The sequence below is a fragment of the Neolamprologus multifasciatus genome, chromosome 6 (assembly GCF_963576455.1).
Source record: "Neolamprologus multifasciatus chromosome 6, fNeoMul1.2, whole genome shotgun sequence".
Lineage (NCBI taxonomy): Eukaryota > Metazoa > Chordata > Actinopteri > Cichliformes > Cichlidae > Neolamprologus > Neolamprologus multifasciatus.
In genome coordinates, this window is record NC_140444.1 from 32431618 (window position 1) to 32500193 (window position 68576).

At 40.6% G+C, this 68576-nt stretch overlaps 6 protein-coding genes across 8 annotated transcripts; 1 reads left to right on the top strand and 5 right to left on the bottom strand.

The window, feature by feature from the left end:
- Positions 1–462: 462 nt before the first annotated feature.
- atf4a (activating transcription factor 4a) lies at positions 463–4998 on the bottom strand. 2 transcript variants are annotated; one of them, XM_085163288.1, is made up of 4 exons: positions 4840–4998; positions 3706–3867; positions 3152–3466; positions 463–2185 (listed from the first exon to the last, which is right to left on the bottom strand). In XM_085163288.1, the coding sequence occupies exons 2-4, from the start codon at positions 3752–3754 to the stop codon at positions 1215–1217; spliced, it is 1335 nt and encodes a 444-aa protein (XP_085019414.1). In that variant the 5' UTR covers positions 3755–3867; positions 4840–4998; the 3' UTR covers positions 463–1214. The 2 variants fall into 2 exon arrangements, with proteins under 2 accessions (XP_085019414.1, XP_085019413.1); XM_085163287.1 differs by having other exon boundaries at positions 463–2188.
- Positions 4999–5112: 114 nt separating this feature from the next.
- On the bottom strand, positions 5113–14686 carry LOC146517413 (apolipoprotein L6-like). Its single transcript, XM_085163289.1, has 9 exons — positions 10886–14686; positions 10203–10322; positions 9987–10079; positions 9619–9711; positions 9491–9530; positions 9349–9400; positions 8036–8165; positions 7768–7956; positions 5113–7428 (listed from the first exon to the last, which is right to left on the bottom strand). Exons 1-9 carry the CDS (start codon positions 10892–10894, stop codon positions 7006–7008), a joined length of 1149 nt encoding a protein of 382 aa, XP_085019415.1. The 5' UTR covers positions 10895–14686; the 3' UTR covers positions 5113–7005.
- Positions 14687–16142: 1456 nt separating this feature from the next.
- Positions 16143–21707, bottom strand: LOC146517414 (apolipoprotein L6-like; the record flags this gene model as incomplete). Its single annotated transcript, XM_085163838.1, has 8 exons — positions 16143–18666; positions 18986–19174; positions 19254–19383; positions 20715–20766; positions 20869–20908; positions 21000–21086; positions 21356–21448; positions 21567–21707. Coding segments are annotated over 8 exons (1155 nt in total), but the record flags the coding sequence as incomplete, so codon positions are not given.
- A 4715-nt stretch (positions 21708–26422) lies between these two features.
- Positions 26423–34222, bottom strand: LOC146517415 (uncharacterized). Its single transcript, XM_085163265.1, has 9 exons — positions 34106–34222; positions 33891–34002; positions 33683–33773; positions 32929–33016; positions 32676–32809; positions 32309–32513; positions 31233–31317; positions 31026–31104; positions 26423–30294 (listed from the first exon to the last, which is right to left on the bottom strand). Exons 1-9 carry the CDS (start codon positions 34194–34196, stop codon positions 29314–29316), a joined length of 1866 nt encoding a protein of 621 aa, XP_085019391.1. The 5' UTR covers positions 34197–34222; the 3' UTR covers positions 26423–29313.
- LOC146517416 (3-mercaptopyruvate sulfurtransferase-like) lies at positions 34221–49301 on the bottom strand. Of its 2 annotated transcripts, XR_014874620.1 has the most exons (3): positions 48547–49301; positions 40114–45664; positions 34221–34411 (listed from the first exon to the last, which is right to left on the bottom strand). XR_014874620.1 is itself a non-coding variant. In XM_085163266.1 (2 exons), the coding sequence occupies exons 1-2, from the start codon at positions 49124–49126 to the stop codon at positions 45366–45368; spliced, it is 879 nt and encodes a 292-aa protein (XP_085019392.1). In that variant the 5' UTR covers positions 49127–49301; the 3' UTR covers positions 38060–45365. The 2 variants fall into 2 exon arrangements, 1 of the variants encoding a protein (XP_085019392.1); XM_085163266.1 differs by lacking the exon at positions 34221–34411 and having other exon boundaries at positions 38060–45664.
- A 607-nt stretch (positions 49302–49908) lies between these two features.
- Positions 49909–55329, top strand: rps19bp1 (ribosomal protein S19 binding protein 1). Its single transcript, XM_085163267.1, has 4 exons — positions 49909–50107; positions 51414–51587; positions 51844–51941; positions 53460–55329. Exons 1-4 carry the CDS (start codon positions 50053–50055, stop codon positions 53607–53609), a joined length of 477 nt encoding a protein of 158 aa, XP_085019393.1. The 5' UTR covers positions 49909–50052; the 3' UTR covers positions 53610–55329.
- The last annotated feature ends 13247 nt before the right edge of the window (positions 55330–68576 follow it).

Genomic DNA, 68576 nt, shown 5'->3' on the forward strand with positions numbered 1-68576 from the left:
ATTTGTTTTCATTCCAAAGGTTTGAGGCATTAGCAGATCTGGTCTGTGACAAGGCAATACAAACCAGGTAAGGTACAAATGTAACCGGAAAGGAAAACTTCAAAATATACATTTGTGCACAACTTTTCCAAATACAAGGCACCATTTTTATTAATAACATTAACTTTCATAGCCTTGAGTTATAAGTTCAAGTCCTAGTCTCTGGCTTAGTAATTGATCCTTACATGACTCATTTTTCGTCTCATTGCCTTCTGCAAATGACTCAGCATTTTTATAAACATAAATATATCACCAAAGGATTTGTGTTAAGATTTTATTTTTGTCACTGAAACTGGTTCATCTTAAAAATCTCATTTTTATCTACCCAATGTGTGTTTTACAGTCTGTCGTATCATTTTTCCAGAAAAGCCTGACAGACTTGACTATCAAATGTACTCAAAAAAAAGAAAAAGAAGACACAGATTATCACTGGAGTACTGATAGATATTTAATAGAAAAAAAGACCAGCAAAGCATTTTTTACAAGCCAAACACCAGTGCAGGGAGACAGAGCTACCAAAGATGTGCTAATATTTTATCCAGCATTAAATAATAATTAAAAAAAGGGGGAAAATACCCACAATCTGCAAGCAAATGAGGAGAAACTATATACATAAAAGTGAGTCGAGTGTAATATCATGGATTCATAAGTAGGCTGAGGCCCCTTACTGGAGGTCAAGATGTTAAGAAGAAGGCCATAATAGGGTTGCATGGGGTTAGAAGGTAGTAGGAACGGGGTAGAAGTGGCGTTTAATTTTACTGAATAAATGTATTTAAGCCCATTGGACGTCTGTTGATGAAGTGGTGCTGGAGCAAGGGGATCTCTGTCAATGAGTTACAGGTCTACAACAATACCAGGAGCTACGGTGACTCGTGCTTTGCATGCCTAGTCTACAAAGACAAACTTACACCCTGTTTTTTGTACCAGGAATAAGACAGGGGACTGAGAGACAAGCATGTACAGATGCTTCACCTCACAAACTCCCAGCCCCCTAATCTACACTACTAATCTCAACTTCTATACGAGTTTGACTTTTTATCTGGCTATTCCTTCTATTCCACCAAGTGGCAGGTTTCACGCGCAGCTCTTTTACAATTTTCTTCAATTACTAGTTTGGATTCCCTTTAAGCATGTGATCACTGAAGCAGGAACACCACTCTCTCACTACTTTCTTTTTAAGCCACTGAGTTGGTCTTTACACGGCGGTGCTTTCGAACCTCTTCCATCAGGTCCTTGAGGTACTGGATCTCTCGGCTGATGGACTCTGCTTTTTCTGCCAGCTCGTGGTTCTTCTTCTCCAGCTCTTCGCACTCTTTGTGCAGCTCCTCCTGCTCAACCCTTTTCTTCTGCCGATAACGTGTGGCTGCTGTCTTGTTCTGTTCCATTTTCTTGAGCTTCTTCTCCACCCCTCTGGGAGCACCAGACACTGATTTGACCTTGGAGGTCTTGGGAGAGGTGGAAGCTTCAGATTTGGAGTAGGGTTTGGTCCTAGAGGAACCAGCTGCAGGGGTAGGTGGGGTAGGAAGAGGAGAAGGAAGGCCCACCGGAGAACCAATGACTGACTCAATGCCAGAGTCACTGTCGCATTCGCTTGGTGGAGAGGTTTTAACAGCTTGATCGGGGAGAGATAGAAGGGAGGGCTCTTCTTTGTTTGAGAGAACCACCACAAAGTGACCAGAGGTGGGGATGGAGAGAACAATGGGGGTCGACTGAACGCTTCCACTGGGGTCTGGGATGATTGTGAGGGATGTGGTCTGCTTGTCAGCATCTAGGACATCTACTTCGCTTCCCAGCTCCAATGTGTAGACTGGAGATGGGGGAGATGGAGAGGGAGGTTCAGATTTAACTTCATGAGCAGGAGCAACATCCATCTTCTTGGCCTCAGCTGCCACAGGGAGAGGGAGCTCCAGAGGGGGACTGGGAATGTCAGGCAGAGGCAAACTCAGCTCAAGGCTGCTGTGTGGGACGGGGATGTTTGTGTTAAAGGGATCTAGATCCAAATCCATGGAGGAGTCCAGGGAAGCCAGGAGATCTTCAGGAGAGCTGGGAGACTCATCAGAGGAGCAGGATCCAATGAAAGACTCCAGGTCAAATTCACTCAGGTCGATTTTCTCTGACATCCAGTCCATGCCGGCAAAAGCATCATCTGCTGGCAAATATTATTCATTAATACTCGCAATAAACAGTTCAGAAATTTGGATCATTATTCTTACAGTGAATCATTTCCATGCAATACTCCATAAAGCTACTCATTTGTTAAATACCAGGGTTGTGAATTGTACTGGATCAATTTTTACAACCTATAAAAAAGCCGTATGACAATATCAACACTATGTGGGTTATAGTCACGTTACTACATATGACAGAAAAAACAATGGGCAGATGTAAATTACTGATGTGGTTACACGGTGAAAGCTGCTGTTTAAAATATTGACCCAAGATACAATATCCCAAAATACTATGAGAGCTGCTGGCTGCAAGCATTAACAAAACATACAGTGTTTATTTTTTATACATCAAATTTTCTTGAAACGTTGTGATCCAACCGTATTCAACACATGACCTCAGGCGTAAATTTGATCTCTCCCTCGATTATGCTTCTGACGTTTTCAAATACTCAAGTGAGACTAAATCCATAAAACAAGGAATTTTACACCTTTAACTGATGCCAGGAAGAACAAAGGGCTAAATATGTCATTTCACAATGACGTCTAACAAAACCAGTTTGAGCCGGTCATTACAGCACAACTCTGAGCCACACCCACCACTCACAAACCAATAAATGTTTGTTGCCCTACAAACATCCGGGTTTCTCACTCACGGTCTTAACGTCAGGTCTCAGCCTGCAAGCAAACCTCAAACACGTAACTGGCAGCGGGCCTCTCCTCTGAAATACTCACAGCACAAGAAACACTCCCAACTTCACAGTCTAATGAGAGTGGAAGATGTAGTTTGGTCCTAAACATACTCCAATTAGTAATCTCACGTCATTTCTTTTATTTGGTTTCTAATCAGCTCAACAAGTAGTCAAATTATTTCCTTTTGAAAAATAATTGTTAAAATTTAGGACTTGCCGCATGCTCATTAAACATGTATTTTAAGGCACTCTCACCTTTGCCATCATCTGCTCCAACATGGGCGTCGAGCAGGTCGCCGGCACCCAGCCAAGAGAGGGACAGCGAGTCCGCTCCGGCCTTGGTTCCCAGGAACGAGGAACAATGGGTGGGAGGGGGAGAGGGAGATGGGGAGGACAAAGACAGCGGGGAGAAAGACATAGTATGATAAGGGGACGAGGAGGATGGATAAGTGGACAAAGAAAGGGAGGGCGAAGCTGGCGCCTTCCCCTCTAGGGAGGAGGGAGAAAGAGCTTCTTCTTCATCTTGGTCCAGAAGGGGCCCCATGGGGTCAGCCATCAGAAAGGAGGGCCCTGAAAACAAAAGATCAGCCCGTCAATTTCTAACTTTGGGCAGCCAATACATCCAATAACTCACTAAAACATCTAACCCATCTACAGATAATTCCATGCTGACCATATGGAACTGTACTTCATTGGCTTTAGAATTGTTGGGAATGGTATTATCATTACCAAATGTTATGCAAACAAAGCAGCACATTCAGCAGTGTTTGTACTAGTGCTTTGGCAATATGTGTCATCACAACACACACCTAAGTACAGGGCCTCCACGTCCTCCAGGGCTAGCTGGGAGAGGGTCATGGCTGCTGCTGGTCAGTGGTAACCGTGAAAAGGTGTACAAGAACAAAGGTGAGTCGAGAGGTCCAGGTATGCTGTCGACGGCAGCAAAGCTGAAGGTGGTTGCCGGGAGAGACCTGGTTGGAGGGGAGAAAACAGAAATCATGTTAATGGGAGAAAAATAAGGAATATAAGCAAATGTAAGTGTTGATTCACATGGAAACTAAAATGAAGTGACACATTTTATTGCAGGAAGTTGTGAAACGATATATTCAAACTTTATGAAAATTCGATGCTTGGCAGGGCCAAGTTTATTTGTAAATGCAAAGTTTCCCCAGAGCAGGTGTACTTCCTGAAACAAGCATATTGTTGACTGACGACCCTTGTGCAGACAATGTAGGCTTCTTTGGTGGTGTGTACCAGGGTCATTAAAGGAGTTGACATCCCGTTATGGGGGAGGGGGAGTTGTATCTAATTTTGGCTAATCCGTTCCCCTTAAGCGTCAAAGCTGTATTGATGGGAAACTCCGCCCTCCACCGGGGGATAACTTTGCCTAATTTGGTCATGCATTGGCTGGTAACTCCACCCACGCCTATGAGTCATGGCGGAGATGTGGGAAGGCAAACCGCCATTTTCACAACAGAGCCATCTGCGCGAGGCGGGGAACGAGCTAAAAACCCACAGCGCGCGCCATTTTGGACGCCACGTTGCCAATGTGTATACGTGTACAAAACACTAAAAATGTTTATAGTATCACACTGACAGCAGTGTCGCAGCCATGGGAAAAAATTACAACTTCAAATGAGACGTCTGAAATGTTTCCAGTGCCCAAACGACGGCTCGTTAGCATGATTCACAACACAAAGTAAGGCGCCGGCTCGGTCTACTTCAGCTGGTATACTGTAATTTGACACCTTAGCTCCAAACAAGGAACTAGGAATTAAAACACACTTAAGTTGTTTTGGTTTTTTTTTACAAAAACAAATAGCCTTGGTCAACAAGTTTAATAGCCAGTAACACATTCTAGTTGACAGGTTAGTTACTACAGGAAGTGGCTATATGTTTTTTTTTCTCTTTAGAAGACTGCAAACATAAAAAAAGTTACTTACGCCATTTTGCCAGAAAAAGCCAGTGCACTTAGCCGTTGCACTGCCGGTTTGTTGCCGCTGCAAGGTTAGCTGCCGCACGCCTCTACACTGCCATTTTGGCCCGCTAGAGCTACTATGCACAAAGTGTGTTTACTTTAGGAGCTGTAGGAACGAAGAGCAGGTAGAGCCGTCGCGTGGGGATTATATAGGACCGAAGTACTGCTGCGTATATCACTCCGCACCCAGCGCGAGGGCGTTCGTTCACTTTGTAACCAGCAGCGCGAGTGGGAGGTCTTCACAACAGTATTTATAACGTCAACAAAAGCGTGGCCACTCGACTATGCTGGTTAACTTAAACAAACGAGCCTTTTTTGTGAGTGCGATCCCTCCGCCTGACTCATGTTGACTGACTGGTTGGATGAATCATATCTTTTGCAACGGACAAAGTAGATCCACAGGCTGCTGTGACGTAAAATATAGGTCAAATCCAGGATGTAAACATTGAGTATTGAATATTTTATGGGCCTTTAGCTGTTTTACTGTTTGTAAAAAAAACCCCATCCAAATCGCATTTTTGCAATAATATTCATTGTACTGGAGCGAAGATGTCTATTGTTTTAACTGGCCGACAGTTAATTTAGATCACAACGTGTCCCATTTTATATTTTATTCACATACAGACGGACATGATTCACTGCTTATGTCTAACACATGTAGGGTCACACCCTTGTCATTTTGATTAGTCTTTCTCTGGTCAAACAAGCCTGGTAACTATTATTTGGACTGAACAAGACTGTACAGACTGCAGAGCGAGGAGTCTCACTTCATACATTTCATCATAATAATTTTTTTTCACCCTACATGAAGGTTTAATGTGGTTGGGATGGTTTTGTAAAGGGAAGATGTTATTTTAGATGACTGTCAAAGTAGTCAGCGAGGTAAATAAAAGGCTGATTGTCACTGAAGTGCACTGTTCCTTTTTTCAAACCGAAGATAAAGATGGTGTTGAAGCCAAATATTAGAGCAGCCCCCTAAAACCCAAAATTGGTATCTGAATGAAATCTTCAGTATTGTTTGTAGATACACTTATTAGAGCCAGTCATAGTGTAATAAGCAAGTAATGACAATAAAGCAAACATAGATAAAACAGCCTCCATCCAAAGTTGAAATAGGGGTGGAAACATCAAACTTGTTCTGCAGACAGTACTGAAAGATTCAAGCTGCAGGACAGTGAATCTGAAAGTACACCTGGGTCTGGTTTGTGCTTCTCCAAAACCAGTGTCTCTTGCTATGTTTTTTTGTTGTCGTTTTAATCTCACTGAGATTTTACCCCCATGATAGGTGAAGGATGTGACACTGGCATCAGGAAGTAAAAGAGACCATTTCTGATCATGGCTATTTTTAACTATTCATGTTATGAGAGAGCTGTAACTACGCTGTTGCAAGGGATTCAGTAGGATGCTATTGGTTCTGAAGGAGAAATTAATTTGGACCCAAACCCATTCAAATGACAAATGTAAAAAAAAATAAGTTTATAGCATAACTTTAATCAGTCAAAAACTGAAGGACAAAATCATAGACAGGAATATTGGAATAAACTCTGAGATAAAGTTTGACTACATTTCTGTAACTGTAATACGGTCTGTATGACACACAGTCCGGTCTGGTACCTGAGTAGGTTTATGGAGAAGTAACATTTAAAATATTTCATTTTAAGCTTTCAGTTAACAACCACTCATGACATATAAAGTCAAGCTAGGAATGTCAAAAGTTTATGTATTTTAAAAATGTGTACTCAGCATCAGTTGAAACAGTTTAAAAGAAGGACTACACTGCCCCCTGGTGGATTGCGTCAGTCTTTATTTAGTAGTCTTTTTTAAAAGATGTCATGAAATTCAGTTTAACACCTAGCTTAAGCTGTTAACTCATCTTGACCGGAAAAACCAGCTAAAGTAAGGGAGGTTAACACAATCTCAGTTTTATACAGCATTAATAACCACATGCCATTTAAAAGAAACTGCTTGAAGTTACAATTCCTAAAGTTGCACCAAAAGCTTTGTTCTGTTTTCAAACCTGTTGCCAAAAAAGTAATATATATATCGATCAATAAACTTTTGTAAAAGCTGAAAATTAACATTAAAAGACAACCCCAAAGCAAAAGATATTCAAGTGGAGAAAAATACCCTCCTAACAATACTTTTCAAACAGTTCTGTGATTTTGATGAACTCATCCAGTCCTTTCTGGAGATCCACCATCAAGGAGCGGAGTTTCTTTGCCAACTTTGACTCAAAGCCCTTCTTCACCTTGGTTCCATCTTTTCCTTTGGTGAAGTACATATCCATGCCGAGGGCGAAGCCTTCTATCATCCCAGACGCCTTAGAGTTTGCCTCCAAGGCCGTGGCACATGCACCTCCTTGACCACAGAACTCCAGCACCTTGGAGGCCCCCTCTGACTTCACCTTTGTGTTCTCAAGCGTGGACACACCATGCTGCCTCAGCTGCTCTATGCCCTCATTAACATAAAACAATTTCTCCTGAATGCCCTTACTGAGGGACTCGTAGTCGGTAAAGATCTTCAGAATTTTCTTCTGGTCCTGGTTGCAGTTCACCTGGAAAAACATGCTTCACAATCAGTTCAATACCAGAAATTCAGATAACTAGTGTGGGTAGTTTTCAGTTAGTACCATTTTTAAAATTGTGATAACATAAAAACAGGGCTTTTGATCTCGAGAGACTTTATATTGTAAAAGAAGACCTTCAGCATTTTAGATTGATGTCCTGGAACTCCAACGGTCCCCTATGATAGCAAACACTTAGACAGTGGGGAGAAGGGTTCTTGGCTAAGATACTGAAGCCCAAAAACTCAGATGCATCACTGGAGTGTGACAGTGATAAAGAAAAGCTGCGATTGTTTTTAACAGCAGAATTTAATCATTAAAGACCATCACCTTATTTGCGATGGCTGCTGATGCACCAGTAACACCGCCAGCTGCAGCCACGCCGACTCCGACAGCAGTTAGTGCCAGCGAGGCTCCCAGCGTGAACGGGGACAGGATCACCCCAGCAGCTGCTGCCACACCTCCTGCTACAGTTGTAGCACCTCCTGTGATGCCAGCAATTTTTGTCCCCTTTGAAACCTGAAAAAGAAAATGATTAAAAAGGGAACCCATGGACACAGATATACATGTATCCATAAATATATCCACACCTTCTTACCTTATCTAAGTTGTCAGCGATGGAGCCAAGCTCTTTAATTTTTTCTTGCAGCCCGCCTTGACACCCAGATGTCGTCGAGATGTAAGAATTGAAAGCTTTATAAAGATGTTCGGCTTTAACTTCTATGACCCTAGAATGTGTTATAAAAACTTTATTAATTCACCTTTAATATCAGCAAAACCATTTGCATTTTAAACACACTTATTCATGATCCGCAGATAACAGACTGTAATAACTTTGATGATTTCCTAAAGCAGGAAAAGCACTGCATTTATCACAGATGTCATACCACACACTGCACTTCAATGTACAATCTAAGTCTTCATTTTCTTCACGAGGTGCTTCTTTTGTTCATGGTAGATTATTTGGTGAAGCACGTGTGTCATGACTGCCTGCTGTGAGTATATCTTTTCTTAAGCAGGTCACTTAGTTTTACGTGTTTCATACTATTAAGAGTTGTTTTGTATTAAAAGTCTGCTTTTGTTTTGTTTTTTTCTCTACAGAAGTATTTGGACCAGATGGAAAGCAACACTCAGGACACTATTTGACAATGTCTGTTGTGTAAAAGAAATCAGTGTGAATCTGCGTGTCGTTAATCATTTGAAGCAGGAGGCATGTAATGAAATTACAGGAAAGACTCCTCCAAACATCTCAAATCGACAACTAACGTCAGATGTGTTTAGCCGCACTATTCTGATGAATCTCATTTAGTAAAAATAAATACTTAAAAAAAAACAAAAAAAACTGAACGTCTAATGTTTGGTTGCTAAGGCAAATAAAATGTTCTTTGTCCATGTTTATGGAACTTATTCCTGTTTAGCTTGTTTAACTTACTTTTAGAAAGTGAAACTAATGCTAAACAATAATGTATTCATATGTAACTAGATTAGAGGTACGAGAGTTGCGAGCATAGCCTTTTTTCTTAAAGACATTCTTTATGAAAAAAGGCTATGTGAATGGCTGGGAAGTAAAGTTAGGCCTGAACTTAAACACATGCAATCAGCTGTATGGTATAAAAGAAGTGCTGTAGTCAAAGGAGTGCACGAGTAGGTTCATGACAGTACTGTCGGTCTGTCCACCCTCTGTTAAAGACTGAAGTACAATGATGTCTGAAGAGAGGAAAAACTTTACATTTGTGTGATGTGTCTGCATGTCACTGAATTGAATTGAGCTGCATTGAAGTGAATGTGCATTGAGGAATCCAAACACATATTTCAGGTAAAAATAATCCAAAGACAAACTTAGTGCCAACAAACAGTCATTTTAACTATAGCTATTGTTCCCACATGTAAAAGCATGGATGAAAAACTTACACTTTTTCTGGCACTCCTCTAAGTTGGAGCTCACTGGACAGAGTTTTCCAGGCTAGAAGCAAATGACACTACAGTTCAGCAACAACAGGATACCACAAAAACATCCAATTGAAATCTTTTCAAGCTGGATATTTTTACTCACGTGTTGACTCTTTGTAGGAGTTTGACAGACTCTCAGCATCCTAATTAAAGAGAGATGATTTAAAGTGACTACAACATGACAAAACAATCACTTGATATCAGTTTAATGTGTTTATTTTAAGTAATTACCAGGGGTTCATTTTCATCATCAAGCTGCAGTCGATGGGGTTTAGAAGGCAGTGGAGGGAGTTCACCTTTATCCTTAAAACACTGATCCAGCATCTTAGAAAAAGAGAAACAATCCATGTTTATTAGATCAACCTTGAACATGGTAATCCTGTTTGAACTGTGCACATACTTCATGTGTTATCTAACATGACAGAGTTTGATCAGAGACACCAGTTTCAGATTCTTTGAATGCACATGTCTGACCTCTGTACTGCTGCAATTCAACTGCTTTCAGATAAACTACATTTCTGTGACGCATTAAAAGCATTCATTGTGTGAGTAGATGCGGACAGAAAAAAAAAAAAACATTAGATATAGACCAGCGGTACCTTTATTTTTTCCACAAAAACTTCATTTCCTGTTGAACTCTTTCTAACAGTCCACTTCTTTGGTGCCACTGGTGGTGGACTCGAGCAGATGTCCTGAGTTTATAATAGAGAAAAACAATTCACCAAATAATTAAAAATGATTAGAATGCAACCATATATGTTTATATATATAGCTACTGCTTAAACTTCTGAGAGTGTAGGCGACTGAACCCAAACCTCTCCAGATTTCGTGGGAGACAGGGGAGCACTTTTTCCTGGCTCATCAAGACTGATTGGAAGGGAGAGTTGCTTCCTTGGCAGGGGAGTTGGACGTGGTGAGGGAGTCGGAAGCTTTGGCTGGAGAAAAGAGGGAGCATAATTGAAGGTGCTGCCACAACGTGACAAAGATAGTTATGTAACACAGAATAAGTTTATCAAAGTAGAACTGTGGTCTACAATTTCAATGGCCCCCTCCCTGAACCTACTTTTAGACACCATGAGTGCATGTTCATGATACAACATTGAGTCAAATCTAGTGATCTATACATTTTTACAGTGAAATTTGCCTCAAGACTACAAATCTGAACACATTATATTTCAATTCAGAGTCAGCTTACAGAGCTGAAATTCAAGACAACCAAACTGTTAATCTACCTGGTCAAGCCCGCCAAACAAGGCTGCTTACATCTCTGAAGCTAACACGCCCATTGTGGACTGGTTTCACTTTTGCTTTGAGTGCAAATCTAATCTAATTCAAATTTTTTTAATGATTCTGGCAACAAAACCTTTGCAGTTCTTTTGACATATGTTGGAACAAATTCCAGATAGGTAGGATATTTTGACCAAAACAATATGCATTTCAGTTTGAGTAAAAGTTGTTGTCATCTGAACTTAAACAAAATTAAATTGAAATTTCTTACCTGTGGCATTGTGTAACAGTGCCTGCTGTCTCTGTGTCACTACAGGATGCTGCACTTTGGCTGGTTGATCCACTGAATGAATGCTCATCACACAAACCAAACAGATTGCATGACTGTGACTGAAACGTCACGGCATGGTATCCATTCACCTTTTTTCATTCACTTCTGTTGTTGGACTGGAAAATGTTTTTAGGATAACAACACCTGCCACTTGTCGCAAGAAATATTAAAGGAAATCATTTAAAGGAACACTTTAGGAATACTGTGATGAATAAATAACAATTTTCTTTCACCACCTTTTTAAGTTTTAGACATGAAGTTGTTTTTTACTTTTATCAAAACCTTACTGACTTTGCAAAGGTTTCTGCAAAAAATGTGGGGATAATGCAGAGTAAAAAGGATCCAGACAGAAAAATTACATGTGAATTGTGAAATGGATTTATGTGAAAAATTGCTGAAATGGAGAAAAGCAAAATAATACTCGTGAAAACATACAGATCAGAAAACAGACAAAGAAAATATATACACAACCTGAGAGCATAGCACCAACTACTGTAAGTCACACTACATACATTCAGCAGCCACTTTATTAGGTATACCTGTTCAACTGCTCAATAATGCAAATACCAAATTAACCAATCATGAGTCAGCAATTCAAATCATTCAGGCATGTAGACATGTTCAAGACAGCCTCATGAAGTTCAAACAGAGCATCAAGAAGTAAGGTATGAAAGGCATGGTTTTTGGTCTGAGTGTGTCAAAAACTACTGGTCCAAAAAAGAGAAATATCCAGAGAGCAGCAGTTCTCAGGGTGAAAATGCCTTGTTGATGTCAGAGACCACAGAAGAATCACCAGAGCTGATAGGAAAGCAACAGTAACACAAATAACCAGCGATTATGAACAAACCATGCAGAAGAGCACAAGAAATCTTACCTTGAAGCAGTTGGGCTACAGCAGCAGAAGACCACACTTGAAGCCACACCTATCGGCTATGAACAGGAAACTGAGGATACATGGACTCACCTGTACACCACTGGCCTTCACAGTCAGCAGATCTCAGTCCAGCAGAAGGAAACTTCCAGGACACAGACAAATGTACGCAGACATATCATTATGCGCAGAGGTCCACCCTACTAACCAACTATTGGATCTCCATGTATGCACATATGAATGCGCCTACATTTAAACACGTGCAAAGTTAGCGTCTATCAAAGAAACTAAAAAAAACAAACAAACAAAATTAGCTAATCAATGGCCATGAGTACCACTCACAGATGGTTGAGGAGTGGCTGCAATCACAGCATTGTAAGATGGTGAAAGATGTACCTTTAGGCTCCCTCTTTAATTCAGAGATGGTCTTTCCCTTATCACGTAAATGGCCTCGTTGACTCCCCACTCAAACCAGAGTTCCTATGTATCCAGCATGTGTTCATCATGCCTGCAGGCATAAATAGACTGCAGAGTCCTGGCCTGATGAGTTAGGTCTTCTGTGTTGTCCCACCCGCTTAGCCAGATAGCATAAGGGTACATCTTTTTCCATCTTACAATGCTGTGATTGCAGCCATTCCCCAACTCCCCAACCCCATTGTTAGTGTCAGTCATTATTGTTCGTGTTGGTGTCAGTCATTAAGCAAATGTACTGTTTATGAGTTTGGGGAAACCTGCAGTCAGCTAAGACTGAAGAACTCACCGAGTTATGAAATGTTTCTCTCACTAAAAATACTACGTCCAAATGAACAGAATAAACTTTTGGAATTTCTTTACCCGGATGATTGAGCATGATTGACAATTAAAAAACGTAACTGGTGTAAAGGAAGGATAAAAGGAAAATGAATAGTGTAAAGGAAAAAAATACCCACCCATCCATCCATCTTCCAGGTCACAGGGGCATCAGCCTAAGCAGAGAAGTCCAGACCTCCCTCTCCACGGCCACCTCCTCCAGCTTGGCCGGGGGAACACCAAGACGTTCCCAGGCCGGCCGAGAAATATAATTTCTCCAGCGGGTCCTGGGTCTGCCCCAGGCCCATCTCCCGGTGGCACATACCCACAACACCTAACCCAGGAGGCTTAACTCGTCCCTGACCCGGAGGGCACTCCATCCTGAGGACGATGGCCTCAGATTTGGAGGTGCTGATTCTCATTCCCATACTTTACACTCAGCTGCGAACTGTTCCAGTGCGAGCTGGAAGCCATTATCTGATGAAGCAAACAGAACCACATCATCCTCAAAAAACAAAGATGAGATCTGAGATCACCCAAGTGACCAAGGCATGTCAACCAAGACAGCCCTACAACATCCAGAGCCTTCAGGAACTCAGGATGGACCTCATCCATCCCGGGGGCTTTGTTACCAAGGAGATGTTTTACTGCCTCAGTGACCTCACCCCCAGAGATAGATGAGCTGTCTCCCTCGTCTGCAGATTCTGCTTCCTCCAAGGAAAATGTGCCAGTGGGATTAAGGAGGTCCTCAAAGTATTCCTTCCACCACCCGACAATGTTCTCAGTTGAAGTCAGCAGCTCTCCACTCACACTATACACAGTGCAGGCAGAACACCACTTTCCCCTGCTGAGTTGCCTGATGGTTTGCCAGAATCTCCTCGAGGCAGTCCAAAAGTCTTTTTCCATGGCCTCTCTTAACTCCTCCCACACCCGAGTTTTTGCTTCAGCCACTGCCTGTCGGTACCTATTAGCTGCCTCTGAAGTTCCACAGCCTAACCAAGCCCGATAGGCCTCCTTCATCAGCCTGGTGGCTCCCTTCACCTCTGGTGTCCACCATTTGGTTCGGGGTTACCACCATGTCACCAACCACCTTGCGGCCGCAGCTCAGTAGAGTGGCTTCTGCAATTGAGATGCTGAACACGGTGTGTTCAGACTCAATGTCCCCAGTCTCCCTCTGAATGTTGTTGAAGATATGTGTGTTGAAGATCTTGTGGACCGGGGCCTCAGCCAGGCGTTCCCAGCACACTCGATCTATAAGTTTGGGTGTGCCCGTCTGTCCAGGATCCTCTCCCGCCATCTGATCTAACTCACCACCAGGTGGTGATCAGTTGACAGCTCAGGCCCCTGTCTTTACCCGAGTGTCCAAAACACATGGTCGTAGGTCTGGTGATACGATTACAAAATCGTTCATCGACCTGCAGCCTATGGTGTCCTGGTTCCACGTGCACTTATGGACACTTATGTTGGTGTACGTTATGGACAAACTGTAGTTTCCAACAACAAACCATCACTCAGGTTCAGATCCGGGAGGCCGACCCTGCCAACCACGCCCCTCCAGGTCTCACTGTCATTGCCCACATAAACATTGAAGTCTCCCAGTAGGACAACAATCCCCATGTGAAGCACCCTCAAACACCCTGCCCAGGGACTTCAAGAAGGGTGGATACTCCGTTCTGCGACCCGAAGGCGCAAGGCACAAACCCTCTCATCCACCGGGAGAGAGCCCAACATACAGGCAGTAAGCAGAGGAGATATTAGAATACCCAGCTAAGCCCGCTGCCTCTCACCAAGTGCAACTTCAGACTGAGACAGAGTCCAGTCCCTGTCCAGTAGAATGGTTCTAGAGCCCAAGCCATGCGTTGAGGTGAGCCTGACTATATCTAGTCGGCATCTAGCCAGCCTCATGCACTAACTCAGGCTCCTTCGCCACTAGAGAGGTGAAATTCCATGTCCCTATTGCTAGTCTTGGCAGCCAGTGATCAATCCGCGAGGGCCTCTGCTCCTGGCCGCTGCCTGGCACAGATTGCACCTGACCCTTACGGCGCCTCCTGCAGGTGGTGGGCCTGCATGAGGATGGGCTCATGTGCCTTTTTTGGGCACATGAGCCCAAAAAAGGCCCACATGAGGCATGGGAGACCCTACCAGGGGGCAGAAGCCCCCGGACAACATAGCCTCTGGGATCCCTGGGGCACTAAACTTCTTCACTACGATAACGTAGCGATTCGTGTGGTTCCCCTCCGAGACCCCAAAGGCCCCCCCAAAAAAAAGTGAGAATCCAAAAAACTAGCAAGAGGACACAACATTTAAAAGGAGACATTATGGCATAATAAAGGCACCAGCTCTAAGAGAAGAGCGTCATCAAAAATGTAACTTTTTTTCCATTAGGTTTTTTCTCCCACTCCTTCCAATAAATAAAATATATACCAACAAACAACAAACTTAAATTGCATTGATTGTTTATTTTAGTATCATTCTGTGACTTTAACCTTTAGGTAGCATATAATGTTTGACATTTTTTATAAATTTTTCTATAAAATACAGTAAATCGTTTTAAAAGGGTGCTGTTATTGAGTGAAAATTCCAAAGATTGCAGGTCTGGATTAAGCCCCAGCATTTCAAGATCCTAGTAACACTCCTGTTTATGTATCTTAAAAGATACAAGATTTTTTGGGGCTGACACTGTCACGGTTGACGATGGCCAACCATGGGGAAGTGAGGAGGAGGACCCAAAATGCAGGACTCTGCGATGCAAACAGTGCATTTATTTACAGTGTGGTTAACAACAGATGCACACAAAATCCCCTTCGCTCCCTAAACTCACGTGTGTGTGTTCCCCTCCGACGTCCGTGCTCGTGCTCCCTGCTGTCGTGTTTCTGCACACCCTGTGCGTACTGTCCTTTTTCTCCACGTTCCTCCTGCAGGAAAACAATAGAAGCAGCTGTTAAACACTGACCCCCGCGGGCACACACGATCCGCACTTCCTAATACTACACACAGTGACTTGGAGTTTTAACTTAATGATCCTGCGCCGGTGGGAGCTCCAACATTCTCCTAAATAGCTCCCCCGACGAGCCCTGATCAGCAGCAGGTGTGTAGCAGGGGCTTCGGGTGTGGCCAGTTCCCTGGCAGGGCCACACCCACCAGGCCTGAAGGCGTGTGTGCAGGTGTTCGCAGAAACACCTGCACACACACACACACACACACACATATCTGCAAACAGGCAAAATATATACATGCAACATATAATGAAAGATAAGTCCATAACTGCTCAGGGTCCCCATTTTAAAAGGGTGCTGTTATTGAGTGAAAATTCCAAAGATTGCAGGTCTGGATTAAGCCCCAGCATTTCAAGATCCTAGTAACCCTGACAGACTTGACGATTTTAGTTCATCAAAACTTTAATGTGATTTTAGTGTAAGACATTAAAGTGGCTACATTTTGGGTAAAATTTATAATAAAAGAGTGATGCTGGACATAAGCAGCTGGGTTAGTATGACACCCTGCATATTTTAAACATCAAGATAAACTTCAGATTCCACTGAATTTGTGTTCACATTGCCTTGATCTTTTGTTTCACACCAATGATGATGATGGTAATGATGAAGCTCTATTTGTCTCTTGCAGTTGCCTGCAGCGAAACGGGACCTTTTCTGACCATACATACATTTCATAAATATCACATCGGGGAGGCAGGTCAGAACAGGTAGCGTAAAGAAAAACAATGTTAAACTCCAGCCGTGCGCCTTCTTTTCACATTGAGTCACCCACTCTGAGCAGAACTTCGAATTTGGGATAGGGAGCTCCTGGCAATCGAGTTGGACCTGGAAGAATGGCATCCTGGCTGGAGGGAATGGAACAACCATTTCTCATATAGACAGACCAGAAAAATCTAATTTATCAATGAACAACTAAAAGGCTTAACTCTCTGCAAGCCTGCTGGTCACTGTTCTCTGCTCTTTTTAACCCCTGTCTCTCCTATCTCTCAGGCTCTCAGAATATCAAGCCAGACGTGCTCTCCTGCGACTATTCTCCAAACACCGAGCCATCTTCACCGGCTCCCATCCTACCTGCCACCTGCAAGGTGGGCGCCCTCACCTGGTGTATAGAAGAGGTCATCCGCCAAGCATTCCTGGGGGACCATGGTACCAGTCCTCCTGGAGCTGAAGTCAGCGCTCCGCTGCTTAGTACCCCAAAATCCCACCACCTGGGCCACATAATTACCTTGGATGGAAAATGCATATACCTCACTTATATCTTCTACTACAGGATTATCGCCATTTCTCTCAGCTATCAACCCATGCTCTTCCCTGAAAACGAGCTCAACCTTGCTGTCCCCTCCGTGCAGCAGCATCTTCAGCGCTGCCAACGAACTTGGTACAAGATGCGACAAGCTCTCCTCCGAACCAGGGAACGTCATCATCTCTTTGCCAACCGCCGCTGCACTCCGGCCCCCTTGTACCAGCCAGGGCAGAAGCTATGGCTAGCTGCCAAAGACATCCCTTCTCATAAGTTGGACCCCAACATCGTCGGCCCGTATGAGATTGACACTGCAATCAGTGTCTGCGGTTTGGCTCAAGCTCCCTGCACCCTGGCAGATACATCTGACGTTCCACGTTTCTCAAATTAAGTCAGTCCTTTGCAGTCCACTGTGCAGAGCCAGTTTCTCTTTCTAAGTTTTTGTTGTTGTTTTAAGCTCACTGAGATCCTTTTTTCCCCTGATAGGTGACTGAAGGATTTGAGACTGGCATCAGGAAGTAAAAGAGACCATTTCTGATCATGGCTATTTTTAACTATTCATGTTATGAGGGAGCTGTAAGCTTGCAAGGGACTCAATAAGACACTATTGGTCCTGAAGGTGACATTAATTTGGACCCAAACCCTAATTTATTTTTTAGGTCATTCAAACTTTTTTTCACAACCCAAGGTGTCCACACCTTATGATAGTGTGAAAATTTAAAAAGGTTTACAGCATAAATAGGTTAAATTATAGGCAGAAGTATTTGAATAAACACTGAGAAAAAGTTTGACTGCATTTCTGTAATTGTCATACTGTTTGTATGACACACAGTCCGGTCTGGGGCCTGAGTAAGTTTATGGAGAAGTAACATTTAAAATGTTTCATTTTAAGCTTCCAGTTAACAACCACTCATGACATATAAAGTCAAGCTAGGAATGACAACAGTCTATGTATTTTAAAACTGTACTCAGTATCAGGTGAAATAAAAAACAGAAAAAAGAATTACACTGCCCCCTGGTGGATCGTGTCGGTCTTTAAGTAGTTTATTTAGAAGTCATTTTTAAAAATGTCATGGTATTCTGTTTAACACCTAGCTTAAGGTGTGAATCGACAAAATCTGATTAGATTAGTTTTAGAAATAATCTTAACAGGAAAAATTGGCTAAAGTAAGGGAGGTTAACACAATCTCAGTTTTATACAGCATTAATAACCACATGCCATTTAAAAGAAACTGCTTGAAGTTACGATTCCTAAAGTTGCACTAAAAGCTTCGTTCTGTTTTCAAACCTGTTGCCAAAGAGGTAATATCTATATCAATCAATAAACTTTAATAAAAGCTGAAAATTAACATTAAAAGACAACCCCAAAACAAAAGATATTCAAGTGGAGAAAAATACCCTCCTAACAATACTTTTCAAACAGTTCTTTGATTTTGATGGACTCATCCAGTCCTTTCTGGAGATCCACCGCCAAGGAGCGGAGTTTCTTTGCCAACTTTGACTCAAAGCCCTTCTTCACCTTGGTTCCATCTTTTCCTTTGGTGAAGTACATATCCATGCCGAGGGCGAAGCCTTCTATCATCCCAGATGGCTTGGAGTTTGCCTCCAAGACCTTGGCACATGGCCCTCCTTGACCAAAGAACTCCAACAACTTGGAGGCCCTCTCTGACTTCACCTTGGTCCTCTCGAGCATGATGACACCATGCTGCCTCAGCTGCTCTATGCCCTCAATGACATAAGCAAGTTTCTCCTGAATGCCCTTACTGAGGGACTCGTAGTCGGTAAAGACCTTTTCGATTTTCTTCTGGTCCTGGTTGCAGTTCACCTGGAAAAACATGCTTCACAATCAGTTAAATACCAGAAATTCAGATAACTGGTGTGGGTAGTTTCCAGTTAGTACCCTTTTTATAAATTGTGATAACATAAAAACAGGGCTTTTGATCTTGAGAGACTTTATATTGTAAAAGAAGACCTTCAGCATTTTAGATTGAAGTCCTGGAACTCCAAATTAACAAAAGAACAAAAACAAAAGTGAGTCAGAACAGATTTGAAAAATGTATTTTCTCTTAAAAATTTAGGAAAACCTATCAACCTACAAAAACCATGAACAAAATGTTTTAAGCCAGTGCCTTAAAGACCGTCACCTTATTTGCGATGGCTGCTGATGCACCAGTAACACCGCCGGCTGCAGCCACGCCGACTCCGACAGCAGTTAGTGCCAGCGAGGCTCCCAGCGTGAACGGGGACAGGATCACCCCAGCAGCTGCTGCCACACCTCCTGCTACAGTTGTAGCACCTCCTGTGATGCCAGCAATTTTTGTCCCCTTTGAAACCTGAAAAAGAAAATGATTTAAAAGGGAACCCATGGACACAGATATACATGTATCCATAAATATATCCACACCTTCTTACCTTATCTAAGTTGTCAGCGATGGAGCCAAGCTCTTTAATTTTCTCTTGCAGCCCACCTTGACACCCAGATGTCGTCGAGATGTAAGAATTGAAAGCTTTATGAAGATGTTCAGCTTTAACTTCAATGACCCTAGAATGTGTTATAAAAACTTTATTAATTCACCTTTAATGTCGACAAAACCATTTGCATTTTAAACACACTTATTCATGATAACAGACTGTAATAACTTTGGTGATTCTCTGACTTTTCCTAAATTAGGAAAAGCACTGCATTTATCACAGATAACTGGACTTTAATTTACAGTGTAAGTCTTCATTTGCTTCACGAGCTGCTTCTTTTGTTCATGGTAGATTATTTGGTGAAGCACGTGTGTCATGACTGCCTGCTGTGAGTATATCTTTTCTTAAGCAGGTCACTTAGTTTTACATGTTTCATACTATTAAGATTTGTTCTGTATTAAAAGTCTGCTTTTGTTTTGGTTTTTTTTCTCTACAGAAGTATTTGGACCAGATGGAAAGCAGCACTCAGGACACTATTTTTATTTTATTTTTTTACTCAGGACACTATTCGAAATCAGTGTGAATCTGTGTGTCGTTAATCATTTGAAGCAGGAGGCATGTAATGCAATTACAGGAAAGACTCTTCCAAACAGCTCAAATCAACATCTAACCTCAGATGTCTTTAGCTGCACTATGCTGATGAATCTCATTTAGAAAAAATAAAAACACACACAAAAAACTGTTTTATTTGCCTTAGTCACCAATGTCAAATAAAATAAAATGTTCTTTTGTGCCCTTCCATGTTTATGGAAGTTATTCCTGTTTAACTTGTTTAATTAATTTAAGAAAGTGAAACTAATGCATATCATGAGAGATATGGGAGTTGCCAGCCCTGCCCTAGTTGTGTAATGTTCATGAACAAAAAGGTCACAGAGAACGAGCCCCTTCCAGCATCTCTGCATGCCTTCACTTTCACTTGCATTGTTCTTTTTCTTCTTCATTTTCTTTCATTCTTTCAAATGTTTTGTGAAATTTTGTGGTCTTGAAAACTGCTTTCCTCCTCAGCTTTGGGCAGCGAGAGCCAGTGTAGCATGCAAAGATGTTCTTTAAGCAAAAAGGCTATGTGAATGGCTGGGAACTAAAATTAGGCTTGAACTTAAACACATGCAATCAGCCAACCAGCTGTATGGTATAAAAGAAGTGCTGTAGCCAAAGGAGTGCACGAGTAGGTTTATGACAGTACTGTCAGTCTGTCCACCCTCTGTTAAAGACTGAAGTACAATGATGTCTGAAGAGAGGAAGATGCTCACATTTATGTGGTGTGTGTGCATGTCACTGAATTGAATTAAGCTGCATTGAAGTGAAGATGAAAATAATCCAAAGACAAACTTAGTGCCAACAAACAGTCATTTTAACTATAGCTATTGTTCCCACATGTAAAAGCATGGATGAAAAACTTACACTTTTTCTGGTACTCTACCAAGTTGGAGCTCACTGGACAGAGTTTTCCAGGCTAGAAGCAAATGACACTACAGTTCAGCAACAACAGGATACCACAAAAAACAACATCCAATTGAAATCTTTTCAAGCTGGTTCAAGCAAGTTTTTTACTCACGTGTCGACTCTTCAAAGAAGTTTGACAGACTCTCAGCATCCTAATTAAAGAGAGATGGTTTAAAGTGGCTAAAACATGACAAAACAATCACTTGTTATCAATTTAATGCTGTGTTTATTTTAAGTAATTACCAGGGATTCATCATCAAGCTGCAGTCGATGGGGTTTAGGAGGCATTAGAGGGAGTTCACCTTTATCCTTAAAACACTGATCCAGCATCTTAGAAAAAGAGAAACAATCCATGTTTATTAGATCAACCTTGAACATGGTAATCCTGTTTGAACTGTGTACTTCATGTGTTATCTCACATGACAGAGAGTTTGATCAGAGACACCAGTTTCAGATTCTTTGAATGCACATGTCTGACCTCTGTACTGCTGCAATTCAACTGCTTTCAGATAAACTACATTTCTGTGACGCATTAAAAGCATTCATTGTGTGAGTAGATGCGGACAGAAAAAAAAACATTAGATATAGACCAGCGGTACCTTTATTTTTTCCACAAAAACTCCATTTCCTTCTGGACTCTTTCTAACAGTCCACGTCTTTGGTGACACTGGTGGTGGACTCGAGCAGATGTCCTGAGTTTAAAATAGAAAAAGATTCACCAAATAATTAAAAATGATTAGAATGCAACCATATATGTTTATATATAGCCACTGCTTAAACTTCTGAGAGTGTAGGCGACTGAACCCAAACCTCTTCAGATTTCGTGGGAGACAGGGGAGCACTTTTTCCTGGCTCATCAAGACTGATTGGAAGGGAGAGTTGCTTCCTTGGCAGGGGAAGGGGAGGCTTTGGCTGTAGGAAAGAAGGAACATAATAAGATAATAACACAGAATAAGTTTATCAAAAAATGCATCTACAGTTTCAATAATCCCCCCCCCCCCTCTATTTTTAGAGACCATAAGTACATGTACACATTACAATGTTGAGTCAAATCTTGTGATCTATACATTTTTACAGAGGAATTTGTCTCAAGATCTCAGGTCCGCTAAACAAGGCTGATTACATCTCTGCAGCTGACACACCCATGACTGGTTTCACTTTTGCTCCGAGTAAAATTTGATAATGGCTGTTTATTAGTTTATTTATCAGTGGCATTGTTCCAAAGTCAGCCTTTGACTAAGAAAGCAACAACGCTGAAGACATACTAAAGATGCATTCAAACATACAAGCATTTCTAAGGGAATATGATGTTGGCAATGATGGTACCCATACAGTAAATATGGGAAGCAGTTGTATGCAATAGGAATTCCAATGATTTGTTCTGACTACATTATTACTTAATAACTCTTTTATTATTGACTCCAATCATCTTCAGCGTAATCAAGTGCACCATGCTTGTATATATGAATATATGTATGTCAATGTAACGTGAATGTAACATCTAAATAAAGTTTCAGAAGAAATCACCAAAAAAAGACATGACAAACAAGCACAAACAAGCAACATATTTAAGACATTTACATGTTCACACTGTAATGACCCCTCCCTACGTATGCTTGGTATTAAGCAGTGAAGACTATGTTTTTTTTGTGACTCAAGGTGAGTTGCATAAAGTTTGCAGTTTACAAAGCAAGCACAAAAAATGACATTTGAAAAGCCTTGCAGCAACATGGTGATATAGAAAATACTAGAAAGCAGTTCTAAAGATAACAGTTTACTGTGAGGTTTGCGGAGACTGAGAGCAGGACAGAGCCTCATTCTGCAGCGCAAAATGACCAAATTAACTGCCAAAACCTGATTTTTAAAGAAATATTTTATAATTCTGCCAAATAATATTTTGGAACAAATTCCAGATAGGTAGGATATTTTGACCAAAACAATATGAATGGCATTTTGAGTAAAAGTTGTTGTGAGTCATCTAAACTTCATTAAAATTCCATTTGAATTTCTTACCTGTGGCATTGTGTAACGTTGTCTCTTGTCTCTGTGTCACTACAGGATGCTGCACTTTGGCTGGCTGCTCCACTAAATGAATGCTCATCACACAATCCAAACAGGTTAGGCATGACGGTGACTGAAACGGCACGTCATGGTATTCATTCTCTGTTTTTCATTCACTTCTGTTGTTGGACTGGAAAATGTTTTAGCATAACAACACCCGCCACTCATCACAAGAAATATTAAAAGAATACTTATATTTTTACTTATATCTTTTTACTTTTCTAATGAAATTGAACGCATAAATGTTATTGCGTGAACAGAAAGACAACTTCCGCTTTTGCTAAAGTTTTTCTAAACTGGGATATACATTAGAGGGAATCTCATTAGTAACTGCTTATACACAGGTCTCTATGTGTGCCTTTTCAAGTATGTGAAGCAGGATAATTGTCTTTTATGTCACTGTAATACAGTTGCACCAGTAAGACAAAATTTCATATTTGTAACACAGTTTGTTTTGTTGTTTTTTAGTCACTTTGGTGGAAATCTCAGAGCTGGAACATTCTTCTCATCACTCTTTCCCACTAGTGATCATTGTTTTGAGAAAGCAGCTACAGATGTGAGAATTGCACAAAAGCAACTGAGAAAAACTGCAAACCTTTTCTCAGGTATGAGAATGAAGAGCTAATGTCATGCCAGGATCCGCTGTAATTCACGCCCTGGCTTTACAGGTTGTCTCAATCAATTAGGCACAATGTTCACAGCAGGAATGTTATTCTCACTGCACTTGATGTAGTTCTCAAAATAGTTTTATGACACAGACTCACCTGTACTAAAGACAGGACAATAACCAAAACGTTTTTCACATTTGTCAAATGTGCCAGTCAGTCAATCACTTCAACTCTGTGATTAATGAATAACAATCTTTCACCACCTTTTTAAGACTTGGACATTAAATTGTTCTTTACTTTACCTTACTGATTTTGCAAAGATTTCTGCAAAACTCTCGCGGCCCGGTACCAAATGACTCACGGACTGGTACCGGTCCGAGGCCCGGGGGTTGGGGACCACTGCCTTAGTGCATTAATAATTTGATTTTCTACAGTATGGTATTTGTTTAATAATTCATTGATTCAGTGCATAAAATAAGTTGATAAATAACATGTTAAATATCTAATAATCATATCAAAAAATGATAGTTTTGGGGAGAGTTTCTTTGACACATGCTGACTAAACAGAACAGGAAGTGAGAGCAGGGAGAACAAGAGTGAGCAGTTTAGTGAAAGGAACAGGAAAGGTGAAGAAGGTAGCATCCTAAAGATGAGCAAGAGGACAGTTTAAAAGGAGACATTATGGCACAATAAAGGCACAGGCTCTATCACCAGAGCTTCGTCAAAAGTTTTACAAACTTTACAAACAACAAACTCAAATTGCATTACTGTTTATTTCAGTATCATTCTGTGACTTCAACCTTTAGGTAGCATATAATGTTTGACATTTTACATAAATGTTACTATTAAATACAGTAATAGTATACAGTATTGACTGAAAATTCCAAAGATTTCAGGTCTGGATTTAGCCCCAGCATTTCAAGAGCATAAACGCCAGAATTTGTCCATAAACACTACTGTTTATGGACAAATTCTTAAAAGATACGAGGTTTTTTTGGTGCTGACTCAGTTTTAGTTTTTTTAAATTATTATTATTATTTTTAATATGTGCAGCAATTTATTGAAACATAAGGCAAAAACAGAGTTACAGGCACAATTCTAAAGAGTGTGAAAGTCACTTTTCAGTATGTCGAATTTTTGTTAAATATACATTTTTTAAAATAGGGAACATATAACACAACATGTACAACAAGAATAAACAAACAAACACAAAAAGCAAGGGATGTACCTACTAGTTAACATATGTACATAACAATTCAAAAATATAAGATACTGGAATATGGAGGTTCATACAAATCCATTTAGTCTTTCGGGCAGCCAGACTCAAAATGCCGTATAACAGAGCACATTGCTGATACCAAGTGTCATTTGAAATGACCATATTTGTTTCCCTTTCCCATTTCTGTTTGATGTAAATTGTATTCATATTCTTAACTTCCTGTAAACACTTGTACAGTCTAGAAATGACTTTGAGACCAGGATCCGCATGGTATGCCTTAACAAATATATTCAGAACAGGAAAAGAGAAAAGATCTATTCTCTTGGGTATAAAGTTATGTAGATGATGCTGGATTTGGAGAAACCTAAAAAAAAATCACTATTGCTTAACTGACATTGATCTTTTATTGACTGGAAGTCCCTAAGAGTTCCCTTATCATAAAATGTACAGTATACCTTTAAGCCTTGTCCTGCCCACTTTTTATATGTCACATCTAACTTTTTGGGTAAAAAATCAGCTGGATTTTAGTTGATCAAAACTTTAATGTGATTTCAGTTTAAGACATTAAACTGGCCACGTTTTAGATAAAATTTATAATAACAGAGTGATGCTGGACATAAGCAACTGTGATTCCCTGCATATTTTAAGGATTAAGATAAACTTCAGTTTTCACTGAGTCTTTGTTAACATTATCTTGAGCCGTCTACATCATTTTAAAATGTATTAATTTTGTTGTTTGTTTGTGTTGTTAAAAGAGTTTTGTGTTGCTGTGCAGAGTGAAAATCTCACCTGATGTAGTGTTAAGGTGATGTTCACCAGTAGATGGCAACAGGGACAAATGGCACAGGTATTTTCTATACAAACAAAATTTCACACTGAAAAGCCTCAGTGGGAATTTTTGTTTGAATAGAAAGAAAAGGAAAAAGTGTATTCCAGTGTTTTCAAAATTGTGTTTTTCAGATTCACATCAAAACTTCACACAGACACACACACGTTCGTTTTCACCTCTTAGTGAGGACACTGAATTGATATAATGCCCCTTAACCCACCATCAGAAATCAATGCCTAACCCTAACCCTTACTGTTATGTGATGGCTGTGTGCAGGCAGGAGAAGGACCCAAAGTGCAGACTCCGGAGACAAAACTTAAACTCAAAACCGCTTTAATGTTAAACTCAAATATAACATAACTGGAAATATCAAAATAAACTTACACCGGAGGATAGAAAAAACACACAGCTAAATAAACGGTAGATCGCGACAATGACAAACTGAAACACAGGGCTTAAATACATAGAGGGAGCAATCAGGGAATGGACAACAGGAGGGAAACACAGCTGGGGCAAATCAGAACTGACGAGACAAGGAAGCGTAAACTGAACACACTGAGATAAGACAGAGACCTTCAAAGTAAAACAGGAAACACATAACACAGACTGAACAAAAGACACAGACTCACATGCAGGCACTACAACAGAGGGAACAGAGATGTGGGACCAGGGCAGACACAGACACTGACTGGACACGGGGATATAGCAGACAGGGGAGACAGCAACTAAGGATTACACAGAGACAAACCATAAGACATGACTCTAACGAAAACCCAAAGACTAGAAATTATAAATAATATAATAAACTCAAAAACCCTGGGTCAACGACCCAGGCATCCTAACACTTACCCAAAAACCTAACCATGACCTAATGGCACCCCTAACCTCAAAACAACACGGTGAGCCAAAAAACTGTAAAATTGCATGTATTTCTCATTAATTTTTATTGAGATTCTAACCATTTTTAGCTTTCATGGAAAATAACTGTTATTCATGACATGACATAATTTCAAATAACTTCTTAAAGTCAGTAAATAGCTGCCACACAAGAATAAATAAAATCAAAATCATTGTCACTGTACCTACATTGCAGTCATTTAACCATCTGTACACACTGCCTTTATGTATTCAAACATAAAAATTAAAATGCGCTGTTTAAGACATTTGCTTAAAATAAAATTTGCCCAATCGAATCCAGAAAAACACAAAATAAAGACTGTCAACACTGCAGTCCTGAAACCAAGCATGATAAAGTATACACATAATAGAGTACTCTGGTTATTTGTCTGTTGTAGCATACAAGGTAATCCGGTCGTTAAGTCTGACATCACTAGCCGTGTCTGGTCCTAAACTCCGCTGCAGGTCCATATATCAAACGATCACTATGGCATTACTGAGAGTTGAAAAACTGTCTAAAGTCTTTCATCTTTAATAAATTGATCAGCGTTCTGCTCTACCAGGTGTAACAATTGAGTTTAACATCCAGGCATCCATGAAAGCGGAATTTATGATATTTAACGGAGTTAGAAGTTAGCAGGAAGTTAGCTCGCTAGCTTATATCTAAATACAATATAGCATGTCCTGACTGCAGGGTTTTGGAAACAAATTAAAACGTACAGCTCTGTATTTGGTTGTGTATATTGGGGTGGGAATGCACGTTTGTGTCTGCGTGCGCCTGTTCGTCTGTGTCTATATGTCAAGTTGGGTCTTAGACTCAACCTCTCAGGGTACATCTCAGGCCCTCCAAAGTACGGAGGCCTGTCTCCCCTCACCACACTCCCTGCCGGTGGCTGATGCCCTCAGACGTTGGTGTGTTGGTGGTTCTTGTCGACTGGGGCTGGGCGCTCATGTATGTACTGGCTCACTCCTGGTTGCCGATCGGCGGAGTGCCGCGCTAAGTATGTATCAGCAGCAGAATGGAGCTAAAAATAAATGTTTGTTTCAGTTCTATGAAGCTTCGAGTATTTTGGATTAGTAGCAGTGATGTGTTTGTTGTGTCATATTACTGTAACTGTTTATATGCTTTATATATTCTGAGGTAAGTTGATCTATAGTGTTACATCATATTCTATAAGGATGTTATGTGTTTGTATACTTTCTGCCCAGTTTGACCCATTTAGCAGAAGTCAGCCTGTTCAAGGCTCTGATATCTATTCTGTATGACTGAAAGCAGTTATGACATGGTCTGATTTTCTCACCCAATAAAGGAATATTTAATATATCAGTCTACTCTTCATTCTTCAACAGTTATCACAGCTCGTACATTTGCTTTTTACACATATATGTAAGCATTGAGCCAAATTTAGTAATGCCAACATACTGAAGGAACATTTGTCTCTTATATATAATACATCTATATATACACTGTCAAAGATACTTGAGTGTCTTTGAGTGAAGATTTAAGGTGATAGGACATATAAATAGCTGCAACTTGAATCTTTACTGAAGCTCAGTATTTGACACAGAGTTCAAACTCACTGCTGTAATAACTAATAATGATTAATATAATAACTATAATATTGGCCATATCATATTTACATATATTTACACTGACTTTAGTCTCATGAACAACATTAGCTAATTGTTATTTACTAGCTAATCTTATATGACTGTTCAGTACAGATATGAAGCCCAACAATCATGTTTTACAGTCCTGTGGTCTCAGCCTCAGATACTCATTAAATCACACAAAGCTCATGTAGAAACAAACGAACAAAATATGTTCTCCTTCATTTCTGTCAACCACACGTTTCCCGCTATCATGGTTGCTAGGCAACCTGGGCAGTGCGACGGAGGCTAGACCGTCCCATTTCACAAGCCTCACACTTCCGGCCTTAGTGGTCTTTGAGTACGCGGCCCTTGAGGACCGTTGAGGCTGCGTACTTTAAGGCTGCAGACCTTGAATTGGGATACAGCCATTCTTAGGAGAGACTGTCAAAGTAAAACAGGAAGTACACAGAGGTTCAGACAGGAGGAGAGAGAGCACGGGGAGAGCACGGACATAACGGGCTGGGGAAAACATGGAATAAAACACAAGGAGGGGAAACAAGGGTTCACAGATACACAGAGGGGCACACAGGGGGTTACTGAATAAAGAACATCTTAACTAAACAACCTAGGAACCAAGGCATAAATAAAGAACAAAATACAAGAACACACGAAAACTATGAATACTGGGCCAACATGGCCCAGGACCATGACAGGTGTTTTGTTTGTTTTTCTTTCTTTCTTCCCCCCTTCCTCACCGTCTCTTCTCCCCTCTGTTTCTTTCATTCTTTCTCCCTGTCCTTTCCCCCAGTCATGTCTGTCCCGTTTGTAGCAACCGAAAATAAAATAAATACATAATTAAAATAAAGGTCAATCAAATGGACCAATATGGCATGGCCATGATGATCCACTTGGTAAAATAAATCTGCTTGGCATCTTTCTTGGCCTTAAGACGACAATTCTGATGGCTAAAGATCCAAACGGGACAACAAAAGAAAAAAAAAGGATAAAAAATGTGCACTGGAAGCTTCATGGTATGGATTTAAATAGCTCAATATGTATGTGGCCAAAAACTTTAATCCATGTAGGGAAGTTTACCACAGTTTACACAGATTTACAATTTGACACAGACTTAATTTACAGATTTAATACACCCGTTACAGCATAAATATTGATATAAATATATAAAAAACAAAAGTAAAATACATTCATGAAACTGTCAAAGTTGCTGAAAACTGAGCAGAAGAGAAAGAATTATGTGATGTTACATTTTCCTGAGAACTGACTGACTGTGATGACTCCTCCAAGTGCTACATGCTATTTTGTCCTGCTAGTTGAGCCTGCTGTCTGTTCTCAGCCCTCCTCCTGTTTCACTGGCATATATCCATCACCAGAGGGCTCCACCGACCTGCCTGTTGACATCAGAGCAAACCCCTGTGTCATGTGACCTGGCTGGAGGTGCAAAGCTGGACTCAGTCGTGGCCCAGGCAAGTTCAAAGGTAGTTGTGGAAAAGAGAGCAGGGAGCATGGTAAAGCACTGGAAGGATGAGGTGGAAACAGGAAGCGTGTAGATTCGGTGGACTTATCAACATCCTCCATGCCCTCATCCTGACTCAGCTGCTCCTCTCCCCCACTGCTAACACCTGAATCCAAGCTGGGAAGCTCCGGGCTGTCAGCCTGCTGTTTCTCCACTCGCTCATAGTCAGAACAAACCTGGATAGACTTGCCAAACACACCTCCGCTGCTTCCAAACAGCCTTTTAAAATCTGCCTTTTGTTTATTCCCTCCCTCCTTCTCTTCCTCAGCCTCAGGTTCCTCATCATGGCTATCAGTCATATTGATGCTATCTGCCTCCATGCTCTCTTCACTGACCTCTTCACAACTGCACATGCCTGAATCTAGACTCTGGAGCCTAAATCGATCATTGTCGAGCCTCTCAGTTTTCTCGTAGTCTGAAATCACCTGCACTGGCTCACTGTTACTGCTGCCTTTGAGCAGCAACATTAACGTCTCCTTTTCTTTCTCTCTCGCTTCATCGCTTTCCTGTTCTGCGCTTTTTCCTTCGCCCTGAGCACCAACAGGACCATAAGGCGTGTCAGCCGCACAGGGCTTCAGATTCCCAGCAGTGAGTGAGGAAATAGGAGGAGGGCTACAAAGCTCAGAGTAACTTGGGTTAGTGAAGGTGGAGCTGGTGGAGTCATAGCTGCCTTTGTTCAACACCATCTTCTCATCTGGCTTGTAGACCACAGCAGCATCAACAGGCGACATTAATTCTACAGTGATCATTTCCACTGGTTTCAAGAAGGAGTGAAAGTATTCACTGGGGAACCCACTCTGGAGGAGAGAAAGTCACAGAACAGAAGAGATTAGAAAGATTTGAAATATACAAGATATTCAATCTGCACTTCAAGAAAAGGATTAAAAAGATGAATGGATCGGTGATCAATTTCGTTTGTCTGGTTAGACTGTCTGCAGCACAACTTTCAGTAATTCTCTTTTTATGTTGCATACTGTGTCTGTTTATGAGCTGCAGTTATCTCATTTTTATTTGTAGATGGTTATGACAAACTATTTGAACTCAAGACTAAAGAAGATTCAGTATTCGACTGTAAACGACCACGGCAGACCCAGTGACATTTTAATCATTCTTTATTAATACTTGATGGTTGCTGTCCACAATACACACAGAGCTGCAGCTCTGCTACTGCCAGCTCAACGTACCAACCACATGCAGGACCCACTACAGTATTTAAGTAGGCGGGGCATGATTGCGGATGCCATGCAGGTGCGTCTGCCCTCCCTGCACGGCACAGCAAGCCACGCCCTGCCACATCGACTTACAGTCATATGTGGCTGACACACAGCTCAAAATAAATGCTAAGGATAGCTGCTACTCATGTACATTTACTGCAAACATGTTCACCATGATAGTACACAAATGTCATTTTTTACTGCCCTGAAATGGCAGTTTCAATTGTTTTTCATTTTAAACTGTAAACTGTAACCTGATTACATGATTTAACAGTAGACAGTAAAGAGGACGCATCTAGAGCCTGTATGCTTACCTTAAAATGTACGTTCTGCAGGGAGGATTTTCCTGGGTCTGGTACGGGCTGACCTTTCATTGTCTTTACTACATAAACCCTGAGGCAACAAAATTACAATCAAAACCGAAGTCGTCAAAAATAATCTTTTTGTTTTTAATACATCATACCAGAATAACTAATCACAATATAATGCACATTGAGATATTTTTGGAAAAGTTTGCTTACCAGTGTTTTTTAGTTGTGCAGAGAATGACTGCCATTAACACTACAAGACCTGCTGTAATTATGCACACAACAAGGCTACGAACATCTGAAAAATACAAAAAAAGAAAACAGAATAGAATAACTTTATCGTCCACACTAATGGAAAATTGTCTTTGGTTCACCAAGTCAAAAATCAAGCAGGCAATAAAATCATAATAAAAATATTGGTAGGAATCAGACCACATTCAAACCTAAGCATAAATAAAACTCCAATATACATATAGTATATGATGGTTTTTAAAAAATATTAAATGCTTTTGACACAAAGGATCTCTTATAGACTTTTTTGCTAGCTAGAGGCATCTTGTAACATCATCCTGACAGCATTAATTCAAAATCAGAGTGAAGAGGGTGTTTGGGGTCAGTAACAATAGACCAGGCTTTCCTTAAGACAGCTTGAAGATACTAGATTCCAATCAAGGTTGTTATCGACCAGTAATTGTTCTGGTAGTTCTAACAAGTTACAAAATAACAAAATATTCTCCAATTAGCTTCCCTGTAAATGGAATGAGCATAAAAAAAATAAATCTTGTCCTTAAAATGTGTTTCCAGATACTTAAAGATATTAATGGCTTTCACAGACTGACTAGAAAGTGAAGCCGGTCATGGGGACTGGGTAATTCAAGACAAGCTTTTTCATTTTTAACGAGGAAATAATGAAATTTACACCCTTCTTTCAACCTGCATCCCTGAGCAAAATCATTAGGGCTCGAGTTCCTATAGAAGACCAACAATAGCCATATCATCAGCATATTTTCACATTTTCACTTTCCTATCTTGGAGCTGCATGTCATTTACATAAACAGAGAATAACAATGGTACTGACTGTACTGACTATGACTTCATCAGGTAAAACAAATACAGATTTTCTGTGGGCTTTAGTTGCTCTTATAAAATGTGTGTCCTTGTTGTACTGAAACAGAAGACAGAGCCGATCACGTTAGCTTAGAAAAATGAGAGAAGGCAGGACTGAGAACTCTGCAGAGTTTCTTAAACTAAACTATTTGGCTTTGGAGCCATTTGGCAAAAAAAAGTACCTGATGGTGGTTTTCTTTTTCCTACTGGTGACTCCCATGATGCAGTGGGGCTCCAGTCACTCCAGGCTCCCTGTTTAAGTTCAAGTTCAACAGACCGCACACGAACTCGTACCTCGTACTTCTCGCCTTGTATCAGTTTGTCTGGCTCCAGCTCTGCCCTGCACTCATACTCGCACTGAATTTTTTTTTTCTGCACGGTGGGATCCTGACAGACAGAAAGATTTTTATATCACTTTATTTACTCTTGCTATGAATTCACACAAACACAGGGCAAGGATCATGTGTACACACTATTTAAACGTGCACTTTCAGGATCTCGACTTCATACCCAAACTCATTCACATTGTGATACAAAATCTAAACTTACACTCCATGACTGATTCTGCTGCTTCCACTGCACTTCACTTTCGTATGAACTGATCATTTCATGTTTGGGGTCTTGGGACAACCAGGAAACAGAGGTGGCGTTGACTTTTGGCTTCGAAGGAGGATTCACCTTTACTGTAAGAGTGTGCACATGAACACACACACACACGAATCACACAAATATGTTCCATGGGCTCCGTAAATAGGTCATATTGTAAGTAACAATGAGGTAGTATATTATAGGTTACACTCACTGTGACAGGATGGCATGTAGGAAGTGATTAGACTCTGCTTCATATGAGCACAGCTCAGATTCATGGACAAGACATAGAAAGACAGAAACTGAAAGAAATTGTTTTGAAAAATTCAATAAAATGATCCAAAACTAGTGAAGATCTAAATCAATTGGTAAATTTAAAATGTTTTGATTTAAATCTACAGATAATAGTTTCGATGTAAATCTAGAAGTGATGTATATATGCTTGAGGCTTGAGGTTTTCCTTGGTGTCACAGAGTGAAATTCAGATTGTGATCACAAGGGTGGGACCAGTTATGCTTCTTCTTCATTTTTGACATATTATTATTTCATATGTGCAGGTATACCCGCACATATTAGAAAAAAGGGGTCCAGAATGCTCTCTCAGTTTAGCTTCTACGTTTTGAGAAATGAGCATTTTCACTTTCTTGTCAGGAATACTGATAGTCTGTGTCTGCACAGAGGCCATAATTAGCTTTAATTTCACTTCATGTGCAGAAAAGTAAAAATAAAAAAGAAGCCTGATCCTGTCTGGGTTATACTTCCTGAAATTCTTACATAGATACTCTAATATAAAATGGAAAGCAGTGTGCTCTTAAATGTCCTGCTGGCCATATGCTCATCACAGGATTCTTCACATCTGTCTATACCTTAAAAAGCAGATGATTCTTTTTTTCTCTCTTGTACAGATTTTAAACATATTTTTAATAAACAGGGTATCCACCAACAATGCTAGTTGTTCACACACTCACAGTGTATTCCATTTCAAAGATGAGGGAGCACTCCTTTAGGTCTGGTCTGGACATGTCAACAGACTTTAGGTCACAGGAAGCGCTGTAAGAGCTGAGAAGAAGAATATTCATTTGATTTTGCTGTAGATGATGTTACTGATGACATTTGTGACTCGTGTATTGTAGGTATTATGCATCTAGGTTTTCTTTGTGTGACTGAGATCCTTACAAGAAGTGAGATTTATATTGAGCATGTATGGTGCATGCAGTGTCATCAGACACGTATTTGCTGTTCCACAAACAGGTGATGTTTCTATTGTAGTCAGTGTAGCAAGTGAGATCTGTGAGAATTAAAACAGGAGAGATGAAATGAAAATGAGTAAATATGTCAAACAACAGATCTTAAAATCAGTTAAACATGAATAAAGAGGAATAAAGACTAACTCTCTGGAAGCCTGGGACACTCATCACTTCTGCAGAGCAGCAGCACAGGCAGCAGAATAAACAGGGAAAGGCTTTTCTTATTTCTCTCCATTTGTTAAGTCCTCAGTTTTCTTTCTTTGAGGCCACTGGGATGGTTTGTTTCCAAAGCTCAGTGACTGGAAAATTTGAAGGATTGTAGTCGCTCCAGACTTTGGCTCACCGCTTCCCAATTTTTCTCATCCTGCCCAAATCATCTGGTTGACAAGATGGAACAATGTGACAGAGGAGTTTGTCACATTTTTTTTTCTGCTTCTACACAACTGCAGCCTACAAACACATCAAGAATAAGTTGTAACATAAGCAGTCGATGGAAAAACAGAAATAGAAGTGTTTGAGATAGTGCCCCACTCCTCTGCGGTTCCACATCTGTACAAATGTGACATTTGTTCTCTTGCAGAAACAGGATAAATGAACAATGATGATTTGAGACAACAAAGTTCCAATGTAAATCAGGCTTATGCATCAAAATCAACACCAAATACAATGCCATTGATATTTCCTTTTTCAGGGTGAAACAGGACCAGCTGTTTTTTCTGAAAGACCACACCCATTAAAACAGGTAATGAAAAGAAATACTCTGGTCAAATTCTCATTTTACACTCAGCCACGCACACTCAAGGCATGCAAAACCTTTCATCAGCTTCGTTTTTGGAACATACAGCAGTCTGCCTTTTTCATCCCACCCACATTTGTGCAAAAATGTCTGTATATCAGCAGTTTCCATTCAATCTCCATTGGAAGTCAGTAAAACTATTTAATAAAATACAGTTTAAATATCAAACAGTTCTCTTAATAAAATAATAATAATAATTGTGTCAGCTACACAAACCCAAACTGATAAAAGGGGGGGGGGCGGGGGGGGGGGGGGGGGGAGGTTGAATTCATTGCTTCAATTCAAGCAATTCAAACAATTAACACTGTAGAGGATCTTACTTTGAATCGGCACTGCTCTCCAGACTAAAATGTGAACTTCTGATTAATTATTCTTCACTTCTGAGCATCTGAAGCACGTTAACACATGTTTCTTACTTCCTATCATTTCCTTCAACTGACAGATAAGGTTAAATTTAGTAACTGATGACACATTTAAACATGCAGTCAGGTAGAAACTGGCAGCTTCTGTGTTAATGTTTCAGTTTTACACTTCATCATCATTTATTAGTTTGTTGACTACAGCCTGCCATTTCCCCCAGCCTGTTGGATTTTTAACCGTGCACAGCAATGCACACAAAGGGCATGCTACAGCTAATACTTATAAACGTATTAGCTGCAGCTGCCTTTGCGTGCGGACCGCAATGACATTTAAACTCTGTGAAAAACAGGATGAAAAAAAAAAATGTGTTTGTGTGGATTCGTGGTTCTTGTGGTTTTGCAGCCAAGTGCAAGCTGACCCACAAACACCCACAGCCTGACCTAAAACTTTCACGTTGTGCGTTTACTGCAGTATTATTTGTAAAGACTTTTTTTTAAAGCATTTTATCTCTGCAAGAACACATTGATATTCAAGCGAACCTTTCTTTTCATTGTGATTAACGCAAACATATTAAGTTTATACTGCACAGCGCTGACGTAGATTCTTTACATGTTTAGATTCACATTCATAACATAACATATATTCTGCTTTGTAGCATGATAGAAAACCTAAACCTGCAGCTAAAACCCTAAATATTATCTTCAGCCACAATCCATAGAATAACTGTCTAACAAACTATGTTCCAAGTGTCATGCAGAAGTCAACACTTGTGGCAGTTCGTGGCAAGTATACCATGAGTTGCTGCAGTTTAAAATGCAGTGGAACATTTTAAAAATCATTTACTGATAAATATTTGTGGTGCCAGTAACATTTCTTTAAAAAAAAAAAGAAAAAAAAGAAAAAGTGTTGTTCTCCTTTTTTTTTAGCCTAAACAGCTGCACACTACTGTTTTTCTTCCATTTCCGTGCACAGGGGAAAGCACATTATGTTGGTGCTTCTACGGTCACCTGTCTGCAAGGTTTAATAAAGGTCAAAATGTTTTTCTGAGAACTCAAATGTTCCATTATTCTGACAGGTTCACTTCCTGCTAACGGCACTTCTTAAAAAAACTTAATCTGATCGCATGCAATGAGCTCAGACTTGCAGGATTTTAATAAATGGAGTATACAGTTTCCAGTCATGCACATTACAAGAAAATGTTTTAGTAGTCAGGAAGTTGATAAGCTTAACAGGAGGCACTTTGTGTAAAAATTAACAAGATGTCAGTTGATACAAAAGGTGAGAGGGGGGGGGGGGGGAGGTACACTAACTACATCCTCTTAAAATGTACTATTAGATTGAGTCATGTGCTGCAGCATAAAGCAATATCAGTTCCATCCTGACATTGAGATTCTCTGATGAGAGCTCTTTTAGGGTGACAATGTCGCATGTAGTGATCCAAGAAGATAACAGCCTTGCAATCTTCCAGAATAAAAAAAAGAAACACCAGTTAGGAAATGAAGTAGATTACTTATTGTGTCAGATTATGATATGAGACTGCTTATATTTTATTCGTTATCTGATCTTCCGCATGCAAATGGTCTGTCAACATACACCTACCCGATACCTCTAATGCACTGCTGCTCCTCAGTGTGAGGAATCTGTAGAAACGGACCTTTCACTCTACCAGATCTATAAACGTCGCACTGCAGTCACATCAATCTGTAGCAGACGGCACAAACAAGGCACATGTTTGATGTGGGTGTTTTGGTTTAATCACAGCTAACTCTTTCTTCTTGCCTGGGTAGAAGTCCTCTGCAGTTAAGGCATTCAGACAGACTTTCAAAGAACGGCGAGTCTTTTAAATGCAAAAGATTCATCATGAAGTTCCATGAGCTTCTGTGCCAACACTTACCTTTATTCAACTTCAACAATATCACTAGTAAACACTGCACACATTTTCATAGCTATGATGACAGAGCCAAGCTATATTTATCTTTGAAGCCAGGTGAAACTGTCCATTTAGTCACATTTAAGCATTTCTTAAAGACATAAAGGTCTGGATTATGTAAAATTGTCTACTTGTAACCTCTGGTGTTGTGTATGGAATACAGAGCATGACATGATTCACTGTAATTACTTTGGATAGGAATGCCTCAGCCTCAATTATTCCCACTCTGACAAACCATTTTTTATACCCTTACAGTGTCATCAAAGCCAAGTCTTATGGACAGCCTTGTTTGAGCTGAGTAATATTGTCCAATTATGTCCAATGTTTCTGAGTTCAAGTATCTCGGGGTCTTGTTCGCAAGTGATGGGAGGAGGGAGCCGGAGATCGACAGACGGATTGGTGCTGCGGCTGCAGTGATGCGGACGCTGCACCGGTCCGTCGTGGTGAAGAGAGAGCTGAGTGTAAAAGCGAAGCTCTCAATTTACCGGTCGATCTACGTCCCTACCCTCACCTATGGCCACGAGCTGTGGGTAGTGACCGAAAGAACGAGATCGCGGATACAAGCGGCGGAAATGAGCTTCCTCCGAAGGGTGGCTGGCCTCTCCCTTAGAGATAGGGTGAGAAGTTCAGCCATCCGGGAGGGGCTCAGAGTAGAGCCGCTGCTGCTCCACATCAAAAGGAGCCAGCTGAGGTGGTTCGGGCATCTGACAAGGATGCCTCCTGGGCACCTCCTGGGTGAGGTGTTCCAGGCATGTCCCACCGGGAGGAGGCCCTGGGGCAGACCCAGGACACGCTGGAGAGATTATATCTCTCGGCTGGCCTGGGAACGCCTTGGTGTTCCCCGGATAAGCTGGAGGAGGTGGCTGGGGGTGTCTGGGCCTCTTTGCTTAGGGCTGCTGCCCCTGCGACCCGGCCCCGGATAAAGCGGAAGAAGATGGATGGATGGATGGATTGTTTGTTTTTGGTTAGACTTCAACAAGACTTTTTCTGTTCTGGTGGATTTTTTTAAAAAAAAGTTCATAAGACTAAAATCACAAGTCTGTTTTTAATCAAACCTGAAGTCATGTGATTAATGACACTCATCAAAGTCATACTGGACAATCCACAGACTTCCCCAACTAACAGGAGATTTGAATGATTTGCGTCAGTTCACCACTTATCCAATCGTGGAAAACCCGCTTTGTTAATAACTTCAAAAAATCAAGATTCCTCTTCTCGCCTCTTCTTATCAGACACTATCTTAATACTTTACCTTCTAAGAACCATTTTTCATGTGTTAAGCACTAGTTCTCTTTATATCATTTGTGTACTGACTTTTGGACTTCCCCTACACTGGTCCTACAGGAAAGTGAAAAAGTTGACACTCTTTGATCTCTTTTTTTTCTCTTTCGTCTCTTTCTCTCTTTCCTTACTCACTTCACTGACACACGAGAAAAACAACCACAAACTGAATGCAAATACACACTAAAAACTTAAACCACATCCTAACCCCTTTGTCTTCCCAGAAAGGTATGTTTGTTTCCAATAACAAAAAAAGCACACAAAAAAAACCTCATTCACAATCCAGAAAGTCTGCTCTTCATTTCTTGAACTACTTTTTTCTTGACATTACTGGTGCAGCGGTTTTTGAAACCACAACTAGTGGTGAGCTGGAGTAACATGTTTTACTCCTTTCTGTGGGCATACAGATCAGAACTGCTTCATAATAGTCATCATGTTAAGCTTAAAGTCCGGTCCACCCTGTCAATCTAAATGACTGACAAAAATGTCACTCATTAGATGGTCAGTGTCAGGAAATGCAGATTTTCCCTAAGCAACTGGTGGTTACCAGAAAGTTGCTGACCTGTCTGGGTATTTTTTCTTTCCTTCTTTTGTTTTTTGGCTGATGTTCAACCAAAAAGAGGCAGTAAAGATGACTATAATTAGCTAAAATGAGCCGGGTTGTCAGTTGGTGGAACCTTGTCTTGTTTACTGTAAGTGATTAATGGAGGCATCGTTATTATTATTATGGTGTCATAGACAAGAGCAGAATCTGCAGAGTAGTTTTTATGTGATCAGATACTTGGAAATGAGATGGTTGGATTGATTATGCCGCTATGGCTTGAATTCTTAACTGAAAGGGTTGAAGGTGGGAGAAATTAGCATATCATAGCCGCAGTCTAGGAGTAGGCGTATCCTGAAACAACAGCGGCAGCAGCAGTATGACTGTTGAGCATGCAGGGACACATAATTTTGTACAGACATACAATAAATCCCCTGAGCTGTTTCCTCTAATGCTGCTGGCAGGCAGACATTTGGGTGTTTACAGCTTACCACGAGCTTTGTGACATGTCTGAATTGAATTTGTTTAATACTGTTTATGTGTAAAATCAACATGATAAACTTGCTTGTTAGCGTGCTGACACATTTCAAACTGCAACCCCCAAAAAAGCTTCTGTGTGCATGGACGACTTTTGTTTATTTGACAAAACTATCCACATGTCCTTTTAGAAACCCTTTAGCTCTGGCGTCCTTTCCTTCTCTCGCTCCTCCACACTATTTTATGTCTTTGCTATTCTGCCACCTCCCCCTGCCTCACCCCCACACCTGTTTTCCTGCTTCAAAGTGCACCTTTCCGAGTTAGCATTTTTATTAAAAAGACAGCATTAGGTATCTTACTGGGACTAGTTTTTATATCTAAATATATTTCTGTCTACTTGGACCTTTAAGGTTATCTTTAGTGCAGAATATATTACAATTACAATATAACTGTGAAAAGTCTTGTTCACAATTATATTGTGGAAAATACAGTGAGAACTCTTGGATAAACACAATAGGTGAGCTTTAACTTGTTATGATTTTATGAGTTAAATACAGAAAAAAAGAGAGCCTTTTCCATTCATCACATGCACGTAACCAACCACTTCTAATCTCGCTTCAGAGTAGACTTTATCACTTTCTCCATCACGACTGTAACTACTGCAACGCCGTCTTTCCTCACCGCAGGTTCATTCATTCATAGCAACTAAAATTGTGTTTGATGTCTCTTAGAAAAGAGCTGATAAACCAAGTAAAAATTGACCTTACCGTTCCAGAGTTGTTCAGCGTGCTGTCATTTCCATGTCTGTAGGGTTATTCAGGCCGTGTACCCTAAACATTTCTTTGACTAAAGTTTTGCCGTCTTGCGTCTAGTGACGTATTGGAAAATTTTCTGAGAAAAGAAGAGGCTGCGGTGCTGTGGTTTCCCTTGGGGTTGTAACTCGGTGACATTCAATCAGCGTGTCAAGAAATGTGAAACATGGTGAAAACCCCTTTTTCTATGTTCGCATAAACACTTTCTGTTCCCTTTGCACTGAGTTTCTATTATTTGTAAAAAAAAAAAAAAAAAAAAGGCATGTTACTATGACTTGGTAAGAAGTAAAAGTAGTATGCTAGTGCAGAAACTATAATTTCATGCCTCTGTTTTGTTTGCTCTTCTAACTGAAATTCAGAGTCAACTCTTTTTAGGGCCAGATTAAATGATTAGTTGGGAAATGTGCTTTCTTACTGAGAGTTTGATGGAAAGTTTGATATCTCATATGTTTACATAAGAAATATGAAGGTTAGCTTAGCAAGTGAGAAAGGCTGAGAATGGGGGAAACAGCTGGCTTACTAAATAAGCTTATTGGTTAATTTAATTAAAGTGTGAAAACCTCTATTTGTCATCCCACCTGGTTTTTCTGTGGGTAAAAAGCAGTGTTGTTGTTACTGTATCACAATGCATTTACTTGTTACTGAGTAATACAACACATCACTGTCCTAAATTTAGTTTTGTTCTCGTGTGCATGCACTCACACGGCAATCATTCCACTGCAGTTTCCTGGAGGCACGATATAAGTGGCAGAACAGTCTATATTACAAAAAAGTGACTGTGCCCAGTTATTAAACAACTATCCACTGCTGGTGAAATGCTATCAGTTTGGGTAAGAACTTGAAATTAGAAGTGCTGAAGCGTGCACGTGTGCTAGAGTGTCGTACTTTTTTTTAATATGCCACTGTTGCAAGTACCACATCCAGCTGCACACAGCAGATAGAAATAGACAGCCTACATCTGACTGAACTGGGCCTCACAGGCGAGAAAGCATTAAACACAATATTTTAACACAGACACCAAAACAAATATTAATCATGTGCTGTGACACGTCAGACACACACAAGCAGATAACCAAAAAGTAGGCCAGTCTCACGATTAGGTTCTAGTAAGTTAACTTGTGCATAACTTACTAGAACCTGGCCAGACACGTATAAGACGTTTAGGCAATACATTTTGTTCATGAGGGGTTGAATATCCTGAAACCCTTAACCCCTCCAAAAATGATTTTCAACATGAGCTATACCTCTCATGTACTCATTTTCAATTCTGTCCATCCTGGTCACTCTCAGTAAAACATCTTCCACCTCCACATCAGCCTCCTGCCTTTTTGTCAGTGCCACCATCTCCAAACCATACATCATAGCAGGTTTCACCACCACACTGGAAATCTTTCCATTCACTCTTGTCACACATCAACCTTGACCCTCATCTCCACCCGCTGCACTCTCTTCTTCACCTCTGTTGTCTACTATATGAGGCTTTGGATGGTTGACTCCACCTTCACCACCTCTGTTTACCGTTCCACCTGTATCCCTCTCATTCTCACTCATGTATTCTATCTTCTACTGACTTTCATTCCTCTATTCTCCAGTGCAAACCTCCACATGTCCAGGCTCTCTGCTACCTTCTCGCCACTGCAAAATATCATCTGTAAGCATCGTTAGTCCACGTAGACCCTTGCCTGACTTCACCTGTCAGGCTGTCCATCACCATCAAAAACAGGAAGGGACTCAAAGTCAAACGTTGATGTAATCCCATCCCCACCTTGAACTCATCTGTCATTTCTACCACACACCTAACCCACTGTCTCGCTGGCGTCCTGCATGTCTTGCGCCACACTCACATACACTTCTGATTTCCTAACACGCTACCTCAGGCGCCCTATCATATGTTTTCTCTGGATCCATGAAGACACTGCAACCCCTTTTGACGTTCCAGCAACACTTTTTTTAAAAAATATTTTTTGGCCTTTTTCTGGCTTTATTAGATGGAGACAGTGAAGACTGACAGGAATGCAAAAAGAGACAGAGGGGGAGATGTGCAGCACATGGTCGCCTGCTCATCCAACTATGCTAAACCGGTGCCCACCCAGCAACACTCTTAAAGCAAACATTACACCTGAAGTGCTCTTTCACAGCATGAAGCCATACCGCTACAGCTTTTCACATCATCTTTGTTCTCGGAAAGGAATGAAGAAGATGTGTACTTCTTCTCCATTACTCATGGGTCCTCTCAATCTCCAGGATTGTGTTAAACAATCTAGTTAAAAAGTCCACTGCCCTCTCACCTAGATACCTCCGCTGTATGTCATCTGGATTAACTGCCTTTCCACTCTTCTATAGCTGCCTCACTTCCTTGCTACTAATCCTCTGCACTTCCTTATTGGCTAACTATCTACTTTCCGTCCCCCTCTGGCTCTCATTTTTTACATTCATTAGCTTCTTAAAGTATTCCTTTAATCTTCTCAGCACACTCTTCACTTCTTAGCACATTGCCTATATTATAACTAATATTATAATAGTATAATATTATACTAATATTTTGTACTGTTGTGACATCTTGTGGCTGGTATTAGCTGATTGCTCATTGCACCTTTTGTAACTACCGTTGACTGCTATGTAATGTCATTTGTCCATGATGCTTTACATTTTAAGGAAAAAATATGATTATGTCATATTTTTACTTTCTAAATAATGCATTTCTGAGACGGATGAAAAAAGGAGCAGTTTATAAACTGTTTTTACAACTTTATCTTTTATATTATTTTCCTGTCTGCGATGTCTGCCTTTGCACTGCTGCGAACAGAACATTAGATCTCTCTAAGCATCAGTAGCATGCTAAAAACAGCTAACAGCAAGAGACCAACCAGAGATGGAAATATCTCAAGACTCTAGTTTCAAAAAAGCCTTGAACTCTAAAGAAAAAAGACCTGAGGAAACACTTTCCTGATGGGTCTTAATGACTAGTTCCAACATTTATTTAAAACGGGATTTATACAAGTTATGGTGCCCATTAGACTCATAAAGGACATTAAAGCCAATTAAGATCACCAACTGTACATTAATAGTTATGTATAGACAAATAAATGATCGTAATATGAATTTAATTATGTAACTATAACCAAAAGATACTTAATAAATGTCAAAATGTTGGAGGTGTTCTTGAAGAAAAATCTTCATTTACTGTTTGACGAGTAAATGTTTGACTGTTCCACAAGTTTTTTAACAATGTCAGTTTCAATTCTGTTCAATGTTATTTATATAGTGCCAAATCAAAATAACAGTTCCCTCACAGCACTTTTTATTGTGATGTAAGGCCACTATAATGATAGAGCGAAACCCCCAACAATAACATGACCCCCAAATAGCAAGCACTTGTCGACAGTGAGAAGGAAAAGCTCCCTTTTAACAGGAGGAAACCTCCAGCAGAACCAGATTCAGGGCGAGGCAGCCATCTGCTGCGACCGTTTGGTTGAGATACGGCAACACTTTAACAAAAACTATTTAAGAATTAAAGCCATTTTTATACAAAGTAACACATTTTTCAAGTGGATACAATCCTGAGACAACTCTGTGTGTAGATGCAGGTGCTCAGCAAAGCTGCTCAGAGAAACTAATTAAAAATACTCGTGATTAAATGTTCAGACTATTTCACCTGAGCTCCTATTATACAACAGTGCTGAGTGCCAAGGTTTAAAACTCTAGTGTAGTGCTGCCCTCGAGTGGAAGCTTTAGAAACACAAACTCAAATGGCATTTAATGTTGGTCATTTTAAAGTGGAAAGGGATACATATTAACTTCACAAAGATAACTTCACATTAAAGCCCTGAAAATATGATCAGTGTTAAAACAAGCGAGCTTTTTCTTCTTATTAGTATTTTTGTTTTTAGTCTAACTAGAATTTAGGTTGTGTTTTGAAATAAAATTTAATTAAACTTAAAATGTAAAAAAAACCCCAATTATTTATGACATAAAAAACAAACCAAGAGATTATCTTGGGACTTCACTGCTGTTCTTAGTTATCACCAACAACTTTCCCAAAGGAGCTCATGTTCACAGCAAGATAACAGAAATCCTTTATCAGAGCAGCACACTCACCAGTTAAGAGCCAGGACAGGGTGACTACTCCCACACTGCAACAGCACAATAATGTCTTCTCGGTGACACGTGTACAACTATACTGCTCAGAAAAAGCAAAAGGCTTTTATTAATGCGAAAGAGGAAGAGAGGACATTTGAGTCTCACTTCCTTTTCACAGGTCAGCTTTAACATTTTAACTTATGTACAGCAACTCCTTTGCTATGCAGTGGAAAAAAGCCTGTAATGAAATACGTGTGACTATCACCAAGTACGTCACAAGTACTTGGTGATAGTCACAAGTGGGTTTTGACGCCACCTTTTTGTTTCCTTTAGCTTTTAATTGTGCAAGACTATTTTATATCTGTTCATGCTGAGCTTTACTCAAGAAATGATTATTGTATATGGCAAAAGTGATTTACTTGTTATATTAAAAGCAATATTTTTAGCATCAGCATTGCATCACTGAAATCATTTTAAGTCACCACAGAAAAACAGTCTTCTAAAATGCTGTACAGTAATTGGCAATGTGTAACATGACACGAGACAGTAGCAATCATGATGATATATTAATTTATTTTTTCTTTAGACACAAACTTCTCAGGATATCTGACTTTGGAAGGGGAAAAAACAAAAACAAACAGAAAAACATCACTATCCTTAGGCTCTAATCAGTCAACAGGTCAAAAGTCCATTGTTTAAACTGCATTACTGTAAGAGCCTAACAAAGTAGACTCTGCTCTTTGTCTATTTTCAGTCCTTTTTAATCAGTAACTGCGCCGATAAACATGTTCATATTTATTTTACCAAAGATTACACAAGATTACAAAGTGTAGGTGTCTTTGAGTCCATGAGCTGCCAACAAGAAGTTCAGTTTAGTGTCCACATATTGATGACTTTAATCACAAATCATCTATCAGTATATAATAGATGAACAATTTAAAAAAAAATCCCCAGTGGTGTATTATTAATACAGGAGCTTTTTGGACATTCTGGGAAATTTTGCTAACCTGCTGCTGGCTGTGGCTTCACAGGAGGAAGTCATACAATTCCCAGATGACCAAACTTCAACAGCAACAACAGCACAAGTGATCCAGCCTAAAACCATCGGTCACAGGTCCTTCCTGTTATCACAAATGTTTCCCTCTCCCATCTGATATGACGTGCTCGGGCACGGCGCGGGTGTACCACTCCGACCATCCACCGTCATACACCGACACCCCCGGGTGCCCGCACTCGTGGGCCGCCAGTGCCACGTGGCACGCGGTCACTGCAGAGCCGCATAAGACACAAAGCGGGCGGTCGAGATCCACACCAGCACGGGCAAACAGAGCCTGGAGTTGTTCCTTTGGCAGGAAGTGGCCAGAAGGTGACAGGAAGGCGTGGAAAGGAATGCTGATGGAGCCAGGGATGTGGCCCGGCTCTGTGTCTGTCAATCAGAAAGAGCAGATACATTCAGAATATGATTAAATAATCTGAAATAGCAAATGTGTACTCTTAATTAATTAAGAAATGGGATATTGCACAGAAACATGAAATTAAAAAGACTTTTAGAGATCTTGATTAGCCTTGGTGGCTCTGAGGCTTTTAAGTCATGCTAACCCTGTGTTGATCCCTTCTGTTTTTCTCAGTCTGGATTATGTTCTACACTTTGAATGTAGACTACAGTAAAATTCTTGAGCTGCTGCTCTTTATTCTAAATATTTTGCAGGGAAAATGGAAAATATGTGCAGCAATTTATTGAAACACATGCAAAGATACATGGAAATACAGTATATGAGGCAAAAACAGAGTTTGTCGTTATTTGGTTAGACAACCTTTATTCTTCAACACAGCCCGAACTCTTAGACAAGCTTTCTTGTCATTTCTTTAAGTAGCACATAGTAACTATGACATCACCCATTGACTAGTAAGTGAAGTCTCGCTGTGACGCATTTTCATCATTGTGACTGTGGTGTTTTAAAACCACATGTGGCAAGCAACTGTGAAACCAATGACACTGCACAATCACTGGGTAAAAGCTTACTATTGAAGTTGTGCCAGCCATTAAAAAGAATCCAGGTTTAAGGCACTTCTGTTTTGGCTTTACTTTTTAGACCTTTCTAGCTACACCCCTTCTTGATGTAGTCTCTAATCCTGGAGTGACCTTTTACATCACAAATAATTTTACCACATGTTTAGTGCCATTAGTAAAACTGTTATGATCCCCATTTCTGAATAACTTGTTATAGAGTACACATGATTAGAAAATCATTATAATCTGCCTTTTTATTGACTGCCTCTTATTATGGCATCTCCACTCTGCTAGCATCAGAAAGAGTAAGAAGCGTAAGTTATATTGGTCCAGCTCAGCTTTATTCGACTCTGAATAAATCACTAGAGAGGCATGAGACAGAGGACTGTCAAAGTCCATGACCGAAGATGACAGTCTTAAATATAAGATAAAAAAAGGAACATAATGTGATCATTGATGACTCAACCTTGTGACCTTTTGGCTACAGAAGGACCATGTGGACGAAACCCCAGAAAGGGTTTCTTCAGATCACATTTTAAATGTGAAAAAAAAAATAGCCAGGTGTTAATAAACCACAACCACACTGGGACAGGCGGTATTTAGTCTTGACTATATCAGTTATAGTGGGAAATTGGTTCCGTGTTTCAAAAGCAAAACTCTGAATCGAGGAAAAGAAAGTGAAACCCGCATTTGCTACGTTTTTACTACCACAGACAAATATGTGTGTTTGTATCGATGTTTGATATGAAAACAGACATTACAAAAACTGATGCTTATACTCCCAAGACAGTCAATCAGAAGAGCAGATTTAGCATGTGAAAGTTTTATTTGTTCCCCCCAAATTAAATCCAGGCTGGATTTACACATGCAATGAAAAGGGAAGTTCTTTTTTTTAAGAGAGCAGTCAGAAAGGTCACTGCTCAAACTGCTTTCAGAAGTGTTCTGCCTGCAGAGGAGCCCTGCAACAGCACATCAGAGCGTTACCCTCTAACAGTGTGTGTACTGTGGGAAGTATATGGATAAGACATCTATACCTTATCACTGTTTTGTCCATTCACTGAGTGCAGTCTTTAAAAACATCAGCAGATCAAAGGTTGGACTATTGCTGCATCTCAATGTTTAACCATTCACTTTGTCTGCTACTGTGGTACAGCAGTGTGTGTGTGTGTGTGTGTGTGTGTGTGTGTGTGTGTGTGTGTTTGTGTGTATGGTTCATTGGCTATAGCTAAAATGTGGGCTATCTAAGTACGGCCTGTCTGCCTGACCTCTTTTCATGTTTGTGTTGTTCAGTCATCCAAGCCCAGAGCAAACTCCATAAAACACTGTGTACAAGGAACTAGCAAACCATTATCTTGTCCCCCCCCCCCCCCCCCCCCCATTGCATACCCGTGTCGCCCTGACGTCACTGTCAGAGTCAAACTGTAATTGTGTTTTATAAGATAGTAATTATTGTCCATGTTTGTTCATTAATTACCCCATCACTAGTAAAGAGAGTGTCAGGGGTAAATAACATAAAATATCATGAGCCATGATACACTCCCCTAATAACAATAATAACTTATTGTGACACGTTTGTGTGTCTATCCACCTCCACTGCCATGAGTTTGAAGTCTTTCTTTTGCAGTGTACAACTGCCAGAAAAACTAATCTGCACAGACAACAGGAAGACATTTGGAGAATTTCAAACTGGTAATTGATACCCGCCTCCAGCTGCAATCCTCGAACCAGTTTTTGATCGGTCATTCTTAAACACTCTTAAACAAGTTGATTGGTTCAGTCATTCTGTTTATTTTAAAAACAGGTACGATAAGATCATCAATGTTGTCTATAAATCCTTTAATGGAAAAACTGATGATCAGCAATGTACGTAATAAAAGCTACTGTGGGACGTTACTGTGAGTCACTCAGTCATCACTTTGACCAAGATAAAAATTCCATAAAAAAAATGCATGTCACCATCTTTTCCAAGGGAAAAGAGTGTAACGTTGGGTTCTTTAGAAGTATTTCAGTTACAAACGGACACGAGTCAGACCGGAAATCCTGGCACAAGTGTGTCCCAACAATAGCTGAGTTATGAAGTTATCTTAATCATAATCAACGCATTTGTCATCAAGAGGCAATAAGAATAAAGATACAGTACACGCCCCCTCATGTCAGTGTGCCTGTGCTCTGAGGATGCTATTTGAAATAAGGGTGTCAGTAATCTGAAAATGTAATGAAGTTCTGAGAAGAATGTATCTCTTCAAAAGCCTGAGTGGGGCATACAGGACATAAAGGCTCTAATGCAGACTACTCACTGTCTCTGGGTTCAGGGTCCAGCCCTTTGAACCTGCCTGTGGGCCTGGCATCCACCACCTGGAACTTTTTAGTCTCCAGGTTATCCAGGATATCCTCATAGGTTTTTATCCACGAGCGGTTCAGAGAGGCTTTGAACTCGGTCGCTGTGGGTCTGACGTACCGGTCACTCACAGGTCGACCCTCCAGCTCCCAGTTCCTGAGCCCCCCATTGAGCATAGAGACCGCACTGTGCCCGAACACTCGGAACATCCACCACACGCGTGGCGCCGAGAACGCCCCGAACTCGCTGCCATCGTAGACCACGACGTGCGTGTCCTTTTCTATTCCCAATTTCCCGACGTATTCCGCAAAATAGTCCTCTGAGGGCAACATATGGTCCAGAGGAGAGGTTTTATCGCAGCACTGGTCAATGTCAAAGAAAGCTGCTCCCGGCACATGCTTCTTCTTGAACTCGGTCTTTGCGTTTCTCCGCAGTTTGGGCAAATACCACGAAGTGTCCAAGACCCGCATTTTCCCCTGGACCTTTACAGCCTGAGCCAGCCACTTAGAGGTGACCAGAGCGGTGGCTTGGAGAGCCATGGTGAACTGGAGATGCTGACAGGCTACAAAGTTTACCTAGGTTTCACAGTATTTAACAAAACCGAGCCAAAAGTCGGGAGCGGTCGAGTGAGCAAAGGTACTAATGGTGGCGAGAGAGCGCATGCCAAACCGTCACGCCCCTCGGCTCACCTGACACTGATAAAAGTGAAAGGGGGACACAGTAAAAATGGCATTAGCCTACATTTTAGACAAAGTCTGAACCGACACTCATTCATAAGCCTGCAGCGAGACATGCACATTTTTTCCAACTCCAACAGAAAACGTAATCTATTAACCTCCGTGTGAAGTGAAAATAACAGAGGATTGGAGTCACTTGTTCCATATTTGCACAACCGACTGTTATTAACAGGCCAGTAAACTTGGACACCTCATTGGCTAATCTGATTCACCTAATCTGGAGACTGCTTCGACCTACATTTTAAAATAGCATGACTAATCATTTTACTACACTTTCTTCTTGTCCCACAGTTTTCATAGTGCGCCTGTTCTGTTTTGATGCTACTATTACTACTAAAATGGCCTGTATTTGTATAGCGCTTTACTTAGTCCCTAAGGACCCCAAAGCGCTTTACATTTACATTCAGTCATCCACACATTCACACACTGGTGATGGCAAGCTACGTTGTAGCCACAGCTGCCCTGGGGCGCACTGACTACTACTACTACTAAGAAGAAGAATAAGAATAAGAATAAAAAATTAAAACTAAAGTAGTTGAAATAGCACAACAGGTCATCCAGGTAGGAACTTTGTTCATTTTTACATCGTCAAGCCGACTGCTTTTAACCGACGCACGCGAGCTTGCCGGATGTTTATGGAACCACATGTTGTTACCCGGTTATAAAAGCACATTTCTGTGACTGTAGTTTGTGGAAAGTAGAAGAAAACGTTTGTAGCTTGAATCAGGATGTCGGCTTCGTTGATCAGGAGAGGACTGGAGCTGCTGAGCAATGACATTAAAGGTCAGTTTAGTCTCTTGAGCTTGCTATGCCAGTTGGCTAACAGTATTGGATATTAGCGCTCTCGCTATTATAATTCTGACCATAACTTGTGACTGATCTCTGTTTTTTATACATTGTTATAGTTAGGCCGTAATAGAGGGGGTTTACAATGTTGCTTTAAGGTCTAAAATTGATTACTTGAATATTATTTTTGGAGGTTTTCACGTTGTCGTCATTAAACCATAGCAACGTAGAGCCCGAAGAAGACGTATTTGAATAACGGTACTATGCTTAACCTCAACCTACATAACATTCCTGTGAGGAAAGCAATTCCTCATCCGGGTGAGCGGGTACTTGGTCTCAGCACAGCTGATGTCAGGAGGACCCTGAGAAGGACTGACGTACCCAAGCAGCGCCTCGGGACTGGTGCTCAAGGAATGCGCTGACCAGCTGGGTCATGTCCTCACAGACCTCTTCAATACCTCACTGAACCATGCAGTTGTACCATCATTCTTCAAGAAGTTTACCATCATACTAGTTCCTAAAAACAGTCCACAGTGCCATGTCTTAATGATTATCACCTTTAGGACTCACAATGTGCATTTCAGTTCCGCATTCAACACAAATCATCTCCCAGCATGAAAGCATGCGGCAAGTGAGGACAATTGATGGAGACCGGTGTACCACAAACAGCACTGTCTTACATACACAGCTTCTCATCAATAACATTGTGGAGGAGGTGGAAGGCAGCACTAAGTTTCTAGCTTTGTAGTTCTCTTGTAATGGGAGCACAGCAATCTCTGCACTTCCTGTCTCAGATGAAGAGAGTATAGTTGGAGCAGAAGAGCCAGATTCTCCAACAGTTTCTTTCTCATAGCCATCAGGCTTCTAAATTCTATTTTTTTACCCCTCCCATCTACACACACACACACACACACACACACACACACACACACACACACACACACACACACACACACACAGAGAGAGAGAGAGAGTGGACCACACTTGGACTCATCTCCCTGCTGCTGCGATACTCCATTGCTATCTATGAGTGTAATACACTGGTAATTTAACAATGCTGCTGTCTTTTATACAGTATATTTTTATGCATTTTACATTAATTTTTTTTATAGCTCTGTTTGTTACTACAATTTTTATTAATGTTGTGAGCCAGTGCAACGCAATTCCATTCAGATATGCTATGATTAGTGTATAGCTTTTGAATGACAATAAGATCGATTCACACTCTTAAAAGAACATGTTTCCTTGTCTGCAGCTTACTTTGGGTTTTGTGTGTGTCTTTTTGCCATGTGTTTCCTGCCAGATGTCACTAAAGTGAAGAAGAAGCAGCAGCAGACCCCCAGCTCAGCCACAGTGATGGAGCTGGTGAGCACCAAGCGGCAGGGAGTTACCAAGCAGGTCAAAAGACTGCAAGGCCGTCTCGGGCCTGGCAAGAGCAAAGCCACTGTTAAAGACAAGAGGATCAAGTCTGCAGTGGGTCAGTCTGCTTGCTGTATTTCAGTCTGCTTCATGCTTAGAATAAAAGACAGCTGTGAAAAAGTAAAAATAATGGGTACAGAGGCTTTTGCGGTTTTATGTAAGGACCAGTAGGTGGCAGCATTGGTCTTAAACTCAGTTGTAAATTGTTCAGCCTTTCACTGAAAAAGAACTTAAGCCTGAATAATTGTTCTGTTACTCTTTTACAGTCTAGTTGATGTTGTTCTAAATTTCTTGTTCTTTTGTTTGAATTGTAGAGGAGTTCAGGAAGAAGCAGGGGAAGAGCCATTTGAGTGAGAACCTCAAATATTTTATGGCAACTGGCTGTAAAGCAACAGATTCTGACACACTGAAGGTAACCAGGTCATCAGTCCCTCACATTTTAAAAGTACTGTCATTGTCTGTGACTTTTATCTATTCTTGGAACACTGGAGTCCAAAATGTTAAGCAGGATTTAAAAAGAAGAGTCATATTTACATAAAAAAGCAGCTTGCTCACAGACACAAAGACACTGGTGGCATCCGGTGGTACTAGGGCTGGGCGATATGACCCAAAATTCATATCTCGATATATTTTACCTGGACGGCGATATAAGATATATATCTCGATTTTTTTTTTATTTTTTTTTTAATTTATTTTTTTTAAGCCATAAAGTAAGAACAAAAAGAGAGTTCTTAGTCAAAGCTGTGTCCCAGATGTCACACAGGCACTTTTATTAACATAGAGGATAGATGTACATAAAATTTACTCAAAAATAAATTATGAGCATTTATTAAATAATAATGCTCCATAAATAAAAGAAAACAATGTTGTTTTTGTGCATAACAAAAAGCTCACAATTGTGCAGTCAAAATGTAAACTAACAGACGCAGAGCATAGTAACAAAGACAGATTTCACAGCTGCTCTGTTCCCAACTTCTACTGTGTGACTGACAGCCTGGAGTTTGAAATCCTCTTCGTAACCACGTCTCTTAACAGGTGCCATTTATGGTCCTTATACACAGTAGGGTAATATTACGTTGAAGCACAGTACGTATCACTCCGCGAGGCTCCTCGGTAGCCGTAACGCTCTGACAATCCATCAAGCGGTGCAGCACCGTAGCTTACCAAAGTCGTACTAAAACATTTTTTGACAGATTGCTGAGCGCTGTGTACCACATAAAATCGGTTCGCGGCCATCAAGCACAACCAGAATTCATACATAAGGCGCGCTGTCAACTTTTGAGAAAATCAAAGGATTTTAGGCTGTGCAGCGCCTCTGGGCTGCATGGCGTTAGCGTGGTTAGCTCATTAGCGTGGTTAGCTAGCTAACACGTTGACGCCGTCCAGCCCCACGCACGGGGCGATGCGCAGTAACTCGTTAACGGAGATTTGCCGTGTCCATCTTGTCGCTTCCTGCAGGTGAAGCGATGGGGGAGGAGGGGGAGTTGTGTTCAGTGAAGGAGGGGCGAGGCCGAGTAATGTTGCGTAAAGTCAAAAGTGGACGAAAGAGAGGCAAACTTGCGGCTCCACAAGTATAGTTATAACGTAACATAGACTATATCGATATAAAGGATATTGTCACATCTTATATCTCGTATAAAAATATATCGCTATTTTTTTAAAAACTCGATATATCGCCCAGCTCTAGGTGGTACCTCAGCCTGCTCACAGATTCAGCAATGGTATCAATTTTAATTTCGGCAAACGATAAACATCCTGTACAGTAAAGATCCAAATCCCAGGATTTTATTTATTTATTTTTTGCATTATTGATAACCCAAATAGATTCATAGCCATCACTGGCTACTGATGAACTCCTTTTGTTGTCTACAGGTGGCCCTAACGTGCTGATTTGGCCCTAACATGCTGATTTGATTTCTGTCTGACTTAGATCGTGAACCACAATAAAGGGAGGCAGTCAAGAAATCACCCGGACAGGCCTGTGAAGAAGACCAAAGAGACAAAGTCTTTGTTCACAGAGGAGGAGTTCCAGCAGTTTCAGAAGGAATACTTTGGCAGGACTGTGGAGGAAAAGAAATAAAACAGACACAAAGACACTGCGCCCACAGCAGAAGCTCCAGGGCTGCATTTGGAGGATCGAAGTGGATTTCTGGACCAGATTTTGTTCTCATTCATGTTCATGTAGTGTCTGTCTGGTTTGGGGTTTTTTTTTTTTCTTCTTTTTTTTTTTTTTTTCTTTCAAGGGTGTCTGTGTGAGTAATATGTGTACATTTTGAACCAACCACAGGTTGAAGTTCATAGACAAAGTATGAAAAATCATTTGCAAAGAGAGAGGAAATGACTGAGATATGACTTGTGTCAGTCATAGCTCGCGAGTCCTTTGTTTCATTGTTTGTGAACTACAAACGTAATGAAGCTCACCTTTAATTCACAGCCAAGAAAAACACCATATTCATGGCTTAATAACCAGAAAAGCTTAGCAAGAGCCATTACAGGGCGGTGTGAGAGAGCAAATTCCTGAAATTATGGGTTTATGGATGACTTATACAATACATTTCTGTTTCTCATCCCTTCTTCTTTGATATCTTCTTAGACTTTTTTTTTTTTTAACATTATTGAATTATTTTTTCAATAAAAGCTGTAATTCTGGGAATAAAACTGCATGAAACACTCGATAGATCTAAAGATATTAGAGTTGCTAATTAATCAGTTATTAAATAATATCACAGTCAACACAAAGGTTTGGGATTTCTATTGCAACCGCCTTGAATTAATAGCTTCCATCATTTTCATCATTCCTCCTATAAACACGTGTTTTGATATGGTCGTCCTCAAACTTGTTGCTTTATTAAAGTAATGAAATAATGACTCCTGTCATGGGTTTATTCTTGTTCAGTTCAGATTAATATTAGTTCACCTTTTAATCTAATAAAAGCAAAATAAAGTTGGGAGGGGAAGAGCACAGACATTTTCACACTTTACATTTTTTTTAAAGATTAACCATAAAAAGCTGTTTCATTTAGTGAGCTCTCAACTGTTTCCCCTTCGAGATGGGCTTTTTTGTTTAAGGGAAAGAGTGTCAACATAGACCAAAAGGGTTTTTACCATTTTTCATGTTTTTTTTAATTACACATGTCGTCAAGGCAAATCAGAGCACCACATCCCCTTTTCTCAGAAAAAAGGAGTCAAACTTGAGTCGAAGAAATGTTTAGGGTACAACGTGAACAACCCAGACATGGACATGATGGCACACTAAAGCACTGGTACGTTCTTAATGTGATTTTTCGCAGTGGCTGTTTGGCTAGTGTGCATAAGTGACTTTAGAACCCTGAATTTCATCATATTTATATCATTAACATTTTTCTAACATTGTGTTTTAACGTTATATTAATATGGGACATAATGCTATGAATGCTACACATTTGTTGACAAAAACAATATTTGAGTAAATTAATCTGCAGGATTACATAATATTTCATAAGGAAGTCATTTATCATCTGTATCATCTTTAGCCTTTTAGACCCTCTAACCCCAAATAACATCAGCCTGTTTAATGCTCTGATATAGTTTCCATCTTAAGAAAATGTTATTTTATAGTTCAATGTATATAAAGTATAATATCAATATAATGCAGGACCTATCATTTGTACGGGCAAAGTGAGATTGATACTAGTCTTATCAGCTATGTTAGCAAACTAGTTTACTAGCTAAAGTTAACAATACTGATGGCTAAAGGAACTCAGCCCACGGCCGTCGTATTCTCCCAGACACATTGCATACCGACGAAACATCTTAACTTTCTACAACAAATGACATAAAATAACATTTTCTCTATTTCTGTCAAACATTTAGCTGCATGAGCCTTGCACCTGAACCCTGGGTGCACTTCTTTTAAAACATCTCTAAAAAGTACATCTGTGCTTCTGTGCTGGTCCCAGATATACAGTCCTCCACAGAATCTGTATTTTCGCAAACAAACTTTAAATATTTTACACACCAAATTTATTTATGGTTTAACTGGCGATTGTAAGACGTCACAGTATATTTTCAAATACAGTTCAGTATCTCGGTCCATTATTCTACCATTATTCCATTATTCTGAATTTGAGTCCAAAACTTGACGTCAACCATTGTTACATCAGTTTGCAGAGATGTCTCTATGGTCCATATCAGAAATCAGAATCAGCAAACTTTATTAATCCCTAAGAAAATTATGTGGGTTACAGTTGCTCCAGTATAAATAACAGTAACAGAACCAGACTAGACTATTTAACAATACTATATGTTACAGATTTAAGACATTTAAGAAATAGCACAATATATACAAATCACTCAATAATAAATATCAAGGATTGACGGAGGTGATTATAAATAAATATCAAGAATGTTGACTTGGTGTCCTAGCATGCAACAACATAGAGGATAGCACTGACCACAAAAGACTCACAGAACATCCTGAGCATTGTCTGACAGATGTTGAAGGACCTCAGAAAATAGGGACGACTCTGGCCTCTCCTGTAAAGTGCAGTGGTGTTTGTAACCCAGTCCAGTCCAAGGTATTTATAGTCCTCCACAATGTCCACATCGACCCCCTGGATTGAAACAGGGGTCAAGGGCTTCCTGGTCTTCCTAAAGTCCACAATCAATTTGTTGGTTGAGCTGCAGAGGATTCTGCTTGCACCACGTGACGAAGGAATCAACCACAGCCCGGTACTCTATCTCATCACCCCTGCTGATGCATCCAGGTGATCCTGATGTGGTCTGACTACGGGTCGGAGCTGGTCCAGGATGATTTTTCCAGGGTCTTTATGATGTGGGAGGTCAGTGCCACAGGCCTGGAATCCTGGGGGCCACTGGGACGTGGCGTCTTTGGTACAGGGACGAGGCGTGATGTCTTCCTCAGCACTAGGACCCTCTGCAGACTCAGACTCAACATGAACAGTTTCTGAAAGACTCCACAAAGCTGGGGGGCACAGACCTTGAGGACGTGGGGACTCACCCTGTCTGGTCCAGCAGACTTGCCTGATTGGAGTCTCCTCATTTGCCTCTGAACTTGGTCATGAGTGAAAGTGATAGGTGGGAGAAGGGTGTCAGGACATTCACCAGAGGCAACAGTGCAATGTGAAGAGAGAGCTGGAACAATGGAGTCGGTGCAGCAGGTTATGTAGTCAGTGATACTCTCGGTAAGCCCATTGATGTCCTTGGTGTGAGGCTCACAGAGTGTCCCGGTCAGTCAAAACAGCCCTGTAGACCCGCTAAGGCCTACTCTAACCACCTCCTAATGTTTCTCGTGGTCACAGGGCGATCGTGGCTCAAGAGTTGGGAGTTCGCCCTGTAATGTTCCATATTTGAACACGATCAAATATTGTAGCATTGTGGAGGTGACCACAGCATATTTGATTTGAGAGTTGGCATTTCGTCTTGTAATCAGAAGGTTGCCGGTTCGAGCCCCAGCTCGGACAGTCTCGGTCGTTGTGTCCTTGGGCAAGACACTTCACCTACCGCCTACTGGCCAGAAGGGCCGATGGCGCGATATGGCAGCCTCGCTTCTGTCAGTCTGCCTCAGGGCAGCTGTGGCTACAACTGCCTCCACCAGTGTGTGAATGTGAGAGTGAATGGGTGGATGACTGGGTGTGTAAAGTGCTTTGGGGTCCCTAGGGGGGGACTAGTAAAAGCGCTATACAAATACAGGCCATTTACCTTTTACCATTTACAGGTCACAGAAAGCACCAAAGAGGAGCTTCCTGACAGAACCACAATTCAAAGTCTCTTTTGTTTGGCAGGGCAGCTGTCATGGATCTGGATCATTTGACCCAGCATTTTGACTTTCTTGTGTTTTGGTGATTGTTATGTATTATAATGATGATGATTTAAGATTCATTAGGTAGTCCTGAATTTATTCTATGCTCTGAGTTCCTTGTATTCCCTGTTTAGTTTCTTTTGCTTTGGTCTCTCCTCTGTGTAGTTTAGTGGGTTATTGCTACAATGATTACTGTTATTGTAGGTCACACAGCAGTTTGTGTTATTCTACTGCTGTTATACATCCATCGTGGAATCACTTCTGTAAAACGTATTTTTGTCACTGTTTTCACATGATACTAGTTTCTCACATTGCCCTATCAAAAACATCAGTATTTTTAGTTATTACTTAGATCAAAATTAAATGTGAATCGAAAAGCTTAAGTATGTTGCATAGTTACTAAAAAAAAGCTTAATAAGTAACACTGTTCAGCTTGTTATTAATATCATCACAGTGAAATGATTCAGGCAGATGGCCACATGAGGTCATATAAAGTTTCCATCACTAAATAAGTATTACCAGGCTTGAATTTGCCATTGGATTTAATAGCACTGATTCATTGAACTCAGAGAAATTAATTTCTCTGAGTTCAATGTTAGAGAACCCCTCGCCCTCCCCCCTCCCAGAGTCTAGGTACTGGTGGTGATGATGAAGACTGAGGCTTGAAAGGAATTTGTGTATCAGGTGGAGATGGGTTGCATGAATGAGTCTGAAAGAGGATAACAGCAGTTTTAATATACAAAGTGCAGACTGACTTTCCCAAAGGAAGCAGGCAAGAAGATGATTAGACTAGAATAATGAAGTCAGTATTGAAACTGGCAGTGTAGGAATGCAGTGGTGATGTAGAGAACAGAAAGCAGCAGCCTAACACCCAGGAAAGCTGGAAGATGAGCAATTACAACAACATGCGCATAAGCTTCATTTAAAAGAAAGAAAGAAAAGTGTACTATATTCCAAACAATGAATTAGCACTTGTGCATTTTCAGTATGGTAGCGAGAAGAGTAAATTAAAAGCTTAATTTAAAATGTAAAAATTTGGTGCCATGTTATCAGCAAATAAACAGTCAAAAGGGCTGTATTAGTGAGCTCTTAAAAAGATTAGGGATATTTGCAATGCTCCATCATTGTTTGGTTCAGTGTATGAAAGTTAAAAGCATAAATATGAACTCTGAAGTTATGTTATTGTTATGTATTATACATATTACATCCTTATTCTCATGATTACAGACCTTTTCAAGATTTGGGTGTCTTTGTACTTATTTTTAATCACCTTAAAATTTCAGGATCTGCACTTTTGCAGTACTTGGAAAGTACTGGTTTTAAACAAAGACATCTTTGTTAGTCTTTATAATATTCAGGTCCAGCACAATACTCAATTTTTCTAAATACGTTCAGTTTTGAAGTCTCTTAAGCTTACAAGCACAGAGTATTATTATTGTTGTCTTTTATATAAGAGACACAGAATGTCTAAATCCCTGCTGTTTTATTAAAGGTCATTGACATGAATACTGAACCAGGAGCCAGTATTAAGACTTACAATGTTCACAAGGTGCATGGCTTTGGGGAAAGTCCAGTGAGATTTGGGAGTGCCTAATACATGTGTTAATAAAAACAAAAAACAAATCCTTACACATGTCTGATGTTCCTGCTGCAGAGACAACGCTTTGAGAGGAGGTTCCTTTCTGGGTAACACCTGAATGTGTAATAGAATTAGCAGTATTGTTATCATTTCAATATTAAAGACGTTTATTAATTCATGTTTTACAAAATGAGGATACTTTTAAAATGACTTTACTTACTTTTTAAATACCTTTTTTAATATAAACTGCTTCTCCAATTTAGGATAAAGTGGGTGCTCAAGCCTGCCCCAACTGTGACAGTCCAGCCTAGGCAGGTAGCCAGTTCATTGCAGGGATAACTAATAGAGACAACCATTCATGCTCACATTAATACCAATGGGAAATTTAGAATCACAAATTAACAGAACATGCATGTCTTTGAAGTTTTAGAGGAATCCATAGTACCTGAAGAGAACCAACACAGGTACAGGGGCACATTTCTCCACACAGAAATGAATTAGTCCTAAGTGTCAATTTGAGCTTGAATGGTTGTCTGCATTTTTGTGACTGTACATGTTACCAGCGTTGGGGAGTAACAGAATACATTTAAAATACAAAATGAGTAACTGCATTCCACTACCGTTTAAAAAGGTGATAATTAGAAGACAGTTACTTTGCTGAAATAAATGAATTACATGGCAATCCTTTCCTCTTTCATATGTTAGGCTATCCCCTCTCTAATTTTGGTAATTCCATGCATTGCCAGAAACCCAAACAAAACACGCAATAAAAGGCTCTAATGTAAGCATCCTGTTTATGTTGGTGGCGTCAGTTGCAAAATGGACCTGGAGCCAGCGCAACAGAGCCAGCAGTGCATGGGCAGGAATGCATTTCTTAATTGGAAATTCTGACACCACTTCATATTTAAAGAAGAAAGGGATGGGCGAAATCTGACCATGCAATGCAAACTCTGTTCGTCAGCAACCAAGTTGCTCTCAGCGTCAAAAGGCTCAACCTCCAACCTAAAGAACCATCTGGAAGTAAGTTCTTAAAAAAAAAAAAAAACAACAACAACAACAACCACCTGTAGTTAGCCTACTGCAACTACCTTGTTTCAGTTGTGGTAGCTACCTGGGTTATGTGCCACTTTAGTATCTTAGATGTACTATTGCTGTGTAATTTATTACTATCACTGAAGGCTACTCGCCACCAAGCTAACATTATTAGCTGGCGTAGCTGAGGTTAGTTCATAGACTGCAGGCTGTTAGACTTGATGGATAGCATTAACATCCTGCTGCAACTAATCATGTGCAGTTCTGAAAGCAGTCTGAACTAACCTCAGCTAACACCAGCTAACAATGTTAGCTCAGTGGCGAGTAGCGTTTACTAATGGTAAAATCACGCAGCAATAGTACATTCATGTAGTTGTAAGAAGCATGCCAATATGTCAAGTAATCCAAAGTATTCAGAGTAGGTTACATTGAGTAACTTAATTGAATATGTTACAAACTAGATTTTGCCATGTAATCTGTAGTGTAATACAATTTAAAAGTAACCTCCCCAACACTGCTTTTTACTTAGCCACAGTGTACCACATTTCTCACCCTGTGCCAAGTCTGTTGAAAAAACAGGACCCAAATGCAGGACTTCCAGAACGAAGCCAGTGAATTTATTAACAGTGAAAAGCAACACAGTGCAAAACAGTTCCAATAAACGTGATATTCTTAGCAGTGACTTTCCAGCTCCCGGGATAATGAATCCTTTTCTAAAATCTTTTCTCCACAGCTCCCACAGCCATATTTACAACAACACACTTGGCTCCTTCCACATACTCTCCCACTGTTTGCTGAGCATGAACAAAACACAGCTGTTAGTTTTCCTTACTTGCCAAGGCACAAGAACGTTCCACAGCTGCACAAGCTGGGGTTCACTGGCTATTGTCACACAATAATCCAGCGGTGACTGAAGCTCAGCCAGTCTCTTAATTAGGTGTCGATAGATTAAATAAAATTTAAAAAACGTAATTAATCCCTCGGGTGGGTTCCTCCGGGAAATTCGGAGCTCATCACAAGTACATGCAACCTGATGAGCTCATCAGAAGCAGATGCATGTGATTATCATCAGGTGTGGCTGGCTTCAGAGCAGGAAACTCTCCAGGCCCATGTTTGCATGAAGGTGCGTGCACACAAAAAGATCGAAGAGAGTGAAGAGGAGCACAAAACAAACAATGAGAAACTGCAGGTCAGTCGGATATGGCAGGAGGACCATGATAACAGGTAACATGCGTTAACACATCTACATCCCTGAATTATAGTCGTATAGACAGTCCAAGTAGGCAGCATGTTTGCATGGTGGTTAGTTGCTGTTGCATCACAGCAAGGTTCTGGGTTTGAACCCAACCTCTGGCTGGGGCCTGCCTGTGTTTGTGTGGATTCTCTCAGAGTACTCCGGCTTCCTCCCACAGTCCAAAGACATGAGCAATTTGGACTCTTCAATAATTCAATAATAAGTAGAAGAGGATGGTTGGATTTTAAAAAAAGTTATCTGCTATAGTATTTGCTAGTAAATATTTACCAATGTCTTGTAATCCTTATGTAACCACGTAGCCATAAAGTCTTACTATTTCCTTTTGTAATGACGTCCAGGGCCAAAATAGGCAACCTAGAATGTACATTTATTATTCGAGGTCTTGGAGCATTTTCTGTAGGACTTTTATATCTTTGGTGGTGAGTATTTAAATTTTGACTTAATAAAAACAAATCAAAAACACAGCATTTTTGGGACTATAAGGCGCACTTAAAATCCTTTAATTTTCTCAAAAGTGAACAGTGCGCCTTATAATCTGGTGCGCCTTATGTATGAATTGTGGTTGTGAAGGGTTAGGGTTAGGGGTTAGTGACCTCAAACCGATTATATGTGGTCCATGGTTCTCAAAAATTTGTCAAAAAATGTTTTAGTACAATTTTGGTAAGCTACGAAGCTGCACCGCTTGATGGATTGTCGGAGCATTACAGCTACCGTAGTCAGGAGCCTCACGGAGTAATCTCGGTCTAAAACTCAGTCTGCTTCAGGTCCCAAAGTCAAACGAACACTGCGGCATCACTGAGAGTTAAAAACCCTCTAAATTCAGTCATCTTTAATAAGATGCTGCGTTTTACCAGGTGTAACAATTACGTTTAAATCCAGGCATCCATGAAAACAGAATTTATTAAATTTAATGGAGTGAGACGTTAGAAGGAAGTTAGCTCGCTAGTTTCCATCTAAACATGTTCTGACTGAGAGATTTCTGAAAAAATTAAAACATACGGCTCTGCTATCACTTCCAACATAAATGAAGACAAAACTAAACAGCAGTGACGTTTGTAGGGTTACTGAAGTTGGACTAGCTGGTATGTAATGATGTGCTACGTGATCGCTAGCAACACAGCTATGGTAGCACAGCATAAACACAGTGAAGCTGGAGGATGAACGCTAACTTTTTTCCACTCGATAAAGGTTAATGTGAGGGTTCCCGATGGTTAGGGACAAATGCAATCGCATGGCAGGATGCTGTAAACGGACCAAACTTCAGTCAGGAGAACAACTGAGACAATCCATCCACAATACGAGGTTAGTCATTTATATACTCCAACAACATGGGAACAGGGCAGCTCTGAGAGAATTCAACATTAATAAATTAATGGTACGGAAGTGGAGGAAGCAAGAAGAATGAGTTGAGTAAAATTTGACTTATCTGACTGTTTTGTTTTGCTTAATGTGCCTTATAATCCAGAGCGCCTTATGCATGAAAACAGACCCATTTATTGACAGTGCACCCGGTGCGCTTTATAGTCTGAAAAATATGGTCGTAAAAGTCAGTTTGTTTACCAAGATATAGAAATGTCCATCAACAGCATGTTTAAATTAGTGCTGATGCTCCAGAGCCTCCATGCTCAAGGAGAATATGAACTCGTTACCTTCAAAGAAACAGGTAAGGTATTTCAGTTGATGTAGTTTGACACTGTAAATATTCTTAAAGAAATTAATTTGTAACCTAAATGAAACCACTTTCTCTTCCCAAGAAGTACTTCAAAAAAGGTCTACAAAAGGCGTGTAATGTTTGTGTGTGATGGATCATTGGTACTCCTCCAAACAATTTCAATTATGTTCTGCAAAATAAGTCTGGAGGATCTGCTGCAGAAGTACTTTTCAATAATCATTGGTCGGCATCCATCATAGACGTTCAACCTTCCTGGTCTTCATTGATGTTTGAGCCACATCATGAAAAATGCTAAGGATCTTTGTGTATATATGTGTATATAATGTGTGTACATTTATATCAATAACTGTATGACAATTTAATATTTCTGGTTTAAAAGTACTACTAACAGTAGTTCCATGTACTTTTCCCTGCATTTCAGAAAACTGCAGGCTTGGAATGCATGTGTTTGGGCTCCTTAAATGTTGTTCTTTAATGAAAGACATGACATGGATGGGGTTGTCCATAGTGTAGCAGTAATGTTTTTGCAGGCCTTGTAGTGGCAGGAACGTAACAAAGCACTACAACTTGAAACTCCTCATGCAAAAAAGGGGACTCTGGATGTTGATGAAAAGTGATTGCTAAAGACGGGAAAGTAAGTTAGTAATATTACTTTGTCATTCCAAATGAATGTGTGTCATTGTCTCACAGAAACTGGGTGCAGGTTACATAAAAAAGATAAATTAACTGAATAAAATGCAATCTGTTCGTTTTTAAAAATAGAATTTTGAAATCTTACTGTCATGTGTATCTAAACTACCAAAGCCTTAATGAGAAATTTAAATAACACCACACATAACTGTGTATGAAAGTAAGAAATATTGTTAAAAATTGTTTCACACATTACTGAATATTCATTTACAGAAAGATGTTGGGGAAACCCCACCAAAGACCCATTTCCTGGAAAGTGTTCATGCAGCATTACTGGACTGTGAAGGTCCAGGATGTCATGGTACTTGTCCTGCCTACTTAGCTCAGTAAAGTCCATGACAAATTACACAATCCAAGAACCAGGTATTTTGAAGATGATACGTGCAGCAGGAGTTGTAGAGCAAATTGAAAATAACATATAATAAATTAACCAATGTACTATTAAATTTCAGAATTACACACAAGCCAGTAGAACCCAGCTGATTTTGGGAAAAAAAAGCCATTGGGATCCAAACAGAACTCGTATCCAATGGAGAATGACAAGGCTCGTGCATGGGAGGCAAAGGTGTGAGGATTGGAGGGATGTATAGGAAGATGAGATGAAAGCCTACATTGGAATTTTGATTCTAGCTGGCGTCTACCACTCAAGGCATAAAGCAACATGTGATTTGTGGGATGCCAAGACCAGATGGGCAATATTTCGTGCTACAATGCCCCACAACCGCTATTCTCAGATCAGTGCTAACATCCACTTTGATGACAGGCTCTCACCTGCCCGGGACGCTTCAGGGATGATAAGCTTGCTGCATTTCATATCCTGTGGGGAAAAATGGGTTGCTTGTTTTCCCCTGTTGTTCAGTCCAGAGGTTGATGTGCGTGTCGACGGACAGCTTGTTGCATTCAAAGGCTGCTGTTGATTTCGATGGTATATATGCTCAACAAGCCCGCAAAATATGGCATTAAAATCTGGGTCACCCGTGATGCGGCAACCTCCTATGCCTGGAAGGTGCAAATTTACACGGGGGGGGGGGGGGGGGGCGGGAAAGAAGGGGAAAAAAATCACACTCCCCACCCGGTAGTTCCCGGGCAGTTAACCAGGATTGTGCTCCAACTGACAGAAGGGCTCCAAGGACACGCTGTCACATGGGACAACTTTACGTAATTCACCTTGGCAGAGTAACTCCTCAGAAGGAAGAGGGAGAAAAAAAAAAATTGGCTCTGGTTGGCACAATCACAAGAAACAAACCAGAGTTGCGATAGATTTGTTCCGCTACAACAGGGGAAGACTCTGTCATCCGTCTTTGCCTTCACCAAAATGACCATGGCGGAGTCCTACGTGCCCAGTTGAGGGGAGAATGCTTTTGAGCACAAAGCACAGGCAGTGATGGGGAAAATATGAAGCCTGCAGCAATCCTGTGCTACAATAGGTGCAAAGGCAGCGTAGATGACCTGGACAAGGTTGTTGGCATATGATTGAAATACGATTTTTGATAAAATCTCTTTTTAACATGAATTGCAATGTATAATAGTTGATGCAATGCTCATTAAAAGGATACAAGCATTAACCCCATGGTGTGCTCTAGTCAACAAGAAATAGAGACTTGTCTCCTAAACTCCACACACTGCACAAAAAGTAATGATGCAAAAAGTGTCACTGAGCAGTCTTTACCTTCAAATTTAACCCCCCCCCCCCCCCCCCCCCCCCCGTGAAATAAAGCAGCTGGGCCTTTAGCTAGCAACACAATGTTGAATTTGAAATAACTTGCCACTTGAAAACATGTCTCCCTTCCTGCTTCCTCTTCTTCTGTAGAGCTAGCTAGATTTTGAAGTATTGCAACCACAAAATGCAGACACCTGCACTCCTTCCAGCCCGCTTTAACCCCTGAATATAAATAAATCTGGAGTAACGAATCCGGTTTAAAAATACGATGAGTAGAACCTACTGATCTTTGTTAAAAAATGTAGGTAGTGGGGCGTGGTTAGCAAGCAATGGCGTAAGACGTTTTTTGGAAGAGCTCCGCACCAGCCTATAATTTTTTACTGATATCCATCTGTTTTTTGACACCTTTCTGTTGATTCCTGACGTTTGTATATATTTTATAACAATGACGAAACCTAAAGCTTCAAAAGCCCGTGAGAAGACTGAGAAAATCGGAGAAGATGAAGGTGAGCCAGAGAGTGTGGCTAACGAGCACGCGCTAGCTGAGGAGCCATGTGCAATTAGCCCCGTAACTTCCCAAGCAGCTAACCCGACGTCAGCCGACATAATGAATGCAATTGCTAGATTGGAGACTTCGGTTGATAGCAAATTAACTGCTATTTCAACCACGATGAACGCTGTGGAGGCCACTCTTTCCACGGTAACTGGGAGGATACATGATATTGAGGAAGCTGTAAATGGGCATGACGAGAGGATTGTCATTTTAGAGGCGCTCTGCGACTCGCTCCAGAAAGGATACGATTTACAGCACAAAAAATTGGATGACCTCGAGTCGCGGTCAAGATGACAGAATATCAGGATCCTTGGAGTTGCGGAGGGAACAGAGAAAGGAAACCCACTGGACTTTGCTTCCGAGCTTATTCCTAAGGTCCTGGGGTGTGAGAACTTCACGGGCAGGGTCGTGGTGGATAGAGCACACCGTGCCCTGGGCCTCAAGCCAGCTGACGGGGACCGGCCTCGTCCTTTAGTTGTGAGGCTGCACTACTATCAAACCCGCGAGCGTATCCTGAGGCTGGTAGCACAAAAAGCTCCGCTGCAGTACGACGGGGCGAAAGTTTTCATCTTTCCGGATCTGACCCCGGAGGTGCTGGCACGGCGTAAGAAGTTTGAAGAAATCCGCAAACGGTGCAGGGCGGCCAATCTACGCTACGGCTTTATTCATCCGGCTCGATTTCGGGTGACGCTGGACGGGGTCACACAGACTTTTGATAAGCCGGAGGCAGCCAAAAGATTCCTGGACCAGAAACTGGCCGTGGGTACAAATGAGTAGGGCTTTTTAACACAGCGGTTTACTTCCTCAGGTATATGTTTTTTCTGCATAAGCCTTATTTTTGCTGTTCTTATGGGCGTGTTGATGTTGGCTTATACAGCTTAGGTCAGTATTATTGCTGTTATTACTTCCTACAATATGGACAGTATAAGCCCTCAGGATCCTTGTTTACTCTTTGATTTGCTGTATGGGAGCCTAGTAAAGCTCACACATATATGGTTTATACAGCTTTTGTTTTTTGATTTATCTGAATTTTTTATTTATTTATTTTTTAATAAATAAAGTGTCTTATAAATCTCCCTTTGCTGGTGTGGGGCTGCGGAATGGGTTAGGGGTAGGATTGTGGCTACTACTATGTTCCTATTGGATATTTTGGGTGGAGAAGGGCTTCGTTCGGGGAGGCCCCTCATTTTTAGTGGGACTGTTCTTCTGTGGTAATAGCTTTGGATGCTGAAAAAGCTTTTGATCAGGTCGAGTGGCCGTATATGTTTACTGTATTATCCAAATTTGGATTTGGTGATTCTTTTATCAATTGGATTAGAATTTTGTACAAAGGACCTATGGCCTCGGTAAGGACTAATAATGATGTATCAAGCCCTTTTCGATTGCACAGGGGAACGCGGCAGGGAGATCCCATTTCTCCTTTTATTTTTGCCCTGGCCCTAGAACCTTTAGCAGCTCGTATACGGCTAAGTTCTGATATACTACCGATTATACATCAGGGTATTCCTCATAAGTTCTCCGCTTATGCTGATGATGTAGTTTTATTCATATCAAAACCCAAGACCTCGATCAGTCCACTATTGCAGCTCATTAACGCATTTGGCTCTCTCTCAGGGTATAAGATAAATTGGACGAAAAGTGAACTTATGCCTCTGTCGGATCTGGTGGACATGGCTTATCTGCATAATACTCCATTTAGAATAGCGCTAGATAAGTTTGAATGTCTCGGTATCACAGTCACATGTAAGGTGTCACAACTTTTAAAGCAAAATTGGGATAGAAAAGTTAATCAATTGGAGAAGAATATTGAGTTTTGGATCACATTGCCAATTTCCATGGTGGGGCGGATTAATGCCATCAAAATGGTAGTTTTGCCCAGATTTTTGTACATCTTTCAGTCAATCCCAGTGTGCATTCCCCAGTCATATTTTAAGAAGCTGGAATCTATTGTATCCTCCTTTGTGTGGTCGGGTAAGGTTCCTCGAATTTCCAAAAAACATCTTGTTAAACATAAGACTTGTGGTGGCCTTGGACTCCCAAATTTTAGATTATATTATATGGCTGCACACTTAAATATTTTTTCATTTTGGCGAAGGTGTACTCCAGGTGCTGATTTGGAAGGACAACCTTCATGGTTGATGATGGAACACCTGTCTTGTAGACAAACTTGTCTTCCAGCCCTGCTCAATAGCCCGATAAAAGTGATGAATACACTATATGGCAGAAATCCTGTGATTCAAAATTCAATTAAGGTCTGGAACAAACTATTGGGCACAGTAAAGGCTCCTAAAATGTATTTGGATGCTCCAATATGTAACAATCATCCCTTCAGGCCTGGGCTGGAGGACATCACGTTTGTGACATGGCAGGGAAGAGGGATTTGTTCTCTCAAAGATATTTACATTGATGGACATTTTTCATCTTTTCAGCAATTGAGGGTGAAATTTAATCTTCCTAATTCACATTTTTTCAGATTTTTACAGTTAAGACATTTTATCAAAGCATCTATTCCACAATACAATTTGATTCCTCGAAACTCGGTGCTTGACAGCTTCATGTCAGTTGAGCCCTACACTAGAGGTGCTGTGTCTCGCTTTTACAGGGCCTTACTAGATATATACAGTCCTTCATCTGATACTTTTAGGGAGCAGTGGCAGGAAGAACTGGGGGTGGATGTTACTGATGATCTTTGGCAAGAGTGCATTAAGAATATATATTGTAGTTCTATAAATGCTAGACATTGTCTGATCCAATTTAAGGTTGTGTATAGGTTGCATTTTTCTCCCACTAAAGTGGAAAAAATATA

Bases quoted from the DNA above. Each gene is read 5' to 3' on its own strand.
- atf4a (XM_085163287.1), bottom strand. From the start codon at position 3,754: ATGACCCTCTCCCAGCTAGCCCTGGAGGACGTGGAGGCCCTGTACTTA. The intron at 3,467-3,705 runs GTGTGTGTTGTG...TTTTGTTTTCAG, and splicing joins CGTGGAGGCCCTGTACTTAG to GGCCCTCCTTTCTGATGGCT. The intron at 2,189-3,151 runs GTGAGAGTGCCT...AATATTTGCCAG, and splicing joins TGGAGCAGATGATGGCAAAG to CAGATGATGCTTTTGCCGGC.
- LOC146517413 (XM_085163289.1), bottom strand. The intron at 9,531-9,618 runs GTAATTACTTAA...CTCTTTAATTAG, and splicing joins ATGATGAAAATGAACCCCTG to GATGCTGAGAGTCTGTCAAA. The intron at 7,429-7,767 runs GTGATGGTCTTT...ATGTTTTTCCAG, and splicing joins CAGCAGCCATCGCAAATAAG to GTGAACTGCAACCAGGACCA.
- LOC146517415 (XM_085163265.1), bottom strand. From the start codon at position 34,196: ATGGAGAGAAATAAGAAAAGCCTTTCCCTGTTTATTCTGCTGCCTGTG. The intron at 32,514-32,675 runs GTAAGTTTAGAT...TCTGTCTGTCAG, and splicing joins AGCAGAATCAGTCATGGAGT to GATCCCACCGTGCAGAAAAA. The intron at 31,105-31,232 runs GTAAGCAAACTT...TTGTTGCCTCAG, and splicing joins TGCACAACTAAAAAACACTG to GGTTTATGTAGTAAAGACAA.
- LOC146517416 (XM_085163266.1), bottom strand. From the start codon at position 49,126: ATGGCTCTCCAAGCCACCGCTCTGGTCACCTCTAAGTGGCTGGCTCAG. The intron at 45,665-48,546 runs GTGAGTAGTCTG...TCTGATTGACAG, and splicing joins GGACCCTGAACCCAGAGACA to ACACAGAGCCGGGCCACATC.
- rps19bp1 (XM_085163267.1), top strand. From the start codon at position 50,053: ATGTCGGCTTCGTTGATCAGGAGAGGACTGGAGCTGCTGAGCAATGAC. The intron at 50,108-51,413 runs GTCAGTTTAGTC...GTTTCCTGCCAG, and splicing joins GCTGAGCAATGACATTAAAG to ATGTCACTAAAGTGAAGAAG. The intron at 51,588-51,843 runs GTCAGTCTGCTT...TTTGAATTGTAG, and splicing joins GAGGATCAAGTCTGCAGTGG to AGGAGTTCAGGAAGAAGCAG.